Below are 72,089 nucleotides of genomic sequence, written 5' to 3' on the forward strand. Positions count from 1 at the left end.
TGCTGTTTAAGCATAAAATGCTTTACATGTTCCTCTGTTCAGAATGAAGCTCAGTCTACTTTATGTGGCTTATAAAGCTGTTCAAGGTATATCTGCCTACCTTTATAGCCCATGCTTCTTCCACTGCCTCCATCCATACTAAGCTACTTGAAACAGTTTTACCCTCTCGGGAGCCTTTGTTTTTGTACATGCAAAGAATTATGTGCCATAATTCATGCCATTTGTCCAAGTAATATTTATTGAATTGGTACTATATATAGTCTGTGCATTGTCAGACACTAAAAATTCTGATATTAAAGATACAGTCCCTTTCTGAACCCTACTGTTCAGGAGGAAGACAGATAAGTAAAAACTCATTTAACGATAGCTGCTATGGACTGAAAACGTATTATTTACCAGGACTGGACTAATAATTTTGCATGAATTATCACTTTTATTCTCCACAACCACACTATATGGAGCTGGGCTAGAGTCCACAGTCATATCATAGGAAACTTAATAAATTACTCATGGTATAGTCTCCTTGATTAACAGGAAAGAAAATTAAATGACATAAAGGCTAATACTTTCCTTTACTCCTTCCTTACGTTGCACTGGGACTAATATTTATTTTTGTAGCATCAGAAATTAACAAAGTGCCTGTCATGTGGCAGGTACCAAATAAAAACTTGAAAGTTCCAGTTTTTTCTTTCAGCTGTTTCAGATCATTTCACTAGCCCTCAACATGTCAATACTGACAAAGCTAAGTTTGAATCTGGTTCTGGCCTTTTATTAGTCATTTCTTTTTAGGAAAGTTATTAGCGTCTTGTTCTTAGTTTTCTCCTCTGTAAAATGAAAAATGCAATAGCTTGTAAGCCATGCTAAGTTTTACTGAAACATTTAGGTAAGAAAATGATATAATCGGATTTGTGTTTGGGGGTAATTAACACTAGCAACTCTGTGTAGTTTTCCCAGTAAAAGATATTAATGGACTAGACTATGAGGTTAACAGAGGGTATGGAAAGAAGAAAACTCATGCATATCTATGTACTGAAGTCTTCTTACCCAAGTGATGAAAGAAGTAAGATTCACTCTTCACAACTCCCTCTTTACAGTTACACAGGCCTTGACACAAACTCTAAGTTTCAAACTTCTTCCCTATTGTAATTCTCAATTAATTTGAATCACTCTGAGTCTCAGTATACTGAATGAAAGGCTTGTATAAGAAAATGGCTAAAATAATTTCTTATGGAAAATGCTATGATTCTGTAAGGGATATGACTAATGGAGCAAAAAATAATTAAGGGATAAAGTGTATAATTCTGATATATGTATGGGGGAGGATTTTAAGTAGCCTAAATCTTATCTTTTAAGATAGGGAGTTAAGAGATAATCAGAAATTAAGTAAACAAGAAATAGTAATGAAAGCATTTTATTAAAAACCTGTAGGTAACCAACAAAAGAAACAAAGAGAAGTGCTTAAAATTGATCTAAGACCGGCCCCAGAAGGCAACTAGATCTCTGAGATTGAGGCTTCTGATACTGAAGAGTTGGGGGCGCTGTTCTGATTACTTCAGGCAGCTCAACTAGGTTCTAAAAAGACGGGTGCCTGGGAGACACTAACCTACAGAGGGAAAACTAAGCGAGCTTATAGGAAAGACTCCTCTTCCACACAAAGGCACTGAAGTTTACAGGATGTCCAAGGAGAAATATCCCACTCTAAGAGAGCTCATCTATCCCTAGTTAGTTAAGAACATTCTTTAAGTTCTAGGAGTCTACAACAGGATAGTTTTTGGTTTTTTTTTAACTTTAAAAAATTGTATTAATCAGGGTTCTTAGTTTGGGTTTTTTTTAAACATTGTGATAAAATAAACACATAACATAAAATTTACCATCTTAACCATTTTTAAATATCCAGTTCAACAGTGTTAACTATAATCACAATATTCTACAGCAGATCTCTAGAACTTTTTTATCTTGCAGAACTGAAACTCTATACCCATTGTGCAACAACTCCACTTTTCCTGCTCCTTTTCCCTGGAAGCCACTATTCTAATTTTTGTTTCTAAGAGTTTGACTACTTTAGGTACCTCATATAAGTGGAATCATGGAATCGTTGGTCTCTTTGTGATTGACTTATTTCAGTTAGCACAGTGTCCTCTAGCTTCATCCAAGTTGTAGCATACAAGAGGATTTCCTTATTTTTAAGGTTGAATGATATGTTATTGGAAGTACATACCACATTTTCTTTATCCATTCATCCATCAGTAGATATTTATATTACTTCCACCTCTTATTTTAGCTACTGTGAATAATGCTGCAATGAACATGGGTGTAACTTCTCTCTGAAGTTACAACAGGATAGTTCTGAGCATAAATTTAATATCTGTTAAAGGAAAATATCTACATAATTTCATCATGAAAACAGTCTAAACACCAGGCATTTAAAAGGTATGTCTGATTTAATATTCGTTGAAAATTAAATGGACTTGTTTTTGTAATTGAAATTTAATATCATTTTTGAGATGTGCAATTGAATAAATGAAAAATGGCAAATGCTTTACCTTGCATATTGAGTTCTTCTAATCAAAAAATTACTTTTCTTAATTACTCTGTATTGAAAATAGCATAGAATGTTAATTTATTAAACTAAAGGGAGATCAATAAAAATTAGATGATTAATGATATGTGAACTATAAATAAGACTATATCACTACAAATAAGTAGAAGCTTATCCTAATTATAACATGAGTAAGAATGAGATCTAAAAATTAGCCATCATATCTGTAACGCAATAGAATAAGCTTAATACTAATATGTAGAAATGTGATTGTGGTTTATTATATTCATGAATAATATATTCACATTTAATATAATTTATGGAAGGCAGCTGGAGCAATGTTATTAAAATGAAGACAAAGGAAAATTATATGCTATATATATCCATATGCCAGCATTGGAATTGAGGCTAATAACATTAGACATTTCTCCATAAAGAATTTTTATTGGCTAACTTCTTTAGTAAAACAGCATTTTTATATGTAACCAATTACTGTTTACACCATCTCTGCTGATCTTTAGGCTAATTTTCTTTTTATACATTACCAGTAGCATATGTTTATTATAATTAAAGCTTATATCTTTCTAATATTAAATTTTCTATGCTTGCTCTGTAATGGATTAAAATAATATAGTTTAAAAAATCTATAATAGATATAGATAGATTTTTTTAAACTATATTATTTTAATCCATTACAGAGCAAGCATAGAAAATTTAATATTAGAAAGATATAAGCTTTAATTATAATAAACATATGCTACTGGTAATGTATAAAAAGACTTATCTTGAATGTCTTTTGTAGGTTAATGTAGTTTAATGTAAATCAAAGTATGAGAAATCAGAGGAACTCTTTTTCAGACATTGGGTGTTTAATGTTCCAGGCCAAGCAAGAAGATAGTCATGAAATTGAAACTATATTCACATTTGTCATATTAATTGCAATACTTCAAAATCTGTACCTAGAAAAAATGAGTCCCTGTAAATTCTAGATATCGTGATAGACTCTGGAGATATAAACATAAAGAAGACATCCTTCTTGCCTTCAAATGATCCTTGGTCTGGTGGACAAAAAAGACATAAAGACAGAAAAAAATTTTTAATTCGACAGGCTGTGTCTGGAAAGAGCTAAGCACTGTGGAAAAAAAATTTTAATGAGAATATAAGAGGATGACAGATGAAAACTTGAAGTATCCCAACATCTCAAAACAGGCATTAAAGAAAGAAAAAAAGAAGACGACAGAGGAAGGAAATGTAACACCTAAGAAAAATGAAATCATTTAATCCTTTTTCTGATTGTGTATATCACAGAATAAAACTGGTTTGACAGATTTTCTTAAGTTATTTATTGAATTTTAAACTGAAATGATAGAAACAATGACAGTTTTGTGACAGTGAATAGACATAGTCAAGAAAAGAAGTATTTGCAAATAAGCAGTGCTGAATGTTTTCGGTACCTGAAAACCTGGTTGAATTAAGATTTAATCTAACACATAATATATTATGATTCAAAGTGGATTTATTTTATTCTGTAATAAATTATTTTATCTTATTGTGTCCTTTCAATTAATTTTAAGTGTAGTTACAATCATACTGTGATGTCAGTATTCAGTGATTTGAGTTGACCTATGTGGGCATCCTGTTTCCTCTGCTAAATGTGTCTCTAAATTATAAATATAAATTTTCCACTATATTTAGTAGGGAATAGTGGATACACGGAATTCAAAGTGAGTCAGATATTTTTGACCTCTATCATGAGATGGAGAACTAATCTGCGTTGATGGTCACATTGGATAGAATAATATACTGTAACATGATTGACTATTCAGAAGTTTCAAGAGAAAATCTAACTGTGCAGCCTCCACCTTCCAGGAGATGATGGTTCTGGGTGACCTTGCCCCTTGTGCTTAGATATTAATGAAGCACACTAGGGTAAACAGTAAACTGAGACTGGACAAGACAGAGATGGAGAGGTGTCAAAGAAAGAGTTAAAGGATAGGGGAGAAGCAGAGATAAGAAAAAATTATAAGTGTGTTGTTTGTTAGCCAGGCTCCTTCTCCTAGAGTTCTGGCCAGGCTGTAGCTGATGACTGGTGCCCTTGAGAGGCAAGGGTTCTTGAGTTGAATCAAAGTCAAAATAGTTTATGCTGTGTTGTCTCCAAATTATTAGGTCAGATTACTGGTTGTTTGTAGTATCAATGGGAAATTGTCCATCTGGTCAGACCTGACAGGATGCTTTATAGTGGCATGCTGTGTAGCTTTAGGCCGCTAGTTGGACTTTGGGTTGGAGGGTCAATAATCTGTAAGCCTATTATCCTAATTCCTTGTACCCATGGGATAATTGCAACTACCTTGTGATTTCATTCTTTCTTTCCTTGACTTAAATGTTGTAATTATGGGCATAGAATCCATTGCTTTTAACATTTTAAACTAAATGTTGAATTTGGTTAAATTATCTTGATTCCTTTGATTTTTGTGAAACTCTGCAACATTAGAGAAACCCAAATTTAAATGCAATATTTAAGACATATCTGATAGATAAGAAAATAATTTTCTGGTTTATTCATGGGTCATTATTATTCATTTCACTTATCCACTCTATTAAGTCCATTATTTGGAGTTACTGGCTTAACCAGATAATTAAGGCACATAAATTATTCATTTCAATATGTTCTCTCACAATATAAGTGATATTAAATTTGCAGACTGACACTTAAACAGTAAGATTACCTCATATTAATTGGCAGAGATGTGCAAAGTCACATTAAAAAGATAGAAGAGCTCCAATAACTGTAAGGTTCAGTTACAACCTGATCAGTGCTTCTAAATAAAGATTCAATCAGCAGGTGAATTTATCCACATTACAAAATGGATATTCAGAGGTTAAACATTGGTAGGGTTGATAGAAGTAAGGTGTAGAGGTAGAAGAAGATTTGGCCCAAAAAGTTCTTAATGATCAAATGGGCACAAACAATCCATATCCCATAAATAATTATAAATTAATATGTTGAAATTATAATAATATACTAATAATATAATATGTAATAAATAATAAAATTATGAATTAATAAATTTATATTCTAATTCTATACCAGACTTAAAAACCAACTTTCTATTCATCTACTTCTGACTTGAGAGATGTAACCATCCTTAGGATGCTCTCAACTTTCTAAACCTGCAAAATTGAAGGCTACATTAGAACCACGATTAATCAACAAGAAAAATATATGTGCTCTACAATGAAGCATCCAAGGAGAGTTAGCTCTTCCATCCCCTTTTTTACTTCATTAGCTAAACAAGTCACTGTACCTGAGGAACATATGCTCATGTTATCTCTCCCACTAGATGGAAGCTATTGAATAGCAGAAATTCTACTTAATGTATCTCTGTAGTTCCCACTTTCCATAGTGACTTATTTTTAGTGAATATATTCAGTGAATGAAAGGGTGAAGACAGGTATTTTGCCTTCATCCTTAAGTTACTACATGTACAGTTGGAAGCCATTAGAAGAAGAAAAGCACTAGTTCACCATTTCCTGTGCTTCATTTGAGAGAAGACATTATAAACGATATTGACCTTATCCTTTCATGCTAGAGCCTCCAGAACTATGGAACTACAGATACAGCCATAGGAAAAGACCCATGGAACTTAATAATTAATAGGCACACTGTATCATAATGTTTCCAGTGAGGATGGCCTATTTAAATGGCTTGGCCATAAGATCCAGGTGTTAAATCATTGTCACATCTGTAATTTCACTAATTTTCAAAATACAAACTTGAGTCCCCATCTATTTAACATGCCAAATAAAAATAACCAAAAGAACTATTCTAATAATGTATATTAAAATTTTATATTTATATAAACTACTTAAATTCTATTTGAATCCCATTACACATGGAATAACTGTGTAGCACTATGTGTCAAGCACTGTTCTACATTCTTTATAAATATTAATTTGTCTAATTCTCACAACAACCTTATTATTATCCTCATTTCATAACTGAAAAACTGAGGCACAGAGATTTGAATAACTTGCCTAAGGTCACATACCTCATATAGTGGCAGAAATAGAGAGTTTAAGGCCTGGCAATCTGGTTCTAGAGTCTATGTTCTTATCCATTATCCAAACACAACAATAAATATTAAAATTTACTTATTAGAATACCTACTACACATTACCTAAATTAGTCATTCTAATGACACCAAGCCAAAATATTATGGATGCTTTGAATTAGAGTTGAAAGACATTTTTTTTTTTTTTTTTTAAGGCCACACCACACAGCATGCAGGATCTTAGTTCCCCAACCAGGGATCGAACCCATGCCCCTTGTAGCAGAAGCACGGAGTCCTAACCCCTGGACCACCAGGGAAGTCCCTAGAGTTGAAAAGGACATTTAATTAGTAAATTTAATTTACATGCTTTATATAAATCTGTTAAAAGTAAAATTAATACATTTAGTTATGAAATACTTCAAACACTCAAAAATTAGCAAAACAATATATCCTATGTTTCCATTGTTAGGCTTAACAAATGTTAACATATAGACGTGTACTTTAGAATTCCATTTTTAACAAAACTAAGAAAAATATGAAACTCCAAATCACACAATGAGGGAAGATTTGCCAAAATCAGTGAAGGTGAGGTGTATGAAGATGGGAAGAGAGAATGTCCATGGTTGCAGATCTCAGAAAAAGCTTACAGAGAGCATTTTTCCAAAGAAATGAAGCCCCTGGGTCACAAAACTGACAACTTATATTAGCGATACTGAGAAAGAATAAGAGGGTTCATGATGGGTTCTTCCCTGGACATGGTAATGAGTTGCATAACCTTGGGAAGGTAAGTGAGGAATCAGAGGAGCACTCATTATTTGCAGGAAGCAGTGTTTGGAGAAGCAGAAATGCAGGAGAGAGGGTATTGTGGTCAGTTCTGAAAGTCACAGTGGTTGAGGGAGAAGCAAAGACTCTCACATATAAATCCCTATGGTCCCTGTGCTATAAGGAAAACTCTTATAGCCTGGTCCGCCCTCCACAGGACCCTCCTGCAAATAGCAGGTCCAAGGAGACGGAATTCATTTGAAGATGAGCCATTAACATAAGCCAGTGTAGGATCTACATACAAAGATAATACAAGATAAAAGTAGGCCAAGAGCAGGAGACAAAATGGTAGAGAATATTTATGAGAATGTTGGCATGGAGTAGAAAAAAAATTTGACTAAATGTATCACTATGAATTTAAAATAAACAAAAAACTTAATGAAAAAAAAATACATCTTAAAAAACAAGAGTTTAAGGGAGAGATCTAGATCTTAAGGAAGATATGATAGGACAACAAAAGAAAAGGATATATGAGTTTGTATGGCCCAGAAAAGAAGTAGAATAAAATAATCACAAAAATTATAAAATTGAATGTAACGAATTCATCGATGTATTCACTTGTTCATTCAACAAATGGTTATTGAGAACCTCCCATGTAAAGGTTTTGTCTAGGCATTATTCTAGGCACATATTCTAGGGCATATGGCAGGGACTCAAAGAGTTGAAAGTCCCTGCCCTCATGGAGTTTGCAGTCTAATTGGGGGAGACAGACAATAAACAAATACACATGCACACATGTATATCCATATACAGTTCATCATGTGATAAGTGCTATGGAGAAAATAAAACTGTGAAGAGGGTTAAGAAGTCCTCCATGTTGGTATGTACATAATTTTTATATAGGGTGGTCAGGGAAGGCCTTCCTGGGAGAATGACTTTAGAAAAAAAATCCTAAAAGCAGTGAGGGAATAAAGAATGCAGACAGGATTAAGAGCTTCCCTGACAGAAGCAACAGCAAATGCAAACTGTCTGAGACACAGAAGTGCTTAACATATTTGAGGAACTTCAGGGGGCCAGTGTGGCCAAAGAGGGGAGAACAAGGGGGACAGTTGTAAGACACAAAGTCAGAAGGCAGCTTGAGACTAGATTTTGTAGAGCCTCTGAGTCAGCATAAATTCTGACTGCAGTGGGAAGCCATTCAAAGTTGTTGAGCCTCAGGGAGACATTCTTGACCTACAGGTTAATAGGATCACTCTGGCTGTTGTGTTGAGAGTATGTTACCTGAGGGGAAGGGCAGGGCAAAAGCAGAAGGAACAGTTAGAAAACTATAGCAATAATTTGGTGAGAGATTAGAATAGCTACGGCTCTGGTGTGAGTGAAGGTGGTGAGAGGTGGTAGTTTCCAAGGATTTACTGTCTGATTGGATGCAAGGTGAGAAGTAGAATAACTCCAAGGTTTTGTCCTGAGAAGCTGGAAAGATGTAATTGCCATTAACTGAAATTGAGAAGACTGGAATAACAAGTTATGAGGGAAGATCAGAAGTTGAGTTTTAGGGCATGTAAATTTTGAGATGCTCTTAGGCATTCAAGTGAAGATGTTGAATAAATAGTTGAACATGAGACTGGAGTTTATGTGTGAGCAATAATGAAGTTTTAAAAATGGTGCATATTCATTTAAGCTTGCCAAATTTTTAATTTTACCTCCTTCGTTCTTCAGTAATATATAGGAAAACACATTTAAGACACAATTTACTGTTAGAGGAAAGCTTTTTATATGCAACCGAATTTACAGTTGTGGGTGTATTTCATGTCATACTCCTATGGCTACCGGATACTAGCAAAGCATCTTATTGGAAAGTACTCAGTATTCATTGCACTGCGCTAGGTTTACCAAAATGGTCCTCATGTGGTATTCATCAACTCCACTCCCCACCCCACCGCTTAGCCCAAGGACTCAATTCTTCAGGTTTCTCTTATAAACATTTTCTTCTTAGTCATATGGATAATACTTATTTTAAAAAACAGAGAAAGAACAGTTTCATTCCTTAGTCCTGGACTGTGGAACTAACTCATGTCATAAAAGCATTTATTGTCTCTTGAAAATGGTAGGAGTACTGTTGCCAGATTTTGGGTTTTTATATTGTTGAATTTCCAATGTGCTTTGGGATGGTTCTCTTTCTTAATAATACCTATTAATAATTCCATCTCAGGTCAAGTCCCAGAAGTTTTGCCAACTGCTTCTTTTGTTCCTTAGACTTTAATTTTAGTTGTACTTCAAAAAATGATTGACAGAAAATTATTTTCTTGGAAAAATTCTGTAGGCTGTTGTATCCCCAAATGTGTCATAACTATTTCAGAGCACATATTGCTCCAAAATATGAAGGAAGTCATTCATATCTCATAGATGTGTGCCTATTAACAGATGCTTTGAGTGACAATTGAAGACCAAGGGACCGAAGATCAAAAGTGTCCTTCAAAAGATAAATGTCACCCTGGAGCCAGCTGTAGAGTTCCAAGGAGAATGTGGGACATGGATTTATTTTAGTTAGAGTACCTGGTCTAAAAGCAACTTCTGGCTTTGAAAATTTCTATTTAATTCTCCACTGCTTGGCAAAACAATTCTATCAGGGTACCAATCATCAATCATATTTTATGAATATTAGGGCTGAAATATCCTATGATCTTTATTTCATAGATGTGAAAGGCAAGCCACAGATCAATTAAATTATTTGTATAAAAGAGAACAATTTTCTTTTTTGTTTATTTAATTGAAGTATAGTTGATTTACAATGCTATGTTAGTTTCGGGTGTACAGCAAAGTGATTCAGCTATATATATATATGTTCTTTCTCAGATTCTTTTCCATTATAGGTTATTACAAGATATAGGTTATTACATACAGGTTATTACAATATAGTTCCCTGTGCTATACAGTAGGTCCTTGTTATTTATCTTTTTTTTTTTTTAAAGAGCAGGTGATATACAAGCTGGCTTTTTATTTATTTATTTATTTATTTATTTATTTATTTATATTTATTTATTTAAACACTATTTTATTTATTTATGGCTGTGTTGGGTCTTCGTTCCTGTGCGAGGGCTTTCTTTAGTTGTGGCAAGTGGGGGCCACTCTTCATCGCGGTGCGCGGGGCCTCTCATTATCGCGGCCCATCTTGTTGCCGGAGCACAGGCTCCAGACGCACAGGCTCAGTAATTGTGGCTCACGGGCCTAGTTGCTCCGCAGCATGTGGGATCCTCCCAGACCAGGGCTCGAACCCGCGTCCCCTGCATTGGCAGGCAGATTCTCAACCACTGTGCCACCAGGGAAGCCCCTATTTATCTATTTTATATATAGTAGTGTGTATCTGTTTATCCCATACCCCCAATTTATCTCTCCTCCCTCCCTTTCCCCTTTGGTAACCATAAGTTTGTTTTCTATGTCTGTGAGTCTATTTCTGTTTTGTAAATAAGTTCATTTGTATTATTTTGTTTTAGATTCCACATATAAGTGATATCATATGATACTTGTCTGGCTTACTTAGTATGATAATCTCTGGGAACATCTATGTTGCTGCAAATGGCATTATTTCATTCCTTTTTATGGTTGAGTAATCTTCCACTGTATATATATATACCACGTCTTCTTTATCCATTCATCCATTCCATGTCTTGGCTATTGTAAATAGTGCTGCTATGAACATTGGAGTGCACGTATCTTTTTGAATTAGAGTTTTCATCTTTTCCGGATATATCCAAGATCTATTTTCTTAATAGAGCTGTATCTGTGCTTAATAGTCAGTGAATTAGGCCCCTACCTTGCTTTGGCTTAAGAACCTTTTTTGAGTCTACAAAGCTAATTTCTTTAAAAAAAAAGGGGGGTGGGGCTTCCCTGGTGGCGCAGTGGTTGAGAATCTGCCTGCCAATGCAGGGGACGCGGGTTCGAGCGCTGGTCTGGGAAGATCCCACATGCCGCGGGGCAACTAGGTCCGTGAGCCACAGTTACTGAGCCTGCGCGTCTGGAGCCTGTGCTCCGCAACAAGAGAGGCCGCGACAGTGAGAGGCCCGCGCACCGCGATGAGGAGTGGCCCCCGCTTGCCACAACTAGAGAAAGCCCTCGCACAGAAACGAAGACCCAACACAGCCATAAATAAATAAATTAATTAATTAATTAAAAAAAAAAAAAGGGGGTGGGATTGAAAAAACTATATATTTGAAGATGAAGCTATGGTTTCTCTACTCTTCCAGATTTGCTAACATTCCAACTGAGTGAACTCAGCAGTGTTTATTGTTTAAAGGCTCACTTGTTGTTGACATTTTTTCTTTGTTGAGATAGTCATTTTCTGAACCAAAATAGAATAAAATTGGGTATCTACACTGCATGTACGTATGTGTGTAAGTAACATTTTAGAGTCCTTTTGAAAAGGCTGTTTTTAAATGTTTTGCAAGAAGTAAGAATGGTCATGAAGGAAAGTGAGTAATCAGATGGTATATTCATGAAGACCACTAAAGAATGCAGAAATCAACACAGGGATAGGGGAAGGAGATAGATACATATAATTGTTGAGGTAAGAAAAATTATTATATATTCTCTGTGATAAAGTAGAAAAATATATCTTGGTTAAAACCTGGGGCAGGACAAAACTTCTCAGTCCTAGACACACATTAGAATCATCTGGGGAGCTTTTTAAAAATACAAATGCCTGAGCTCCACCCCACCCCAAGTAAATCAAAATGGGGCTGGGCTAGGACTTAGGCATCTGGAAATTGGTATTTCCAAAATTTTCCACAGGTGATTCTGATGTGCCACCAGGGCTGAGAGCTACCAGAGTAGGACCATAAAAAGGAACATGAAAATGTGAGGGCTTGAAATGAAAGAATAGCAACTCATTCCTCAAATGGAAGGGTAAAAATGGGCCTATCTTAATCTCAAGAGAAGAACTGAATTCCTCTCTTGATTTTACAGGTTCTCTTATTTTTCCTCACCAAACAGTGAAACTAAAAGGTTTTGAGCATCTGAACAGGCTCTGTGGAGCTACGAGGGGACAGTGAATTCTTTAATGCTTTGAGAGTATACCCCAAAGCCACCTCCTTTTTTATTCACAACAGCATGGTTCTTCTCCCCCTTCCAGGCATTTTTCCCATTAACACCCTTAGCCCAGATATAGGATTTTCACCTGCTTTCCTTTGATATTCAGTTTAGAGTGTCATTCATAGATCATTTTTGCTTTATTTGGGCACCTATTACCTTTAGCTTTGCTGAATAAAGTTTCATTCACTTATCAAATATTTAGTGAGTGCTTACTATGTGCCAGGCACTATTCTAAATGTTGAGGTATAGCAGTAAAGAAAATAGGCAAAAAGTACTATATTGTATGAAAAGATGCTCATCACTGCTAATTATTAGAGAAATGCAAATCAAAACTACAATGAGGGCTTCCCTGGTGGTGCAGTGGTTGAGAATCTGCCTGCTAATGCAGAGGACACGGGTTCGAGCCCTGGTCTGGGAGGATCCCACATGCCGTGGAGCAACTAGGCCCGGGAGCCACAACTACTGAGCCTGCACGTCTGGAGCCTGTGCTCTGCAACAAGAGAGGCCGCGACAGTGAGAGACCCGTGCACCGCGATAAAGAGTGGCCCCCACTTGCCACAACTAGAGAAAGCCCTTGCACAGAAATGAAGACCCAATACAGCCAAAAATAAATAAATTAATTAATTAATTAATTAAAAAAAAAACTACAATGAGGTACCACCTCACAGCAATCAGAGTGGCCATCATTAAAATGTCTACAAATAATAAATGCTGGAGAGGGTATGGAGAGAAGGGAGCCCTCTTATACTGTTGGTGGGAATGTAAATTGGTGCAGCCACTATGGAAAACAGTATGGAGGTTCCTCAAAAAACTAAAAATAGATTTGCCGTATGACCCAGCAATCCCACTCCTAGTCATATACCCAGACAAAACTATAATTCAAAAAGATACATGCACGTCTATGCTCATAGCAGCACTATTTACAATAGCCAAGACATGGAAACAACCTAAATGTCCATCAATAGATGAATGAATAAAGAAGATGTGGTATATATATATATACACACACACACACACACACATATATATGTAATGGAATGTATGTATATATTCCATTGGAATATGGATACCCAATGGAATATTACTCAGCCATTAAAAAGAATGAAATAATGTCATTTGCAGCAACATGGATGGACCTAGAGATTATCATACTTCATAAGTGAAGTAAGTCAGACAAAGACAAATACCATATCATATCACTTATATGTGGAATCTAAAGTACGACACAAATGAACATATCTACAAAACAGAAACAGACTCACAGACATAGAGAAATAGACTTGTGGTTGCCAATGGGGAGGGGGCTGGGGGAGGGAAGGATTGGGAGTTTGGGATTAGTAGATGCAAACTATTATATATAGGATGGATGAATAACAGGGTCCTACTGTAAAGCACAGGGAACTATATTCGATATCCTGTGATAAACTATAATGGAAAAGAATATGAAAAAGAATATACATATGTATAACTGAGTCACTTTGCTGTACAGCAAAAATTAACACAACATTGTAAATCAACTATACTTTGATAAAATTTTTTTGAATAGTACTATGTTATAGCACTTATATTCTATTAATTCTTTTTTTTAATACTAGCTTTACTGATCTATAATTCATATAATTTAAAATTCACTGTTTAAAAGAGTGTAATTCTGTGGTCTTTAGAATGTTTACAAAGTTGTGCATCCATCACCACTATCTTATTTTGGAACATTTTCATTACCCATAAAGGAAACCCTGTATCCATTAGTTGTCACTCCCCATTCGCTCTCTCTCCAACTCCTCACAACCACTAACATACTTTCTGTTTCTATAGATTTGCCTCTGCTAGATATTTCATATGAATGAGATCATTCAATATGTGGCCTTTGGTGACTGGCTTCTTTCACATAACATAATGTTTTTAATATTCATCCATGTTGTAGCATGTATCAATACTCCATTCCTTGTTAGGACCAAATAATATTCCATTGTATGGATAACTACATTGCATTTATCAATTTATCAGTTCATAGGTGTTTGGGTAATTTCCATTTCTGTTATTATGAATAATGCTGCTACATTTGTTTATGGGTCTTTTGTAGACACAAGTTTTCAGCTCTCTTGGTTATACATATGGAGGTTGAATATGTATATTCAGGCTGGGTCACATGGTAACACTATGTTTAACATTTTGAGGAACTCCAAATTGTTTTTCAAAGTGACTGCACAATTTTACAATTCCTCCATATTTGAGGATTTAAATATCTCCACATCCTCATCAACATTTGTTATTGTTCATCATTTTCTATCCATCCTAGTGAGTGTGAAGTGGTGTCTCATTGCTGTTTTTGACTTGCTTTTCCCTGATGATTAATGACATTGAGCATCTTTTCATATGCTTATTGGACACTTTTATATTTTCTTTGGAGAAATGTCTATTCATATCTCTTTTCCATTTTTCCATTGGGTTGTTTGTCCTTTTACTGTTGAGTTGTAAGTGTTCTTTATATGTTCTGGATACCAGTCCCTTATCAGATATATGATTTACTAATATTTTAGCCCATTCTGTGAGTTGTCTTTATACTTTCTTGATGGTGTCTTTGGAAGAACAAAAGTTTTTAATTTTGTTGAAGTCCAATTTATGTATTTGTTCTTTTTTGTTTGTGCTTCTGGTGTCTTATCTAAGAAATTATTTCCTAATTCATGAACACTAGGGTTTTATATTATGTTTTTCTCTAAGATTTTTATAGTTTTAACCCTTACATTTAAGCCTATAATCCATTTTGAGTTAATTTTTGCATACTGTGTGAGATAAGTGTCCAACTTAATTCGTTTGCCTGCGGCTATCCAGGTGTTCTAGTACCATTCTTTCCTTAGTGAATTGTTTGGCACCCTTGTCAAAAATCAGTTGAGCATAAATATGAGGGTTTATTTTCAGACTCAACTCTATTCCACTGATCTATATGTGTATCCTTATGCCAGCTTCATGTCATCATCATTAGTGTATATTTGTGGTAAATTTTGAATTTACGAAGTGTGAGTCCTCCAACTTTGTTCTTCTTTTTCAAGATTGTTTTAGCTATTCTGGGTCCCTTTCATTTCCATATGAATTTTAGAATCAGCTTGTAAATTTATCCATAAACATCAGCTGGAAGTTTTATAGGTATAGCACTGAATCTGTAGAACAGTTTGGGAATATTGCCATCTTAACAAAATTAAGTCTTCTGATCCATAAACATGGGATACATTTCTTTTAAACAATTTTTGTAGTTTTCAGTGTGTATGTCTTACTTTCCTTTTGTTAACTTTATTCCAAGGTATTTTATTCTTTTTGATGCTATTCTTTTTTTTTATTAGTTATCTATTATATACATATTACTGTATATATGTCAATCCCAGTCTCCCAATTCATCCCACCACCCACCACTGCTTTCACCCCTTGGTGTCCATACATTTGTTCCCTACATCTGTGTCTCTATTTCTGCCTTGCAAACCAATTCATATGTACCATTTTTCTAGAGTCCACATATATGCATTAATATACGATATTTGTTTTTCACTTTCTGGCTTATTTCGCACTCTATGACAGTCTATAGGGCCATCCACATCTCTACAAATGACCAAAGTTCATTCCTTTTTATGGCTGAGTAATATTCCATTGTGTATATATACCACATCTTTAGCCATTAGTCTGTCAATGGGCATTTAGGTGGCTTCGTGACCTGGCTATTGTAAATAGTGCTGCAATGAACATTGGGGTGCATGTATCTTTTTGAATTATGGTTTGTGCTGAGTATATGCCCAGTAGTGAGATTGCTGGGTCATGTGGTAGTTCTATTTTTAGTTTTTTAAGGAACCGCCATACTGTTCTCCATAGTGGCTGTATCAATTTACATTCCCACCAACAGTGCAAGAGGGTTCTCTTTTCTCCACACCCTCTCCAGCATTTATTATTTGTAGACTTTTTAACGATGGCCACTCTGACTGGTGTGAAGTGGTACCTCATTGTAGTTTTGATTTGCATTTCTCTAATAAATAGTGATGTTGAGCAGCTTTTCATGTGCCTCTGGGCCGTCTGTATGTCTTCTTTGGAGAAATGTCTCTTTAGGTCTTCTGCCCATTTTTGGATTGGGTTGTTTGTTTTTTTAATACTGAGCTGCATGAGCTGTTTATACATTTTGGAGATTAATCCTTTGTCTGTTGAGTCATTTGCAAATATTTTCTCCCATTCTGAGAGTTGTTTTTTCATCTTGTTTATAGTTTCCTTTGCTATGCAAAAGCTTTTAAGTTTCATTAGGTCCATTTGTTTATTTTTGGTTTTATTTCCATTACTCTAGGAGGTGGCTCAAAAAAAGATCTTGCTGTGATTTATGTCAGAGTGTTCTTCCTATGTTTTCCTCTAAGAGTTTTATAGTGTCCGGTCTTACATTTAGGTCTTTAATCCATTTTGAGTTTATTTTTGTGTGTGGTGTTAGGGAGTGTTCTAATTTCATTCTTTTACATGTAGCTGTCCAGTTTTCCCAGCTCCACTTATTGAAGAGACTGTCTTTTCTCCATTGTATATCCTTGCCTCCTTTGTCATAGATTAGTTGACCATAGGTGTGTAGGTTTATCTCTGGGCTTTCTATCCTGTTCCATTGATCTATAATTCTGTTTTTGTGCCAGACCATATTGTCTTGATTACTGTAGCTTTATAGTATAGCCTGAAGTCAGGGAGTCTGATTCCTCCAGCTCTGTTTTTTTCCCACAATATTGCTTTGGCTATTCGGGGTCTTTTGTGTCTCCATACAAGTTTTAAGATTTTTTTATTCTAGTTCTGTAAAAATGCCATTGGTAGTTTGGTGGGGATTGCATTGAATCTGTAGATTGCTTTGGGTAGTATAGTCATTTTCACAATGTTGATTCTTCCAATCCAAGAACATGGTATATCTCTCCATCTGTTTGTGTCATCTATGATTTCTTTCATCAGTGTCTTATAGTTTTCAGAGTACAGGTCTTTTACCTCCTTAGGTAGGTTTATTCCCAGGTATTTTATTCTTTTTGTTGCAGTGGTGAATGGAATTGTTTCCTTAATTTCTCTTTCTGATCTTTTGTTGTTAGTGTATAGGAATGCAAGAGATTTCTGTGCATTAATTTTATATCCTGAAACTTTACCAAATTCATTGATTAGCCCTAGTAGTTTTCTGGTGGCATCTTTAGGATTATCTATGTATAGTATCATGTCATCTGCACACAGTGACAGTTTTACTTGTTTTCCAATTTGTATTCCTTTTATTTCTTTTTCTTCTCTGATTGCCATGTCTAGGACTTCCAAAACTCTGTTGAATAAGAGTGGTGAGAGTGGACATCCTTGTTTTGTATGTGATCTTAGAGGAAATGCTTTCAGTTTTTCACCATTGAGAAAGATGTTTGCTGTGGGTTGTCATATAGGACCTTTATTATGTTGAGGTAGGTTTCCTCTATGCCTACTTTCTGGAGAGTTTTTATCATATATCGGTGTTGAATTTTGTCAAAAGCTTTTTCTGCATCTATTGAGATGATCATATGGTTTTTATTCTTCAGTTTGTTAATATGGTGTATCACATTGATTGATTTGCATATATTGAAGAATTTTTGCATCCCTGGGGTAAATCCCACTTGATCATGGTGTATGATCCTTTTAATGTGTTGTTGGATTCTGTTTGCTAGTATTTTGTTGAGGATTTTTGTATCTATATTCATCAGTGATATTGGTCTGTAATTTTCTTTTTTTGGAGTATCTTTGTCTGGCTTCGGCATCAGGGTGATGGTGGCCTCGTAGAATGAGTTTGGGAGTGTTCCTTCCTCTGCAATTTTTTGGAAGAGTTTGAGAAGGATGGGTGTTAGCTCTTCTCTAAATGTTTGATAGAATTCACCTGTGAAGCCATCTGGTCCTGGACTTTTGTTTGTTGGAAGATTTTTAATCCCAGTTTCAATTTCATTACTTGGGATTGGTCTGTTCATATTTTCTATTTCTTCCTGGTTCAGTCTTGGAAGGTTATACCTTTCTAAGAATTTGTCCATTTCTCCCAGGTTTTCCATTTTATTGGCATAGAGTTGCTTGTAGCAGTCTCTTATGATGCTTTGTATTTCTGTGGTGTCCATCGTAACTTCTCCTTTTTCATTTCTAATTTTATCGACTTGAGTACTCTTCCTCTTTTTCTTGATGAGTCTGGCTAAAGGTTTATCAATTTTGTTTATCTTCTCAAAGAACCAGCTTTTAGTTTTATTGATCTTTGCTATTGTTTTCTTTGTTTCTATTTCATTTACTTCTGCTCTGATCTTTATGATTTCTTTCCTACTACTAACTTTGGATTTTGTTTTTTCTTCTTTCTCTAGTTCCTTTAGGTGTAAGGTTAGATTATTTGAGATTTTTCTTGTTTCTTGAGGTAGGATTGTATTGCCATAAACTTCCCTCTTAGAACTGCTTTTGCTGCATCCCATAGGTTTTGGATCATAATGTTTTCATTGTCATCTGTTTCTAGGTATTTTTTGATTTCCTCTTTGATTTCTTCAGGGATCTCTTGGTTACTTAGTAATGTATTGTTTAGCCTCCATGTGTTTGTGTTTTTTATGTTTTTTTTCCCTGTAATTGATTTCTAATCTCATAGCATTCTGGTCGGAAAAGATGCTTAATATGATTTCAATTTTATTAAATTTACCAAGGCTTGATTTGTGACCCAAGATGTGATCTATCCTGGAGAATGTTCCATGTGCACTTGTGGAGAAAGTGTAATCTGGTATTTTCAGATGGAATGTCCTGTAATTATCAATTAAATCTTTCTGGTCTATTGTATAATTTAAAGCTTGTGTTTCTTTGTTAATTTTCTGTCCAGATGATCTGTCTATTGGGGTAAGTGAGGTGTTAAAGTCCCCCATTATTACTATGTTACTGTTGCTTTCCTGTTTTAGAGCTGTTAACATTTGCCTTATGTATTGAGGTGCTCCTATGTTGGGTGCATATATATTTATAATTGTTATATCTTCTTCTTGGATTGATCCCTGGATCATTATGTAGTGTCCTTCCATGTCTCTTGTAACATTCTTTATTTTAAAGTCTATTTTATCTGATATGAGTACTGCTACTCCAGCTTTCTTTTGATTTCCATTTGCATGGAATATCTTTTTCCATCCCCTCACTTTCAGTCTGTATGTGTCCCTAGGTCTGAAGTGGGTCTCTTGTAGACAGCATATATACGGGTCTTGTTTTTGTATCCATTCAGTGAGCCTGTGTCTTTTGGTTGGAGCATTTAATCCATTCACACTTAAGGTAATTATCAATATCTATGTTCCTATTACCATCTTAGTTGTTTTGGGTTTGTTTTTGTAGGTCCTTTTTTTCTCTTGTGTTTCCCACTTAGAGAAGTTCCTTTAGCATTTGTTGTAGAGCTGATTTGGTGGTGCTGAATTCTCTTAGCTTTTGCTTGTCTGTAAAGCTTTTGATTTCTCCATCTAATCTGAATGAGATCCTTTCCAGGTAGAGTAATCTTGGTTGTAGTTTCTTCCCTTTCATCACTTTAAATATATCATGCCACTCCTTTCTGGCTTATAGAGTTTCTGCTAAGGAATCAGCTGTTAACCTTATCGGAGTTCCTTTGTATGTTATTTGTTGTTTTTCCCTTGTTGCTTTTAATAATTTTTCTTTGCCTTTAATTCTTGTCACTTGATTACTATGTGTCTCGGCCTGTTTCTCCCTGGGTTTATCCTGCCTGGGACTCTCTGCACTTCCTGGACTTGGGTGGCTATTTCCTTTCCCATGTTAGGGAATTTTTCGACTATAATCTCTTCAAATATTTTCTCGGGTCCTTTCTCCCTCTCTTCTCCTTCTAGGACCCCTATAATGTGCATGTTGGTGCATTTAATGTTGTCCCAGAGGTCTCTTAGGCTGTCTTAATTTCTTTTCATTCTTTTTTCTTTATTCTGTTCTGCAGCAGTGAATTCCACCATTCTGTCTTCCAGGTCACTTATCTGTTCTTCTGCCTGAGTTATTCTGCTATTGATTCCTTCTAGTGTATTTTTCATTTCAGTTATTGTATTGTTCATCTCTGTTTGTTCTTTAATTCTTCTAGGTGTTTGTCCTTTAATTCTTCGAGGCCTTTGTTAAACATTTCTTGCATCTTCTCGATCTTTGCCTACATTCTTTTTCCGAGGTCCTGGATCATCTTCCCTATCATTATTCTGAATTCTTTTTCTGGAAGGATACCTATCTCCATTTCACTTTGTTGTTTTTTGGGGTTATATCTTGTTCCTTCATCTGGTATGAAGTCCTCTGCCTTTCCATTTTGTGTGTCTTTCTGTGAATATGGTTTTCGTTCCACAGGCTGCAGGATTGTAGTTCTTGCTTCTGCTGTCTGCCCTCTGGTGGATGAGGCTATCTATGAGGCTTGTGCAAGCTTCCTGATGGGTGGGACTGGTGGTGGGTGGAGCTGGGTGTTGCTCTGGTGGACAGAGCTCAGTAAAACTTTAATCTGCTTGTCTGCTGATGGGTGGGGCTGTGTTCCCTCCCTGTTCGTTGTTTGGCCTGAGGCAACTGAGCACTGGAGGCTACAGGCTCTTTGGTGGGACTAATGGCGGATTGTGGGAGGGCTCATGCCAAGGAGTACTCCCCAGAACCACTGCTGCCAGTGTACTTGTCCCGATGGTGAGCCACAGCTGCCCCTCACCTCTGCAGGAGACTCTCCAACACTAGCAGGTAGGTCTGGTTCAGTCTCCTATGGGGTCACTGTTCCTTCCCCCTGCGTCCTGGTGCACCCACTACTTTGTGTGTACCCTCCAAGAGTGGAGTCTCTGTTTCCCCCAGTCCTGTCAAAGTCCTGCAGTCAAATGCCATTAGCCTTCAGAGTCTGATTCTCTCGGAATTCCTCCTCCCATTGCTGGACACCCAGGTTGGGAAGCCTGTCACAGGGCTCAGAACCTTCACTCCAGTGAGTGGATTTCTGTAGCATAATTGTTCTCCAGTTTGTGTGTCATCCACCCAGTGGTTATGGGATTTGATTTTATTGTGATTGCACCCCTCCTACCATCTCATTTCGACTTCTCCTTTGTCTTTGGATGTGAGGTATCTTTTTTGGTGAGTTCCAGTGTCTTCCTGTTGATGATTGTTCAGCAGTTAGTTGTGATTCCGGTGCTCTTGCAAGAGGGAGTGAATGCACGTCCTTTTACTCTGCCATCTTCTCTATTAGTTCTTTTAACTATTTGATTGACACATGTAACACTTTAAATAGGTTTGTACATTTTGTAGCTACCTTGAGAAAAATCCCACAGGAGTTTCTCCTGAATAGCTTATGTGTTTTGTTTTTTTTTTAAATCAGAAAACTCTTTGTTTTGTTCCTTGACTAAGAAAGACAGAGTTTCCTTGGTGAGTCTTGGGCAAGAGTCCCTCTCAGGTTGCCTCCCATCCGTCCACAGCCAATGAGTCTATAGGCAGAGAGGATCCGTCTAGGTCTGCTCAGCCTGACTTGTGTAATTTCAAATACACAGACAGATCTTTCAGGAGAAATAAATTTCCAGAAAGTGTTTTCCTAGAAATGGCATCACTTTAAATTATATTTATGTAAGTTAAATATCTGTAAGACTTTTTAAAAAAATTCTGGAACCATTGCAGTTAAATGTGTATAGGCATATTTTGAAGAAGAGTCATGTTGTGTTTTAGCTACAGGAGGGGAAAAGCTTTGAAGTAGAAATGGGAAAATTAAGCATCTGAGACTCAGAGTTTTAAAATATCCCATAAGGACAGTCCTCCTACTGTTTCTCAGATGGAAAGCTGGTCCTGCTGCCCTCAAATCCATAGAAACAAAGAAATGGTCATTTCTATTATGCAGAAGGCAAGCCAGGTGGCAAGGTAACCTCATTATAAAGCAAGTTGAATTGAATTACTTGACACCAGCAGTCAAGGTAGCAAGGATGGTGACCTGACTAGAAAGGAAGAATCCAAGGAAGTCACTGATCCTGCTGCCACGTGGTTGGGGAGGGGGTAGATGTATTTTAGAATTCTGAGTGAGCTCTGTATTAGAAAGTGTAAATTCAATGCAACGAATATGGCAACTTTGTGACCTGAGGGGGAGCTGAGCTCAGAATAACATAGTGAGATGGAAACTGTGAATTTTGAAGACATAAAAGAAAGCAAGATAAAATAATCACAATAAAAATAGTGCCTCTGGACTGTAAATGCCTTGAACTCAGATGTTTTATTTTATGTATCTTTTTGTTCTTGTACAGTGCATGAAGCAAAAATGCTCAGTTAATATTTGCAGAATTAAAGCCAAGGTGAAGAGCAACAGTTACAGCTGTAGCAGAAGTAGCAAGAGCTGAAACAAGCTGGACTCTTGAGATGGCATAATATTTCTGCAGCTCTATATTTACACACTAGAATGAATAGCAAGCCCATGCAACATATAGCTGAGAGAAAGGGGTGGGGCAGTGGGGGGAAGGAAGGAGAAGACTGACATGTGAGTACGGAGGACAGAAATGAGTAAAAAAATGAGCGACAGAGGATGGTGGGGTTGCACCATGTTATATTTAATTGAGAATTCAACTATATACACTCATTTAAACAATGAGTACTAGAAATTTCAGTCCTCCTTTGGGCTCAAAGAACAAAAGCCCTAAAGTGAGCCTGAGATGGGAAGCATGACCTCTCTTCAGATCTAATTTTTGATTGCAGTAACTGCCCCTCAGTGCAGAAATTTTGCCAAGCTGGGGGTGATTGTACAGTTTAAAGGTACATTTATTTTAATACATAGTTCCTACTTTATCTGGTGCTCAAAGCTTGAGGAAAGCAAATATGTTAGACCTGTCAAGAAAATAGTAGGATGATCTCCAACATGGCAACATCCTAATGACCCTTGAGCCTAATTTTGAATGTATGAACTTTTCATCCATTTATGATGTAGCTCACCTGTAATGAAGAGATAAAACACTGACAATCTGCATGGTTAGAGTTCTCCTACCAAAAGGTTATCTTCTGTGAGTTCCCAGAGAGCCTTGAATACATCATCTGTTTGTTTATCAGTCTTACAAAAAAGGCTCCGTGAGTTGGTGGCCATATCATATTTACCCTTATCCTCCTCCAAATGTTTAGAGCAGTTTGGGCACAAAACAGGTACTTAGATATATTTGTTAAATGAAATAGTAAATAATGAGTGATTGACTAAACCCAGAATGATGATTATAATGATCTTATTTTTTTCTTAGTAAATTTTTATATTTACCCATGGTGTGATTGATTTTTCCTAAACAAATCCTTTGTTCCAAAGATTTAAAATAAATAGTCCTGTGGTACATTATCATTGTAAGATCAATGATTTGAATCCAGAGAGATCTATGTAAGCATTTGGTCAAAGTGCTGTGTGTTTTTTTTTAATTTTTACTGTTTTGTTTTTATTGAAGTACAGTCAATATACAATATTATATTAGTTTCAGGTGTACAACATAGTAATCCAATATTTTATAGATTATACTCTGTTTAAAGTTATTATAAAATATTGGCTATTTTCCCTGTATGGTATAATACCTTATAGTTTATCTATTTTATGCATAGTAGTTTATACCTGTAAATTCCTTACCCCTAACTTGCCCCTCTTCCCTTCCCTCTCCCCACTGGTAAGCACAAGTTTGTTCTCTGTATCTGTAAGTCTGTTTCTGTTTTGTTATATTCATTAGTTTCTTTGTTTCTAGAAATTTGTCCATTTCTTCCAGTTTGTCCAATTTGTTGGCATGTAACTGTTCATAGTATTCTCTTATGCTTTTTGTATCTCTGTGATATTGTAATTACTCTTCTTTCATTGCTTTTTTTTTTCTTATTTTATTTGAGTCTTTTTTTTTTCTTGATGAGCCTAGCTAAAGGCTTATCAGTTTTGTTTATCTTTTAAAATATCAACTCTTGGTTTCATTGATCTTTTCTATTGGCTTTTTTTTTTAATGTAGTAAGCTCTTTTTAAAAAAAAAAAATGAAGTATAGTTGATTTACAATGTCGTGTTAGTTTCAGGTACACAGCATAGTGATTCAGTTATACACACACACACACACACACACACACACGCACACACACACATATTCTTTTTCAGGTTCTTTTCCCTTATAGGTTATTACAAAATATTGAATATAGTTCCCTGTGCTCTACAGTAGGTCCTTGTTGGTTATCTATTTTATATTCTACTGGCTTTTTTTGTCTCTATTTTATTTATTTCTTCTCTGATCTTTAATATTTCCTTCTGCTGACCTTGGGCTTTGTTTTTCCTCTTTTTCTAATTTCTTTAGATGGTAAGTTAGTTGTTTATTTGAGATTTTTCTTATTTCTTGAAGTGGGCTTCCATTGCTATAAACTTCCCTCTTAGAACTGCTTTTGTTGCATCCCATAGATTTTGGAAAATTGTATTTTTATTTTCATTTGTCCCTAGGTATTTAATGCTTCCCTCTTTGATTTCTTCATTGGCCCACTGGGATTTTATTAGCATGTTGTTCAGTCTCCACATGTTTGTGTTTTTCCCATTTTTCTTCCTGTAATTGATTTCTAGTTTCATACTGTTGCAATTGGAAAAAAATGCTTGATGTAATTTCTGTCATCTTAAATTTGTTGTGACTTGTTCTGTGGCCTAGCATCTGATCTATCTTGGAGAACATTCCATGTGCACTTGAAAAGAATGTGTATTCTGCTGTTTTTGGATGTAATGTCCTGTAGGTATCTATTAAGTTCAGCTGGTCTGATGTGTCATTTAAGAACCAAGTTGCCTTATTGATTTCCTGTCTGGATAATCTGTCCACTGATGTAAGTGGGGTGTTAAAGTGCCCTACTATTATTATATTATTGCCAGTGTCTCCCTTTATACCTGTTAATATTTGCTTTACATGTTTATATGCTATTGTATTAGGTGCATATATGTTAATGAACTTTATATCTTCTTGTATTGATCCTTTTATCATTGTATAATGCCTTTCTTTGTGTTTTGTTATAGATTTTGTTTTAAAGTCTACTTTGATATGAATATTGCTACCTCAGCTTTATTGTCTTTTCTATTGGCATGAAATATCTTTTTTCATCCTCTCACTCTGTGTGCCTTTAACTCTGAAGTGAATCTCTCATAAGCAGCACATCTAGGGGTCTTATTGTTTTATCTAATTAGCCACCTTATGTCTTTTGATTGGAGCATTTAGTCCATTGACATTTAAAGTGATTATTGACAAGTATGTACTTATTGCCACTTTGTTACTTGTTTTCTGGTTGTTTTTGCACTTCTTCTCTGTCCTTCTTTTAGTTTCTTCCCTTGTAATTTGATGATTTTCTTTAGTAATGTCATTTATCTCTAGTTTTGGGTATCTGTTGTAGGTTTTTGATTTGTGGTTTCCATGGGGTTTTTATATGTTGACCTGTAAATATACCTATTTGTTTTAAACTGGTAGTCATTAAATTCAAACACATTCTAAAAGATCTAAATTTTTAATCCCTTCTCCCATGTTTTATATTTTTATATCATATTTTACATCTTCATGTTTATCCCTTAACTGTTTATTGTAATTATAGCTGATTTTATAATTTTTGTCTTTTAATCTTTGTACTAGCTTATTTAAGTTGTTGATCCACAGCCTTTATTTTATATTTGCCTTTACTAGTGGAATTTTTCCTTTCTTATAAATTATTACTTCTGTGTAGCCTTTTTTTCCACTTAAGAGATCATTTAACACTTCTCTTAGGGTCAACTTAGCATTGATGAACTCTTAGTTTTTGCTTGTCTGAGAATTTCTTTATTTCTCCTTGAATTCTGAATGATTACCTTCTGTGTAGAGTATCCTAGGTTTTAGATTTTTCACTTTCAGCACTTTAAATATATCATGCCACTCCCTTCTGGCCTGCAAAGTTTCTGCAGAAAATCAGGTGATAGCCGTATGGAGGTTCCCTTGTATGTGGCTCTTTGCTTTTCTCTTGCTCCCTTTAGAATTCTCTCTTAATTTTTAACTTTTGCCATTTTAATTATGATCTGTCTTGGTGTGAGTCTCTTAAGGTTCATCTTGTTTGGTACTCTCTGTGCTTCCTGTACTTGGATATCTGTTCCCTTCTTCAAGTTCAGGAGGTTTCAGTCATAATTTTATCAAATACATTTTTGAATCATTTCTCTCACTCTTCTCCTTCTGGGACCCCAACAATGTGAATGTTAGTATGCTTGATGTTGTTTCAGAGGTCCCTTAAACTGTCCTCATTTTTTAAAATTTGTTTTTCTTTTTCTGTTCTGATTGGGTGATTTCCATTATTAGGTCTTCCAGATCACTTAGGTGTTCTTCTGTATCTAGTCTGCTTTTATCTAGTGTGTTTTTTATTTCAGCTTTTGTATTCTTCAGCTCTGGATAATTCTTTATTATATTTACTAGTTCCTTGTTAAAATTCTCACTGTGTTCATCTATTCTTTTCCCAAGTTCAATTAGCATTCTTATTACTAATGCTTTGAACTCTTTATCTGGTAAATTATTTATCTCTGTTTAATTAGTTGTTTTTTCAGGGCTTTTTTCTTGACCTTTTATTTGAAACAAATTCCTCTGTCTTCTCGTATTTTTTAAAACTTTCTGTGTCTCTATGAAAGTAGGTGAAAGTTACCTATCCCAGTCTTGAGGGGGTGCCCTTGTGTGGGAGCATCCCTATAAAATCTGCATGTGCCCACTGGCTTTGGTGGGAGAGCTGGATGTGAAGTGAACACAATTCGTGCCTGTCCTCCCCTCAGGGTGTGCTGGCAGCTATCACCTTGGTGGGAGGTGGGGCTAGAGATGGAATGGGTAGAGCCAGAGCAAGGTGTAAGCCAAGGCTTCTTCTCTGCTCAGTGGGCAACACCAACCTATCAGAGGCAGGGTCGGGTCCAAGCTGGTTTTGTTCCTTCTAAGTGTGCATTCTCCCCCTCCCAGCAATGGCACCTTCACCCCAGAGGGGAACAGTGCTGAAGCAGGAGGGGTCAGGGCAAGTGTTTGGCGTGGGCTAAGGCACATGCTAGAACAGTCCCAGCATGTCAAAGTTTAACACAGCTCCTGATCCACCACCTCTGTGAGTGTCAGTAATGGCTGCCCTTGCCCCATTCAGATGCAGTGCCAGATCCAAGAAGGCTCTGTGCTCCAAATGTGCACTCTCTTTGGCAATGGCAGCCTTCACCCTAGTGGGGAGCTGCACCAGAGCTAGAGGGGCCTGGGCTGTGCTGGTACAGTCACAGGAAACTGGCAAGAGCCCCTGGCAGTTTCAATCTACTTCCCTTTGTTCCCAGAAGTAAGCAAGTGTGTGTATTCTCTTCAAGAGCAGTGTTGGTTTCTGTAAATGCCACTAACCAGCTATAGAGACTCATCTTTCCAGTGTCAAACCCCAGGGCTGGGGTATGCAATATGTGGTTCAAACCCTTCACTCTCTACAGAGGTTCTCCCAGCCTGTGGTACCCCCTCCTCTTCTGTGTCTCCTCCTGGGACCACAAGTCCCAACCTGATCACTTCCCCTCCCTTCCTACTCAACTCTATGTGGATCTTTCTTTACAGTCCTGGTTGTGGAAGAATCTTTCTGCCAGTCTCCAGTTCATTTTTGGTGAGAATTTTTCCACATGTAGATCTATTTCTGATGTTTTCATAGGGGGAGATGAACACAGTATCCTCCTATTCTGCCATCTTGATTTCCCCAAAATGCTGTTTTGCAGTAACTAGACTGAAAAACAAAGCCCTGGAAGAGTAATTACTCAAAAGCTTCAACAATAGGGACTCTGTCATATTATGACACCTGAAGAGCAGCAGGTTACTTAAAAAGTGCCTAAAGTGGCTTTACCTGCCCATCACCTACAGGTTAGAAATTTGAGGATGCTTTATAAAAACTAGAGTTTCAATAGGAATGAAAATCAGAGTATCCTTCTAAAAGGTGTAGGGTAGAGAGAGGTCAGTTCCCATTTCTGTCTTCCATGTCTCCAGCCTTGGAAGGTACAGACCAGCTCAGAGGACACCAGAAAATTGCTCTAAGGCCCTCTGATGTAACTTTTTCATGTATAGTATACTATAGTATAGTATAGTATACTATAGAGTAGTATAGTATAATATCAGTTTCTCTCTAAATTAAGTGGAGGCAGGTGATATTTAATCTTCTCTTGTAGTCAGTATGTTTATGAAGAGTTAAGATTTTATTTTTGAAAAATTAATGAGATAAAGTATATTGGCTGTTTTTATCCTTGGTTTGTCTTCTTTCTTAATATGGTTCATTAACATACCTAGTGGTGAAATGGTGAAAAAAGGAGTGAAATTAGAGAACTCGATTGCTTTCCTTTGGAAGCAGTCAATAAAAACTAGTATTGGGTATCCATTGCATGCAAGGCAATAAGCTAAGTTCTCTGGCAAAAGTGGAAAGCAAATAAGAAAGAGCTTCAAGGAGTTTTCAGATTTCCTGAGACAATGCATCTAAAATCCATAACAAAAATTTAAGCATTTTACAAAGTATTTACAGATCAAAAACAATATATAATCTATGTACTTGCATGTATACTTGCAGTATAATCCATGTACTTGCATGTGAAGAAGCTTCATAATAAATAACCTGTAGTGATCAAAAGACTTGCTGGTACAGATATCCTGTGGATATTATTTTGAAGAGATCAGGGGCATGAATTAGGAAAGAAAAGGGACATTGTTTTGCTGGGAGAGGCATTTCATGTGAAAAAGCACACAGGGACATTGCATGTAGAAAATGACTGGCAGAGGAGTGTCACTGGAACAGAACATGTTGAAGACAATAAGAGATCGGGTTGAATAGACATTGCAACTACAGAGACATTGCCCTTAAATTAGATTAAGGATGAATACAACCTTAAGGTAAATTTCGGGCATTGCTAAGTCATTTCGAAAAATATAAGAAATTTTCTAAGCCAGACAGAACTCCCTCATTCCTTGTGCACAGCACTCTTATATCATTCCTGACTCTTAGGCAGCAGTACAATGACCTCATTTCACAGCCACCCCTCTCAATCAGTTTTGTTTGTTTGCCCTTTGCAAAGTAATGGTTTTCTCTTATAGCCGACTCCAGGAGAGACTGTGTCTACAATTATCAGGGCCCTGCCAGCCCTGCATCCCCCTACTGTTATCACACACTGTCTGCAAAATCACCAAACAGATGCCCAGTTCTTTTGGAAGGAACACATGTCAGAGACAGAACCATTATCAAAAGCTGTAAAATTGCATTTTCACCTGCTTCTGTGGAGTGTGTTCCTCTTATTTAGGAGGAAATTATTCTGAATATTATTTAGGGGCTCTGTGTCATCAGAATGAGCTTTTTCTTTCCTCTCCTTCCTCCCCAATGATCTCACTCACTACTCTACCAGGAATTCACCCCGTATAATTGGAGAAGTTGCTGATATAGTCCTGTCTTCTTTCAATATGAATGAGCCATTGTTTTCTCAGATGTGAGGCCTCTGCAAGGAGGTGGCTCCAACTCTCTTTGGTTGTTAGCTTGGTGCATCAGGATATGCTCTCTCTAGTATTGTTGCAAATCAGAATCAATCTCTTCTACAGAGGGTTCTGAGTTGCAGCATCCTACCTCATTATAGAATATTTTGTTGTGGGGGAAGGGGAGCAATGGACAGAAAATGTATGGAGCTAGAGTTGAAGGGTGGTGGAAAGAGTACTGAGCAGAAGTGGGGCACTTACAGTAATTTCTCCGTGCTATTAACCAGCTGCCAGGCAAGTCCATTCATGTCTCTGGCTCTTATTATGAACTCTGTAAAATGGAAGATTTCGACTACGTAATTTTAAAAGGATGTTCCAGCTCTAAAATGCTATGACTTTATTTCTTTCTAGATAACAAGAAAGCCCCAGAAAACAGACTCACTAAATATACATATTTGTTCTGAAGATATTATTTGAAATTTTCCATAGTGTGCTATAGGTACATAAAAGAGCAGAAGATCTGGAAAGAGGGGACCTAAGATCCCAAACAAAGGGTTTGCAATTTGCTCCAGATGGGTTCTATTTAACATGCTCTCTGTGTCTCCATAGAAGCACAGTTATAAAGAGGAGGCTCAAACAATATAGCATAATTTTTTATAAACCTGCTGCATTGTTTGCTAACTGCTCTGTCAGAATCATACGCTTTATCTGAAAACTGACTTACTGTTATCATTAAGAAAAACTTCACCTTTTCTATTCTGTGACAGACATTTAAGTAAATCAGTTGTTTACTCAAGCAAGAGCTGAATTCATTATAAAATGGCATTACTAATTATAGCAATTTAGAAAACCTTCTTTATTTACTTATTTTTAGCTCAGTGGTAATTGTGAATAAACTGGTGGAAAATATGATGCAAGGAACCAAAACAACTCACTAGTGGGAAAAGAAAAAAAAGTGATGGAGCTGTACATTTACTGGGGGCTACCCTGTTTTAGAAATGGGATAAAAAAAATCTATGTTCATAAGTTTATTTTTAAAAATACTTTTTTCAAAAACCTACCTAAGGAGACAAAAGACCTGTATGTAGAAAACTATAAGACACTGATGAAAGAAATTAAAGATGATACAAATAGGTGGAGAGATATACCATGTTAATGGATTGGAAGAATCAACATTGTGAAAATGACTATACTACCCAAAGCAATCTACATATTCGTGCAATCCCTATCAAACTACCAATGGCATTTTTGACAGAACTAGAACAAAAAATTTCACAATATGTATGGAAACACAAAAGACCCCGAAGAGCCAAAGCAATCTTGAGAAAGAAAAATGGAGCTGGAGGAATCAGGCTCCTGGACTTCAGGCTATACTACAAAGCTTCAGTAATCAAGACAGTATGGTACTGGCAGAAAAACAGAAATATAGATCAATAGAACAGGATAGAAAGGCAAGAGATAAACCCACTCACATATGGTCACCTTATTTTTGATAAAGGAGGCAAGAATATACAATGGAGAAAAGACAGCCTCTTCAATAAGTGGTGCTGGGAAAACTGGACAGCTACATGTAAAAGAATGAAATTAGAACACTCCCTAACACCATACACAAAAATAAACTCAAAATGGATTAAAGACCTAAATTTAAGGCCAGACACTATAAAACTCTTAGAGGAAAACATAGGCAGAACACTCTATGACATAAATCACATAAATCACAGCAAGATCCTTTCTGACCCATCTCCTAGAGAAATGGAAATAAAAACAGAAATAAACAAATGGGACCTAATGAAACTTAAAAGCTTTTGCACAGCAAAGGAAACCATAAATGAGACAAAAAGACAACCCTCAGAATGGGAGAAAATATTTGCAAATGAAGCAACTGACAAAGGATTAATCTCCAAAATTTACAAGCAACTCATGCAGCTCAATATCAAAAAAACAAACAATCCAATCCAAAAATGGGCAGAAGATCTAAATAGACATTTCTCCAAAGAAGATATACAGATTGCCACAAACACATGAAAGGATGCTCAACATCACTAATCATTAGAGAAATGCAAATCAAAACTACAATGAGGTATCACCACACACCAGTCAGAATGGCCATCATCAAAATATCTACAAACAATAAATGCTGGAGAGGGTGCAGAGAAAAGGGAACCCTCTTGCACTGTTGGTGGGAATGTAAATTGATACAATCACTATGGAGAACAGTATGGAGGTTCCTTAAAAAACTAAAAATAGAACTACCATACGACCCAGCAATCCCACTGCCAGGCATATATCCTGAGAAAACCATAATTCAAAAAGTCATGTACCACAGTGTTCATTGCAGCTCTATTTACAATAGCCAGGACATGGAAACAACCTAAGTGTCCATTGACAGATGAATGGATAAAGAAGATGTGGCACATATATACAATGGAATATTACTCAGCCATAAAAAGAAACAAAATTGGGTTATTTTTAGTGAGTGGATGGACCTAGAGTCTGTCATACAGAGTGAAGTAAGTCAGAAAGAGAAAAACAAATACTGTATGCTAACACATATATATGGAATCTAAAAAAAAAGAAAAGGTTCTGAAGAACCTAGGGGCAGGACAGGAATAAAGATGCAGAATTAGAGAATGGACTTAAGGACATGGGGAGGGGGAAGGGTAAGCTGGGACGAAGTGAGAGTGGCATGGACATACATACACTATCAAATGTAAAGTAGATAGCTAGCGGGAAGCAGCCGCATAGAACAGGGAGATCAGCTTGGTGCTTTGTGTCTACCTAGAGGGGTGGGATAGGGAGGGTGGGAGGGAGACACAATAGGGAGGAGATATGGGGATATATGTATATGTAAAGCTGATTCACTTTGTTATAAAGCAGAAACTATCACACCATTGTAAAGCAATTATACTCCAATAAAGATGTTTTTTAAAAAATCCTTTATTTATTTTTTTTCTGGCCACGCTGCAGGGCATGCAGGATCTTAGTTCCCCAACCAGGGCTCGAATCCACACCTCCAGCATTGGAAGCAGGGTGTCTTAACCACTGGACTAACAGGGAAATCCCAAAATATTTGTTTTTATTGGGCTTTGAGCTAGCTCTAATTAAATACCAGGGAACAAAAACAGTAACATCGTTATTGCATCCCTAAAATTAGTCTCAACTTATAAGTGCAGCAAAATATTCTTAGGTTTTGTTACCATCTTCCTCCATAAAGTGAAAATATAGAAATGATATGCTTCATACAGATGATAAAAGAAGACAATTATAAAATGTACTAGTAACAATTAATGAAAAGAAATGCTGACCAATAAAATCACTTATAAACAAGAGCAAGAACAAATTCCTGAACAGGTTGTGTTCTATCCAGTAATATATTCCTTGATGTTTATTTAAGACAATTGCTAGTTACTAGCATCAACATTCACAGTGAGGTAGCATCAGTTGGGTGGCTTTTCCAGTGGAACACTAAACTCTAGGTGTCTGAAGTAATGGTTCATGTGTCCTAGCTACTGTCACTTTGGCTATGTATTTGCTACTACAATTCAGAAAACTCAAAGGAAATCTCAGATATTTTAAAATAGATTATTAGATTAAATTTAAATCATTTGACATAATTCATTCATTAATTTAATGAATGGTTAATAAATGTTTATTTTAAGACCAAAAATATAAATGGTATAGAGTAATGCACCCTTCCCCCTTTGCCCAGTTTCTAGCTTCTCCTTATCCCCAAGTAACTCCTGAAGCTTAACCAGTTTTTTTTTTTTGGTTTTTTTTTTGGTTTTTTATACTGCAGGTTCTTATTAGGCATCAGTTTTATACACATCAGTGTATACATGTCAATCCCAATCGCCCAATTCAGCACACCACCATCCCCACCCCACCGCAGTTTTCCCCCCTTGGTGTCCATATGTCCATTCTCTACATCTGTGTCTCAACTTCTGCCCTGCAAACTGGCTCATCTGTACCATTTTTCTAGGTTCCGCATACATGCATTAATATACGATATTTGTTTTTCTCTTTCTGACTTACTTCACTCTGTATGACAGTCTCTAGATCCATCCACGTCTCAACAAATGACTCAATTTCGTTCCTTTTTATGGCTGAGTAATATTCCATTGTATATATGTACCACATCTTCTTTATCCATTCGTCTGTTGATGGGCATTTAGGTTGCTTCCATGACCTCGCTATTGTAAATAGTGCTGCAATGAACATTCGGGTGCATGTGTCTTTTTGAATTACGGTTTTCTCTGGGTATATGCCCAGTAGTGGGATTGCTGGGTCATATGGTAATTCTATTTTTAGTTTTTTAAGGAACCTCCATATTGTTCTCCATAGTGGCTGTATCAATTTACATTCCCACCAACAGTGCAAGAGGGTTCCCTTTTCACCACACCCTCTCCAGCATTTGTTGTTTGTAGATTTTCTGATGATGCCCATTCTAACAGGAGTGAGGTGATACCTCATTGTAGTTTTGATTTGCATTTCTCTAATAATTAGTGATGTTGAGCATCTTTTCATGTGCTTCGTGGCCGTCTGTATGTCTTCTTTGGAGAAATGTCTATTTAGGTCTTCTGCCCATTTTTGGATTGGGGTGTTTGTTTCTTTGATATTGAGCTGAATGAGCTGTTTATATATTTTGGAGATTAATCCTTTGTCCGTTGATTCATTTGCAAATATTTTCTCCCATTCTGAGGGTTGTCTTTTCGTCTTGTTTATGGTTTCCTTTGCTGTGCAAAAGCCTTGAAGTTTCATTAGGTCCCACTTGTTTATTTTTGTTTTTATTTCCATTACTCTAGGAGGTGGATCAAAAAAGATCTTGCTGTGATTTATGTCAAAGAGTGTTCTTCCTATGTTTTCCTCTAAGAGTTTTATAGTGTCCAGTCTTATATTTAGGTCTCTAATCCATTTTGAGTTTATTTTTGTGTATGGTGTTAGGGAGTATTCTAATTTCATTCTTTTACATGTAGCTGTCCAGTTTTCCCAGCACCACTTATTGAAGAGACTGTCTTTTCTCCATTGTATATCTTTGCCTCCTTTGTCATAGATTAGTTGACCATAGGTGCGTGGGTTAATCTCTGGGCTTTCTATCTTGTTCCATTGATCTATGTTTCTGTTTTTGTGCCAGTACCATATTGTCTTGATTACTGTAGCTTTGTAGTATAGTCTGAAGTCAGGGAGTCTGATTCCTCCAGCTCCATTTTTTTGCCTCAAGACTGCTTTGCCTATTCGGGGTCTTTTGTGTCTCCATACAAATTTTAAGATGATTTGTTCTAGCTCCGTAAAAAATGCCATTGGTAATTTGATAGGGATTGCATTGAATCTGTAGATTGCTTTGGGTAGTATACTCATTTTCACAATGTTGATTCTTCCAATCCAAGAACATGGTATATCTCTCCATCTGTTGGTATCATCTTTAATTTCTTTCATCAGTGTCTTATAGTTTTCTGCATACAGGTCTTTTGTCTCCCTAGGTAGGTTTATTCCTAGGTATTTTATTCTTTTTGTTGCAATGGTAAATGGGAGTGTTTCCATAATTTCTCTTTCAGATTTTTCATCATTAGTGTATAGGAATGCAAGAGATTTCTGTGCATTCATTTTGTATCCTGCAACTTTACCATATTCATTAATTAGCTCTAGCAGTTTTCTGGTGGCAGTTTTAGGATTCTCTATGTATAGTATCATGTCATCCGCAAACAGTGACAGTTTTACTTCTTCTTTTCCAATTTGTATTCCTTTTATTTCTTTTTCTTCTCTGATTGCCGTGGCTAGGACTTCCAAAACTATGTTGAATAATAGTGGTGAGAGTGGACATCTTTGTCTCGTTCCTGATCTTAGAGGAAATGCTTCCAGTTTTTCACCATTGAGAATGATGTTTGCTGTGGGTTTGTCATATATGGCCTTTATTATGTTGAGGTAGGTTCCCTCTATGCCCACTTTCTGGAGAGTTTTTATCAGAAATGGGTGTTGAATTTTGTCAAAAGCTTTTTCTGCATCTATTGAGATGATCATATGGTTTTTATTCTTCAATTTGTTAATATGGTGTATCACATTGATTGATTTGCGTATATTGAAGAATCCTTGCATCCCTGGGATAAATCCCACTTGATCGTGGTGTATGATCCTTTTAATGTGTTGTTGGATTCTGTTTGCTAGTATTTTGTTGAGGATTTTTGCATCTATATTCATCAGTGATATTGGTCTGTAATTTTCTTTTTTTGTAGTGTCTTTGTCTGGTTTTGGTATCAGGGTGATGGTGGCCTCATAGAATGAGTTTGGGAGTGTTCCTTCCTCTGCAATTTTTTGGAAGAGTTTGAGAAGGATGGGTGTTAGCTCTTCTCTAAATGTTTGATAGAATTCACCTGTGAAGCCATCTGGTCCTGGACTTTTGTTTGTTGGAAGATTTTTAATCACAGTTTCAATTTCATTACTTGTGATTGGTCTGTTCATATTTTCTATTTCTTCCTGGTTCAGTCTTGGAAGGTTATACCTTTCTAAGAATTTGTCCATTTCTTCCAGGTTGTCCATTTTATTGGCATAAAGTTGCTTGTAGTAGTCTCTTAGGATGCTTTGTATTTCTGCAGTGTCTGTTGTAACTTCTCCTTTTTCATTTCTGATTTTATTGATTTGAGTCCTCTCCCTCTTTTTCTTGATGAGTCTGGCTAATGGCTTATCAATTTTGTTTATCTTCTCAAAGAACCAACTTTTAGTTTTATTGATCTTTGCTATTGTTTTCTTTGTTTCTATTTCATTTATTTCTGCTCTGATCTTTATGATTTCTTTCCTTCTGCTAACTTTGGGTTTTGTTTGTTCTTCTTTCTCTAGTTTCTTTAGGTGTAAGGTTAGATTGTTTACTTGAGCTTTTTCTTGTTTCTTTAGGTAGGCTTGTATAGCTATAAACTTCCCTCTTAGATCTGCTTTTGCTGCATCCCATAGGTTTTGGGTCGTCGTGTTTTCATTGTCATTTGTCTCTAGGTATTTTTTGATTTCCTCTTTGATTTCTTCAGTGATCTCTTGGTTATTTAGTAACGTATTGTTTAGCCTCCATGTGTTTGTCCTTTTTACGTTTTTTTCCCTGTAATTCATTTCTAATCTCATAGCGTTGTGGTCAGAAAAGATGCTTGATATGATTTCAATTTTCTTAAATTTACTGAGGCTTGATTTGTGACCCAAGATGTGATCTATCTTGGAGAATGTTCCGTGCGCACTTGAGAAGAACGTGTAATCTGCTGTTTTTGGATGGAATGTCCGATATATATCAATTAAATCTATCTGGTCTATTGTGTCATTTAAAGCTTCTGTTTCCTTATTTATTTTCATTTTGGATGATCTGTCCATTGGTGTAAGTGAGGTGTTAAAGTCCCCCACTATTATTGTGTTACTGTCGATTTCCTCTTTTATAGCTGTTAGCAGTTGCCTTATGTATTGAGGTGCTCCTATGTTGGGTGCATATATATTTATAATTGTTATATCTTCTTCTTGGATTGATCCCTGGATCATTATATAGTGTCCTTCCTTGTCTCTTGTAACATTCTTTATTTTAAAGTCTATTTTATCTGATATTAGTATAGCTACTCCAGCTTTCTTTTGATTTCCATTTGCATGGAATATCTTTTTCCGTCCCCTCACTTTCAGTCTGTATGTGTCCCTAGGTCTAAAGTGGGTCTCTTGTAGACAGCATATATATGGGTCTTGTTTTTGTATCCATTCAGCCAGTCTATGTCTTTTGGTTGGGGCATTTAATCCATTCACGTTTAAGGTAATAATCGATATGTATGTTCCTATGACCATTTTCTTAATTGTTTTGGGTTTGTTTTTGTAGGTCCTTTTCTTCTCTTGTGTTTCCCACTTAGAGAAGTTCCTTTAGCATTTGTTGTAGAGCTGGTTTGGTGGTGCCGAATTCTCTTAGCTTTTGCTTGTCTGTAAAGCTTTTGATTTCTCCATCAAATCTAAATGAGATCCTTGCCGGGTAGAGTAATCTTGGTTGTAGGTTCTTCCCTTTCATCACTTTAAGTATATCATGCCACTCCCTTCTGGCTTGCAGAGTTTCTGCTGAGAAATGAGCTGTTAACCTTATGGGAGTTCCCTTGTATGTTATTTGTCGTTTTTCCCTTGCTGCTTTCAATAATTTTTCTTTGTCTTTAATTTTTGCCACTTTGATTACTATGTGTCTCAGCGTGTTTCTCCTTGGGTTTATCCTGTATGGGACTCTCTGCGCTTCCTGGACTTGGGTGGCTATTTCCTTTCCCATGTTAGGGAAGTTTTCGACTATAATCTCTTCAAATATTTTCTCTGGTCCTTTCTCTCTCTCTTCTCCTTCTGGGACCCCTATAATGCGAATGTTGTTGCGTTTAATGTTGTCCCAGAGGTCTCTTAGGCTGTCTTCATTTCTTTTCATTCTTTTTTCTTTAGTCTGTTCCGCAGCAGTGAATTCCATCATTCTGTCTTCCAGGTCACTTATCCGTTCTTCTGCCTCTGTTATTCTGCTATTGATTCCTTCTAGTGTAGTTTTCATTTCAGTTATTGTATTGGTCATCTCTGTTTGTTTGTTCTTTAATTCTTCTAGGTCTTTGTTAATCATTTCTTGCATCTTCTCAATCTTTGCCTCCATTCTTATTCCAAGGTCCTGGATCATCTTCGCTATCATTATTCTGAATTCTTTTTCTGGAAGGTTGCCTATCTCCACTTCATTTAGTTGTTTTTCTGGGGTTTTTTCTTGTTCCTTCATCTGGTACATAGCCCTCTGCCTTTTCATCTTCTCTGTCTTTCTGTAACTGTGGTTTTTGGTTCACAGGCTGCAGGATTATAGTTTTTCTTGCTTCTGTTGTCTGCCCTCTGGTGGTTGAGGCTACCTAAGAGGCTTGATGGGAGGCTCTGGTGGTGGGTAAAGCTGACTGTTGCTGTGGCGGTCAGAGCTCAGTAAAACCTTATTCCACTTGACTGTTGATGGGTGGGGCTGGGTTCCCTCCCTGTTGGCTGTTTTGCCTGAGGCAACCCAACACTGGAGCCTACCCATGCTCTTTGGTGGGGTTAATGGCAGACTCTGGGAGGGCTCACGCCAAGGAGAACTTCCCAGAACCTCTGCTGCCAGTGTCCTTATCCCCACGGTGAAACAGAGCCACCACTCGCCTCTGCAGGAGACCCCCCAACACCAGCAGGTAGGTCTGGTTCAGTCTCCCCCAGGCTCACTGCTCCTTCCCCTGGGTCCCGATGCACACATTACTTTGTGTGTGCCCTCCAAGAGTGGGGTCTCTGTTTCCCCCAGTCCCGTCAAAGTCCTGCAATCCAATTCCCACTAGGCTTCAAAGTCTGATTCTCTAGGAATTCCTCCTCCCGTTGCCTGACCCCCAGGTTGGGAAGCCTGACGTGGGGCTCAGAACCTTTACTCCAGTGGGTGGACTTCTGTGGTATAAGTGTTCGCCAGTCTGTGAGTCACCCACCCAGCAGTTATGGGGTTTGATTTTACTCTGATTGCGCCCCTCCTACCGTCTCACTGTGGCTTCTCCTCTGTCCTTGGACGTGGGGTATCCTCCTTGGTGAAGTCCAGGGTCTTCCTGTCAATGATTGTCCAGCAGCCAGTTGTGATTCTGGTGCTCTCGCAAGAGGGAGTGAGAGCTCGTCCTTCTACTCCGCCATCTTGGTTAATCCTTGTTAGGGTTTTTTAAGAAGGGGTGTTCGAGTGTACATGTCCAACGTGGCTCATTAAGAAAGCTCTGCTAATTTCAGGCTCTCGGGAACCTAGTCTCGCTTAACCAGTCTTTAACTGAATTCAGACAAGCTGGCTCGTATGCTTACATAACTCCCGCTGTCTTTTCTAACATGTTTCATCGAGATGTTGCTTTATGAGTATAGGAGAGAAAAAAGTACTGAAGAAGTAGAAAATATGTTATCCTATTGGAAATAAAGAAAAGAAGATATTTCTTTATTTTCATAAAGAAAAGAAGAGATCTTTATAAAAACATTGTCTTCTTAATGCCATCACACAGTTGGAAATAACTGACTTAACAGGATGACAGGAAATTACTAAATATTGGCAGTAAAGTCAGTCACTGTAATTGATTTTATCGTATGTCCATTATGTCATTATAATGTTTAATAATCAAGTATAATTAGAAGCATATAATGAGGTCAACTTTAGACATTGTGAAAACTGTACAGTATGAGACCTTAAAATAAGGAAGCTATAGCCATTTCTACTCTATAATTTTTTTGTTTTGTTTTGTTTTAGGTGATTCCTTTTTTTCTTCCTTTTTTTGAGATATAATTGCAGTAGAACACTGTATAAGTTTAAGGTATACAGCATAATGATTTAATTTACATATATCATAAAATGATTACCACGTAATTTTAGTGAACATTCACCAACTCATATGGATACAAAATGAAAGAAACAGAAAAAAATTTTTCCTTGTGATGAGGACACTTAGGATTACTCTCTTAAAAACTTTCACAGATAATGTAGAGCAGTATTAATTATATTTATCATGTTGTACATTGCAGCCCCAGTACTTATTTATCTTACAACTGCAAGTTTGTACCTTTTGACTACCTTCATCCAGTTCCCCCTCTCATCATCCCCTACATCTGTTAACCATAAATCCGACCTATTTTTCTATGAGTTTGTTCATTTATTTGCTTTTGAAGTATAATTGACCTACAACACTATGTTAGTTCCTGATACACAACATAGTGATTTGATATTTCTATACATTTACAAATGATCAACATGGTAAGTCTGGTTGTCATGTATCACCGTACAAAAATATTACATAATTATTGTCTATATTTCCCACACTATACATTTCATACCATGACTCATTTTGTAACTGAAAGTTAGTACCTCTTAATCTCCCTTATCTAGTTCTCCCCTTCCCCCCGAAACCCCCTCCTCTGAAAACCACCTATTCTCTGTATCTATGACTCTATTTCTGTTTAGTTATATTTGTTCATTTATTTTGTTTTTTAATTCCACATATAAATGAAATCATACAGTGTTTGTCTTTCTCTGCCTGACTTAATTCACTTTTTGTAATACCCTCAGGTCCATCCATGTTGTTGCAAATGGCAAGACTTCATTCATTTTTTATGACTGGGTAATATTCTATTGTATAGATATACCACATCTTCTTTATCCATTCATCTACTGAAGGGCAATTAGGCTGCTTCCATACCTTGGTTGTTGTAAATAATGCTGCAATGAACATAGGCGTGCATATATCTTTTTAAGTTAGTAATTAGAATTGGAATTACTGGATCATATGGTAGTTCTATTTTTAGTATTTTAAGGAACCTCCATTCTGTTTTCCATAGTGACAACACCAATTTACATTCCTGTCAACAGTGCACAAGTGTTCCCTTTTCTCCATATCCTCACCAAGATTTGTTATTTGTTGTCTTCTTGATAATAGCCGTTCTGACAGGTGTGAGGAGATATCTCATTCTGGTTTTGATTTGCATTTTCCTGATGATTAGTAATGTTGAGCATCTTTGCATGTGCATGTTGGCTATTTGTATGTCTTCTCTGGAAAAATATCTATTCAGGTCTTCTGCCCATTTTTAAATTGGGTTGTTACTTTGTTTTGTTTTTGTTTTTTGATGTTGAGTTGTATGTGTTCCTCGTGTATTTTGGATATTAACTTCTTATCAGATATATCATTTGCAAATATCTTCTCCCATTTGGTAGGCAGTCTTTTTGTTTTGTTGATAATTTTCTTCACTGTGCAAAAGCTTCTTAGTTTAATATAGTTCCATTTGTTTATTTTTGATTTTGTTTTCCTTGCCTTAGGAAAGGTATCTAAAAACATATTATGAAGACAGATGTCAAAGTGTATACAGCCTATGTTTTCTTCTAGAATTTGTATGGTTTCAGGTCTTACATTTAAGTTTTGAATTCATTTTGAGTTTACTTTTGTATATGGTATGAGACAATATTATAATTTCATTCTTTTACATGTTGCTGTCCAGTTTTCCCAACACAATTTATTGAAGAGGCTGTCTTTTCTCCATTATATATTCTCGCCTCCTTTGTCTTAGATTAATTACCCATATAAGCATGGGTTCACTTCTGGGCTCTCATTTCTGTTCCATTGGTCTATGCCTCTGTTTTTATGCCAGTATCATTCTGCTTTGATTACTGTAGCTTTGTAGTATAGTTTGAAATCAGGGACTGTGATACCTCCAGCTTTGTTCTTCTTTCTTAAGATTGTTTTGGCTACTCCCAGCATCTGTGTCCCCAGGGCAAGTCCCATTTGTCTCCTGCCTCTCCAGGAGGCTCTCCAATATCAGCAGGTGGGTTTGACCCAAGCTCTTTTCAAATTACTGCTTCTGCCCTGCATTTCAGAGCATATGAAATTATGCGTGCATCCTTTAACAGTGGAGTCTCTATTTCCTACAGCCCTCTGGCGCTCCTGAAAGTAAGCCCCATTGGCCTTCAAAGCCAAACATTCTGGGGGCTCTTCTTTCTGTTGCAGGACCTACAGGCTCCTGGACCCCTTACTTCGTGGGGAGGACCTTTGCAATTGTAATTATCATCCTGTTTGTGGGTTGCCTTCCTGGGGATATGGGTTAGAGTATACATCATCTCCACCCCTCCTGTCTATCTTGTGTGGTTTCTTCTATATAACTTTAGTTATAGAAGATCCTTTCTGCTAGTCTTCAGGTTGTTCTTATAGACAGTTGCTCTGTAAATAGTTGCAATTTTGGTGTGCCCATTGGAGGAGGTGAGCTCAGGGTCTTCCTATTCTGCCATCTTGGCTACTCCTTCTCTACTCTATGGTTTAAAAAACGCACACTGGAAATTATATTAGTCTTGATAAGGAATAGGGCTGTGTCTTTGAACTCTAAAAGATTTGGGCTAAGCATGGTTTTATGGGTATGGTGTGGTGTAATGCATTTGTAACATGGATGGTTTAGGTTCTGTAAAAACTGTTTCTACTGCATTTGTTTTGAAGTAGGCAACAATGTAGTCTACCAGTTTGATGAGAGAAATAGTCCTAACTGTCTCTCTGGATGTACCTTTTGCATGATTCTGGAGAATCCATGACAATTAGAGATTGCCTTTGCCTTATTTTTAGATAAAAATACGTCTTCAAGTTCAAATTCATGAACCAGAGGAATAGGGTTCTTCTCTACAATGGAGTTATCTGCTGGGGACTTTCATTCTTAGGAATCATTTGAGAGAAAGCCTGATGACAGTTTTGAAATTAAATAAAAAGCCTGCCTTGTTCCTGCTTCTGCCTCAGGCCAAGAAAATGGGTTTGATCAGGGTCTGTTTGAATGTTACACCTCTTGTTTATTCTACTTTGGAAAGTCACTTTAAATTACTTCCTCACAAAAGTAAAATCTTTTAGTTTATTTTTGCTTTGGTCTACATTTATTCTTAAATTTTATTGACCATTTATCCTTAGAATTTATTTATTTATTCTTCTACATTCTTTTAGTTAACCTTTATTGATAATGCAGTTTCCTTGCTTTTTTATCTTGTATATAAATACTTTATGTTATTAAAAATTCTTCTTACTTCGTTGTTCTTTGCTATTCTAATTTTTATTTTATTTTTCACACTATTTTTCTGTTGTTTACTTTGCACTTTTATCTTGGTTTATATCTTTTGATTTTACCATTTATTTTTCTAGTAGACTTTTTTAGCTAATTGTACTTACTTAATTTTAATAGTTTCTTTGATAATTAAGCAGAAAATGAAAAATAGGGACTTCTTTTCTGTTATTCCACATTTGGCACTGCACTGACAATCTAAAATTATTGTTTTGTCTAATTGCCCATTATATTCAGCCTAACAACTAATCAGTCTAACTCAGTAGGTATATGTAGTCTCACTTTTTACATTCAGTTCTCAAAAAATATCTATTTGAAGTCATTGAGCACTTGGAAGTTAAAAAACGTTATGCAGCCCAAAATGAGATTTTCTTTAAATAATCATTTTTGGTATAGTGCTGGTTTACTTGGTACCGTTAGTCAAGCTGAAAAAAAAATTCAGTTCTGAAAATATTTTAACATATGGAGTCACCTGAATAATTTGAGCCTATCATAAAAATCTATTTTACTTAAAATAAGCCTTGTCTATGGGATTGTGCACTAGCACTTTCAAGTAGGAAAAAATGGTTGCACTGTTGTCAAAATTATAATATTTAAGGATTTCCCACAAGAAAAATATTATTTTTCACACAGCCATGAAAACTATGTAGATAACTTTTAATGGAGGTATTGAAGAATGGCTTAAGGACAAATTTTTAAAAATAAGGACCAGCTCAACAAGTTGTCTCATCTGTCTGTTATACATTCAATATCATGTTAAGAAGGAGGAGGAAGAGGAGGAGGAGAAAAGAGAGGTAGGAAGAAGAAAGTAAAAAGGAAAGAAAGAAAAAAAGGAAGGAAGGAAGGGAAGGAGGAAGGAAGGAAGGGAGGAAAGAAAAAGAAAAGAAAGAAAGAAAGAAATAGAAAGAAAGAAAAGGAAGGGAGGGAGGGAGGAAGGAAGGAAGGAAGAAAGGAAGAAAGGAAGGAAGAAAGAAAGAGAAAAAAAAGGAAGGAAGAAAAGAAAAAAGAGAAAAAGGGGGTGAGGGAGAAAGAAAAAGAAAATCTGGGTGTCATGAACAACAACAAAAAAAACATAATTATTTCAATTACCAGAGTCTTGTTACCTACTTTCCTTCTGCTAGTTTTAGATACCCTCACTGTCTAGGTAATTTCATTTAGAATGGCTATGGCTGAGGATGGATATGATCTTCATAGCCTATCTGGGACTAACCCTTGACCATTGCTTCCTTTCCGTACTGTGCTGCTTGGCTTGTTCTTATTTGGGAAGTCATGAGGGTGAAATTGGGTTTCCAAAACATTTTAACAAATTATTCACTGCCTGCCTGAAGATCATTCTTCTTATGTTGCTTTCTTGCCCCTTAGCACCACTACTCATTCCCCCAAGCTATTTTATCCGTTAGAAGCCTCTGAGTATATTTCATCATTTTCTTACTTTCCCCCATGGTTCAGTCAGAAGAGTGAGGGTCTAATTATTATTGTCTCAAGCATTTTCTCTTACTCATGGTAACAGAATTAATAATTCTCAGGAATCTAGGTAACCGATACAAAGTTATCTTTGATTTATGATGCATTTTATAAGTACCGTGCGCTAACCAATTGCACCACTGGAGCTACTATAATACATTTTAAATCAAAATATACTCAACATCTAACATTAAATATAATTGTTGTGTCTTTCACTCTTCTTTTTCTAAGAGGAAATCATTGAAACACTGTTTTGTTGGTACCTATGTTCTTTCTCCCTCATCTTAATAAGATACAGAAAATTTGATGGAGAAGTAAGTGCAAGCCTCATTCTCATCCCAGTCATGCTAACTAGAGTAGAATTTCACATGAAATAATTGGCTAGAAAGTGAAAACTCATTTGGTAATTTGCCAGCATGTAAATAAAATAGATGGGTTGAATGAGCTAAATGAAACTGATTGCTACATATATTAGGACATTATCTTTGTCTCTATGATTCTATTACTTTGTATAAGTTTAAGTAATTTACACCTTATTTTAATTATGTGACTTTCTTTAAAGAATGCTTAATGAAATATCACTTCATTCCTAGTTCCTTAAAATGATTTTTCTCAAATGGAGGCTTTTAGTGATAGATGGCTCCAATAATCTGCTGTTAATAAATGTCAAAGAGCTCTATGGATTAATTAGTTTTCTTATGTTCATCAGACTGAAATCTCTAGTGTCAAAGATGATGCTTATTTGGATATAATTTAATAATGATGTTAAGTAATAATATTATATTTATATAGCACTTTTTACTTATAAAAATATTTATCTCACTCTGACAAAAGTCCTATGAAATCAGTAGAGAAACTACTATTTCATTTGCCAAGGGAAAGAAAAGACAATAATAATGGCAAGGATAGACATCCCTGGAGACTCATCTTTTTTGGAATAAAACTGATTGTGGGTCCTTGATATTCCCCTGCTAGCATCTGTCCCATACTGTGGGTATCCCTCAGAGGCTTTGAAGTTCCTCAAATTGACTTACTGGGAGAGAATAGCCTGTTATGGGTAATGAAGAAGGTGACAAGTTCCAACATTCAGTTAATATCTCAGAAAAGATTTACTAGGTGAGGGGTAGGTAATGTAAATTGCTCTACAGAGAACAATTTACTTTCCATAGAAAGGCCTACTGTTGGACAATTTTATATATTAGAAAATTTTTCCTTTAATGAGCTAAAACCAGCCTTCTTATAACTTTGATCCTAAGTCTGTCCCTTAGAAGTGCACAGATTGTTTAAACTGTTTTGTAAATGAAAGCCCATCAAATATTTCTTAGAGTTCCAAAAAGTTGTACTGCACAGGAGTTTTGTAAACAACTTTATTGAGGTATAATTGATATACAAAAGAAACCGGACACACTTCCTGATTTCAAAATATATTACAAAACTACAGTAATTAAAACAGTATGGTACTGGCATAAATATAGACATATAGACTGATGGGACAGAATAGAGAGACCTCAAATAAATACATGTGTCATATATGGTAAACTGATCTCTGACAAGGGTGCCAAGAATACACAATGTGGAAAGGATAGCCTTTTCAGCAAATAGTGTTGGGAAAGCTGGATATGCATATGCAAAAGAATGAAATTGGATCCTTATCTTATACCATACAAAAATAAACTCAAAATGGATTAAAGATTTAAATGTAAAACCTGAACTGTAAAACTCCTGGAAGAAAACAGGGGGAAAGCTTCTTGATATTGGCCTTGGCAATGATTTTTTGGTATATGGCATCAAAGCACAGGCAACAAAAGCAAAAGAAGACAAGTGGGAATTCACAGGAGTTTTAATGTTCCTTTAGTCCAACAGGTGAAAAAAATTGAAAAAATGGTGGGTCTTTTTCAGGGTAACCCAGTTCCTGAAAGATCTGGGAGCAAGAATATAGTTCTCCTGATGCTCTTTTTATTCTATTACCAAGAAGTCTTGGATAAGTGAGGTGTTATCCTGTTCTCATAAGTCATATTAACTGAAGATTTTTGTGTAGTAGTATATATTAACTAAAGTCACAGAAGAAAGTGAACATAAAGAATCAACATAAATAGCTCAAAGTTACTATATAATGGTAGGGAATAGAGACAAGTAAAAATATATAACAATGGAAAATAAAGAGAATTGAATTCTAATTTCAGTTTTACCACCTAAAATCAGTTTAACATTTAATATTAGCATGTCACTTTATGTTTAAGTAGCCATGTTTCCTGAGTTGCTATACCTTATGAAATTGTAAATCATAGATTTCTCCTTTGATACTCAACTCATAAAGAGCTATGAATCAATTCAGATATAATTTTGAACCAACATGACTATTAACCTTGGTGTTTTAGTAAATTAGTACTTTATATCTGGATACTCTATTCCCTTAGTAGTAAGATAAAAGTGTCCTAATCCAAGTTAGTGATGTCTCTGTTCTAAGATTTTTAGACCATAAGGTTCTAACATTCTGTGATATGTATATGCAGTCTGGATATAGTCTGTCAAATAAATAAGACTTTAACATGCTTGAATGGTAAGACCACATTCTCTATTTCTCTTTGTATTCAATATTTCCCATAGTTCTTAACACTTATAAACAAAGTGATTAATAAGCAATGTTAGTTGTCTATGGAAAGATAAAATAACTGAACTGAGGAAAATGGGTATTTTACAAATATTTGGTAATGTTTCCTGAAAAATTAACAAACACTGAAACAAAGCCAAATATTTTGCTTGAACTGTCACAGAGTTATTTGATATTTTACTAATTTCATTCATTCAACCAGCCTTTATTAAATATCCTGTTTTGGTGAACATAGAGATAGATTCACTGCCCCAATCCCATTCAAGAAAGGACTTATTGGCCCAGCTGTCAACTCATTGGGTTTATCTCACCTGAAGAGAGTCACATGACCAGATTCTCATCCTCCCTGGAGCAGCCCACATCCAATGATAGATTGTGGTGGGGTAGAAAGTCTCAACCAGTTAATAGACAGTGGTGTGTGCCAGGCAGGACAGGTGGTGGTGGTGGTGTAGACCTGGGAGGAACCAATTGTCTTAATTTGAGTCGTGTCTATTTTGAGGGAAATGATTTGTTGCAGTTAAATGATTACCATGTAGTTAATTCCACATTATTTCTTCCTCGGAATAAAAACAATTACTGTTGTGCCATGAATACTTTAATGTAACTAGATCGTTAGTCTATATGACAGATTTATGACATATTCAACAATTGTACTTTTAAAAAAATGTTTATTTATTTATTTATTATTTTTGCCTGCGTCAGGTCTTAGTTGCGGCGCGCAGGCTCTTCGTTGTGGTGCGCAGGCTTCTCTCTAGTTGTAGAGCGCGAGCTTAGTTGCCCTGCGGCATGTGGGATCTTAGTTCCCTGACCAGGGTTTGAACCTGCGTCTCTCCATTGGAAGGCAGATTCTTAACCACTGGACCACCAGGGAAGTCCCTCAACCATTGTACTTTAATTTCTAGACTTTGCTGACAGATAAGCTCTCCCTTCTGATCCTATTATTCACTTTAGTTCTCAACCACAGGTGTCTGCTCAAATGGTCACCCATATACAGCTTTGTTGCCATTATCTCTCCCAGCAATTCTCTTCTACCCAGCTAACTATGTTATTTACTAAACTTAGAAGTTTTGTTTTAGTAATAAATGAGGAAATAAAAATGTATTTAACTGACCAAACAAAAGGATATTCTGGGATTATCTGAAGAGAAGAAATAGAAGATAACCTCTAAAATAGATGTTCTAAGAGCAATGTAGCAGCAGTTATCTATTGCTGTTTAACAAACCATCCAAAAAGTTAAAACAACAATTATTTAGCATGTGAAACGGCAATTTGGGCAGAGCTCAGTGAGGATAGCTTGTCTCTGCTCCACAATATTTGGGACCTCAGTTGGGAAAACGCAAAAGCTGGGTGTGACTGAATGGCTGGGGGCTAGAATCATCTGAAGGCTCAGCCGTTCACACATCTTACAGTTGATGCTGTCAGCTGGGATCTTAGCTGGGGCTGTTAACAGGAACACCTACATGTAACCTTTCCTCAAAAAGCCTGGGATTCTCAAAGCATGGCAACTAAATTCCATGAGAAAGCACCCCAAGAGAACCAGCCTTAAGCTGTATTGCTTTGTATCATTTATCCTTGGAAGTTACACAGTTTGACTTCTGTGTCACTCAGGTATAAATGGAGAGAATACAAAGCCTACTCCTCCATAGGAGGAGTGTCAAAGTTATAGAATCATAAGAGCATGTAAGTTGGGAGACCGTGTTGCAGGCATTTCTGAAAAATACACTGTGATAGAAAATGTGGTTCTAATCTTATTAAGTAATAAATAAACGAAGCATTATATTAAGGATTTCATTATCTGGTTATGACTTTATTAAAATAATTAGCTTAATGTTATTACTAATATCTTATGAAAATGATAAGATGTCTGAGATTTTCATCAAAATAGTTTGGTGTGGGGAGATGGGGTGGCAGTATAGATGAAATAAGATTGTACATGAGTTGATGATTTTTTTAAAATTAATTTTTATTGGAGTACCGTTGATTTACAATATTGTGTTAGTTTCTACTGTACAGCAAAGTGAATCAGTTATACATACACATATATCCACTCTTTTTTAGATTCTTTTCCCATATAGTTCATTAACAGAGTATTGAGTAGAGTTCCCTGTGCTATACAGTAGATCCATATTAGTTACCTATTTTATATATAGTAGTGTGTATATATCAATCCCAAATATCATATGATATCACTTTTATGTGGAATCTAAAAAAATGATACAAATGAACTTATTTACAAAACAGAAATGGAGTCACAGACATAGAAAACAAACTTATGGTTACCAAGGGGAAAAGGGAGGGGGATAAACTGGAAGCATGAGTTGATTGTTGTAGCTGGTTGAGGCATACACAGTTGTTCACTCAACTACTTCGTCTACTTTTACATGTGTTTGAAATTTTCTATAATAAAAAGTTTAAATAGTCATGACAAGCTATCATTACATGTGATGATATTTCTTATATGCATTTTTTTTCTTTGTGTTTTCTCTATTTTGTAACGCATTTTATGTTTTAAAAAATCTAGTAGACATCTAATTCTGGGAAAATGAAATAAAAATACTTTTTCTTATTCCTCCCACTAAGTACAACTAAAACCCCTGGACATTATATATAAAACAAACACAGGTGGAGAAAAGGCAGACAGTTGAGGAAATTTGGGACCCCAGGAACGACACAGTGATGAGTTCCCTAGGTTTTCTTTTTGACTCATGTATCCCAGAATGGGTAGTGTAGAAGATGGCAATCAGAAAATGCCAGTGGGTACAACCACCCACCCCTCCAAAAAAATCAGCCCAACAAAGCCTTCTAGCACTAACCAAAGGAATAGAAAATGGGCAGCTTCACAAGTAAGAGCTTTTAGAAAATAACCATTATACTCCAGCCTACATATCAGAAAAAAACTGTGGTCTTATCCCTACCCAGATCAGTAAAAGCCAAGTGGGGAACCTGGCCTTCCACACTCACCAGGCTGTAAAAAGACACTCCAAACCACACTTTCCCTGCCTCTGGGGTGGTGTCATTAAAGGCTGAGTGGGGAGCAGGACTCTAATCCTCACAGAGCACTAACAAGTCTCAACCCCAAGGTGTCAGTGGAGACCATGTGGGGAGTCTGGACATCCACCTTCACCCCCAAGTAACAGTGTCTCCTCTCCCTCCCTTCCCTGGGTTGATGTCAGAGGGGGCCCAGTGATGCGGATTGACCTGTCCCTGTCCTTGCCTCTGTTTCTTAGCACTCTGGTCATACCCCAAACCTTGATGTTGTCAATTCTGTAACCTGTCCTTACATTCAATTTCATATATTCTATTCTCAGACCACCAGAGAATAGAGTAGACCACTCCTCTCAACCCTTCTAGAAGGAAAACCCCAGATATCCTTTGCCCTACCAGTGCCTTCAATTGATTGATTCAAACACTTTCATCCCCTTGACGTTCTTTCTTCTTGCTCATCCAGCTTGTATTTCATGGCCAATCATTATAATCCCTTCTTTGCCTGTAGCTTCAATTCTTTTGTTCCTCTCAACTTTGTTTTGCTTGTTTGGTAAAACAACAACATGGGTTAAAAAGAACTCTCTGCCTACTCATGCCTTGCTCCACACAGCTGAATGTGAGTGGAAAAAACATGTAACCACCCCTGATTGGTTATCCTTTAAATTCATGACCATGAACCTAATGACAGAAAGGACATTCATAAATGCTGCCTGCCTGGCAATGATGCTACATTTCTCTAGTTCATACTTTCTCAGTGGGGGTGATATTGCTCCAGGCAACAAAATTTGATTCTGCGAGGGAAAGAGTATGACAATGAAGGAAAAAATTTAAGAAACACTGCTCTTGTCCATTCACTTTGACATTTTTCTGGAGGTACTTCTGACCTCTCTCCCCATTCGTCCAGATAAGCATTTGCCTTAGGGCTCTTTCACTGGCTATTCTTTCCTACCTGGCGTGCTTGCCCTCAGATATTCACATGGCTCACTCCTGTTTAAATCATCCTATTTAAAACTGCAATTTGTAACTTTTTCCTCAGCACTTTTCATTCTTCTTGCTGTGCTCTATTTTTTTCCATAGCCCTGATCAGTCTAATATAGTCTATAATTTGCTGATGTGTTATGATTATTTATTGTTCATCTTCTTTTTCTAAAATATAAACTTCAGGAGAAAGAGAATTTTTATTTGTTTGTTTTCAGTGATTTATCTCAAATACCTAGAATAGTGCCTGGCATAGGAGGTTCTCAGTGACTGAATAAATGATTTTCTACCCAAATCTGTATCTATTGTGTATAATACAGGGTTCTCCAGAGAAACAGAGCCAATAGAATGTGTGTGTATATAGGGATGTAGATAGAAAGATAAAGATATTTATTTTGAGGAATTAATTATAATAAGATTTACATAAAAATGAAATAAATGAATATTTATTTTAAGGAATTGGCTTACCCAGTTGTGGAGGCTGGCAACTCCAAAATCTGCAGGATAGGCAGGCTGACTGAAGACCCAGAGAAGAGTATACATTGCAATTCGAGTCTGAAGGCCACTGTCTAGAATAATTCCCTTTTCCTGGACCTTTAACTGATTGGATGATTGGATGAGGCCCAAACACATTATGGAATGTAATCTGCTTTACTCAAATATTTCAATGTTAATTCCATCTAAAAATATCTTCACAGCAACATCCAGACATATTTGATCAAAATCTGACTACTGTGGCTTAGTCTACTTGACACATGAAATTAACCATCATATCTTTTTCTCTGTTTCTTTTCTCAGTTAACAGTATGATTTTCTATTCATGCATCCTTGGCCCCTTCCATTTCTTCAAATCTACTTATTTTACCAAGTCCATGCATTTTACTTGGATGTATGTGCCATATACTAAAGGCATAGATTGTAAAACCTGTGGATTTTGCCCCTATTCCTGAAATAATTCTTTCCCACTCATTTTCTTTGCTATTCTATTAGTTCACATTCACATCCTTTTCTTCCTGGTTTGTCGTGAGTTTCCTAATGGTCTTCCCACTTCCAGATTCTCTCCTTTCATAGTTACAAAAGTACTTCTCTAAAAAAAAAAAAAAAAAATATATATATATATATATATATATATATATATATATAATCTTTGTACTTCCCAGCTGAAATCTTTCAATGGATTTCTAATACATGCAGAATAAAGGCTAAGATCCATAGCATAATATATGAGGTACCTTATGAAGAGAAATGTTCTCTCTTTATTTCTTATTGTCATCTCTTTGTTCCTTTGAAAGACACAAATGTGTATTACCCAGATCCCCATTCGAGGAAGAGTTTGTTGACGATATGGCTAGGGATGCTGTCAGCTCCTTCAGGATTTACCTCAGCTGCAGAAAATACTCTTGCCCAAGGATATACCCTTCCCACAGTGGCCCTTATCCAATGAATAATTGCAGTGGGAGTATAAAAGCCTAGGCTTTTCAGCCAAAGCTTCCCGTGGGTCTGGTCAAAACTTTGAGGTTCAACTTTTCTACCCAATCCTCATTCTTACTTCTCCCATCTATAGGTATTGATGCCTAACAAATATCCTGTATGCCAAACTTCGTCTCAGCCTCTGTTTCCCACAGTAATTCCATCTACACCTAACTATAATATATTCTGGATTCCAGAATCTGGCATGCTGTGTTCTTTCATACTCCTGTGTTTTTAAGCACATTGTTTTATCTGCTTGATCTGCTCAACCTATCTCCCTCTCTTTTGAAAACTCAATTTGTTTAAGATTGAGTTCACCTGCTACATCCTCTGATCAGCCTTCCTTGGCCCCTTCAAGCTCAATTACACTTTCCTTTGTATTCCAGTGACACTTGGTTTATACCTTTATTATCACCTAATAAAATATACTGTGATTAGTCAGGACTCTTTCATTTGCAGAAGACAGAGACTCTGTTCAGTCTGACTTAAACAAAAACGGTATTCTGTTGGCCATACAGAACCAAAAAGACGATGGATGGTGCCAATTCCAGGTATGGCTAAAAACAAGGACTCAAGACAATGTCATCAAGATACCAAATCTCTTTCTACCCATAGAACAAGCTAAATCCATGTGAATGCAAAATAGCTGCTTGTAGCCAAGACTTAAAAGACTTACTCATGCCAGCTTTCTTTCTCAGTGGAAAGAACAACATTTTTTATTTAATCACTTTGACATGCATGCTCTAGGGAAGACTCAGATAGGTCCATCTTGGGTCACTTGCCCATCCTTCAACAAATTATTGTGAACAGAGTCAGGACATAGCAGATTTTCTAGACCTAGAGATCAGGAACTGCTCTAACCAGACCATGTGGAATGTGTCCCCCCGAGGAAATATGGTTACTATTAGCTGAGGAAGGAGAGGGGTTAGCGGATGGGCAAAAATAGCACATATTTGCTATGTACTGTGATAGTTGGCCAAAAGTTAGAGATAAAATTCAAGTGGGCTGATGTTATGATTCTAAGTTTTCAAGTCATTTGTGTCCATTGATATATAAGATAGATTTCAAGTGGCTTGAAATGAAACTGAGGGAGAAAAAATTGAAACACCATCAGGTCAGTGATAACAAGACAAATATTTCACTCCTTGAAAGAATGCAGTTTTCATCTTGCAGAGCTCTACTGAATGTAAACAAAGAAAAGAGAATAAATTTTAAATATATAAATCACCTGATATCAGGCTTCCCTCTTGATTCACTGGCAAAGGAGTTTGACATATAGCATACAGAGGGCTAAATATGAGAAAGAAATGGTGCAAGAACGGATACAAAATTAGAGAAAGGAATGCATGAAAGACAATTATGTAAGATTCAATTCGCTTATCTAATAAAAGTAATAACCACTTAACTAATATTTATGTGACTGATGATTAGGGTACACTTTAACCAGAATGTTAATTAGCATACTCTCTCTTATTTGAGATGTGGATATATATAATATATATATTTCATATATATATATTATATATTTCATATATATATAATATATATTTCATATACATAATATATATATTATATATACCATAATATAATATATTATATATATATGTATATATATATATAATGAAACAGAAAATAATACTAGGAAGACAAGGTCAAACTAGTATTTAATCCTATAAAACTCCATGCACTGGCTACAACAGAACCACAAATTAGACTCACAGACTCCTAGAAGCCTAGGAAAAAAGAGAAATGGAATTCATTATACCATTCCAAGTGCCCAGTTATTCAGAAGAAGCATAAGTATTTATGACACTATCACAAGAACAAATTACCTTATCATTAGAAAGCGCCTGTATGACATAGTATTCAGCGTCCTCAGTGACAGCGTCCTTAACATTCCGTATAATAGCAAAATGGCTTCCTGCAGCCCAGGACTAACTTCATGCTGGATAAGCTGACAACATCATGACAAAATTTAAATCAGTGAAAGCAATTAAATGCAGCACAGAATGCTGTAATGTGCATAGCTGAAGAATGAATAAATGTACCTGTGGTCTGTTCAACAGTGTGATATAATTGGGACAAAAGATCTAAGTGAAATAGGTCCTTTCAAGTTATGTCTTCTTAAGGGATGTCTGTAACAAGATGGCTTTTTCTTCTTTGTGGAACTTAGGTCAACTTGCCTTACATAGAACCATCCAAAAGAAGCAACCCTATAATAAAATCTACTCTCTGTGGGACTTTCCTGGCAGTCCAGTGGTTAAGACTTCGCCTTCCAATGAAGGGGGTGCAGGTTCGATCCCTGGTCGGGGAGCTAAGATCCCACATACCTCATGGCCAAAAAACCAAAACATAAAACAGAAGCAATATTGCAACAAATTCAATAAAGACTTTTTAAAAATGGTCTACCTCAAAAAACTTTAAAAAAAATCTACTCTCTGTTACCTGACTACTGTCAAGTAACTGTCTACTCTCTATGTCTTGACTACAAAAAAGACAATTTTTTAAAGGAAGAAAATAGCACATAGTAACTTCAACATCTGTTTTCTTTTTCTAATAGAATAAGTTAAAAAGGCAAATATTAAAATAATCACTAGCTTCAAAGCAGGAATTAGAGTCAAAGTATTCAACAGTTTGTCTGGCACTCTCATGGCCCAGTTGCAACAGATGCTGGATGCAACCTTTTGTACTGGGGCAGGATTCTGGGTGCTAGGGCCTTCTACTGTGAAGGGCATTCACCTTTTAGTTATTAGGTCATAGAAGGGGGCAGGTGTGAAAGGAAAGGAGGGGAGCATCTGGGGGATGCAGAGTAGCAGCTATTTCCCAGTGAATATCTGAGTATTTAATATTTTAACACTTTTGACTCTCTGGCGGTACCAGATGCTCCAGGCATTATCTTATGTGCTCCAGTCCTAAAATCAGCCATTTATCTAAGGAGTCAGTGTTAAAATATTAAATTACTAGTCAGCTAATGATTTGACATGGATCCTGAAATACCTGGAATCAATAAGTCTTGCAGGCGTTGTCGAGGGTCTCTGTATACGTGTTTGAGCATGCCGTCAACAGTCAGGCAGGCAGTTGAAAACTCTGCCATAGCCTTCATATCCTGCTTTTTCAGAGCCTCAAGTTCAGCTAGAAGTGAGAGTTAAGTCTTCTAGTTTCCCCAGAATATGTCAGAGTTTTTTTAAAGACCCATATGGACAGCTCATTGTACTTCTCCTTTTTGGTTAGCCTTTTAAAAATTTCCCCAACTGTTATCTACCACCCTAGACAGTAGCAATGTTAAATAATTTTCACTGATTATTTTCAACAGATGCCCCAGGGCTGCTGCATTAGGAAAGTTCCAAGTCCAGCCCGATAAAGACAACCTTTGAAAGAGGGTTCTCCCAGGGAATGATCAGATAGGTCAAATAATAACTATTCTCTGGAAATGAGGCTTTCAAAGAGCTCAAACTCCATGTTTCCCCCTGCAGTGGCTGCCAGGCTGCTGATTTTTATTGTGATTTCAAGGTTTTGGTTTTCAAAGATACCTCTGAGTTGTGGAGGGCAAGATAGTAAAAGGGAAATTAAAATGACCAATATCTAGGTTTTATTTTTAAAATAAATATTCCCAGGTTCCATCAAGACTTTGATTAATTTCCAGAATTTTGAATATGTTGGTTCTGATAATGTTGGCCAGTGATCTCATGGCTTTTATGGAGTAGAAAATTTTTGAACTCTACTAATCCCAGTGATATTACCCCAAAAAGTTTATTTAAACAAAATATTTTAACACTTGTTTGGCTGTGCAGTATTTTACAGCTGAATATCAGCTTGCCTTCTAAGCAGAGTTGGCATGGTTCACCAACTGTGAACTACCAATTTAAGTATTAATTTTTCTCCGTACCTAGAAAAGAGATTAATAACTTTCTTTTAACTCTAGTGTTGCCTGGAGATCTTCAGCTGATTTCTGGCCCAAAGCCATGAAGATGGAAGGTGTTAATTTTTTCCCTAACATGTCTCAGTTACTGTGTAAGATCCAGCTGCTTTTACTTTCTGCTGAGATTACCCCTGACCCACTAGCCAGGGCATCAAGCAGAGTGTCTGTTGCTCTCTCTCTACCACATAGAACACTGGCTTTATAATATAGAGCCCCTATCCTGATTTAGTACTAAATCACTTGCTCAAACCCATTTTCAAATAATCTCTCCACATTAAAAAGTGAATCTTTAAAGGGGCCACTCTGTGTAAAAATTTTTTTTAAAATCCTTCAAATGAAAAGAACTGTATCAAAGATGGCTGTACATATTTTGCCATTGTAACTTTAGCAGCTTTTAAGCAGGAAAATGAGAAACTAAGAGAACAAGCACGGACGTTGCAGCAACTACTTAAAGCAGTGCATCTCAAACCTGGTAATGTCTTAGAATATTCTAGAGAGTCTAACAAATATTCATACCTAGTCTCCTCCCCAGAGCTATTATGTCAGAATCTCTGGGAATAGGAACCAGGCTCTTGTATTATTGAAAGATTCCTTCCCAGGTGATTATGAAATGCAGTCAGGGAAAAAATCCCACTGACATAATGCATGTACTGAAGCACCCTGCTACCCCATGTGTCCTTACAAAAATTTCTGGAAAACTCCAACACTGGAAGGTCTACTGCCCTTGCAGGAGATCCTTTCCTGGAGTATGGGGAAGAAGGGGTACGTTGCAGCAAATGGCCATAGAAACTCCAGGTTTGTAGGCTGAACTAGAAAAGAAAAGTAAAACAAAACAAAACAACAAAAAACCAAAAACAAACCACACTCTGAATATCTCTGCGTAATACGTAAAGCCATTAGGCACTGGGTTAGAAGGCAGAGTCCGGGGTTCTATTCAGCAACTAACACCTAATGAGTGCCTACCTGTGCCAGTCTCTAACCTGTATTAACTAGCTTGGGTAAGTTATTTACTTAGATCTTGAGTAAGTTATTCATAATTTCTAGACATGGGATTCTTCTAGTAGCCCATGGCAGAGTTTTTAACTTATGAGTATCTTGCAGAGTTCTTCAGAAGGTTTATTCCATTTTTCTGTAATTATGTACTTCCTACTTTGGAGGGTTCAAATATAATTTCCTTTATAAAAAGGCAATGCTAGAAAATAATAAGGTTTTAAAAAATGCTCTGTTAACAAATTAAAAATCTGGAAGTATTTTATTGGTGCTCCCTTTGGAAAAAAAAGTTATAGTTATCTGTAAAGTTTGAAAGTCTGGAAAAATTTGAAACCACTCATTTGGAAAATAATGTCTATATTTGATGACTAGCTTAAGGAACAGTAATTCAAATTACTCCAACACCAGTGTTTGTAAAATATTGTGTTTTGAAATGTGAAATGTCAGATGACTTTATTTTTCCCACCATTGCTTATAGAACAGGCCCATTTAGGATTTCCCTTGAATTTTTTAACTAAAATTTAATTTAATTTTACTTTATTTTAAATCGAAGTTAACACTAGAGCTTACTGAAAGAATAACAATCTTAGCTGGCACTGCTAATTATAAATTTAATTTGTTTGCAAGAGATTTTTGCCTCTTAGGACTAAGCAAATGAACAATAATTAATCATTTTCTTTGGAAAATTCTGGCTTTTCAACTGGAAATCTTATATTGGTGAGCTGTTAACCTTTATCCTGTATCATTAACAATCATTTGGAAGCATTATAGTCATTTTGGTAATTGGAACATAGTACTCCAGTCATGTCACTGTAATCCCTGTATGAGGAAATCACCAAAATGTTTAAAGAACAGACCCCTGGCTTGATGTGGGAGTGACTGAATCTGTTTTTGTTTTTGTTTTTATTCTTTGTCTGTTCTGTTTTCTCTAAGGGGGCCTATTTTAGAGTGAAAGATGCAGGCTCCAAAGACCTTAGAAGATACAGTGTTTCCAAGAGTAATACCAAAGTTTTTTTCCTAATTCCTTTCTACTCTGTGTGCCATTCTTATCAAAGCAAAGAATCAAAACACTGTCCTGTGAATTCAGTGTGTGTATGTGTGTATATATATATATATATATATATATATATATATATATATACACACATACACACACACAAAACTGGACAAATAAGACCCCAAACTTCAAGACTTAATCATGAAATCATCTGAGTGGAGAGTCAGGAGATTAAAAAAATTTTTCCCTAGATAGACAGCATCTGGCACAGAATAGGTGCTCAATCAATACGGTTGAAAAAAAATGCAAAAGTAGTCATCAGATAATTAGATAGGTACCCAGTGCCTTTTCACTCTTTTTTGCTTCATAAAAACTTTAAAAATAGCTTTCCAGTCCAGTATTTTCTCCTGCACATTTCAAGAAAGGTCCATTTGTATGCCAGATGAACCAGTTATCAAAACTTTCTATTGAGTTTTTCATATTTACTCAGAGGATACAATTGTGGCGATAAAGGTACAAAAAGGAACCACCAATACCTACCAAATAATGGAAGCTCTGGCCAAGTCCATAAAAATGCCCTTATCAGAGATAACAGTGTTAAAAGTGGTAAATATCATACCCAAGGTCTCCTGATTTCTAATACAGAGCAAATATTTGGATCATAAATCCTGTCCCTCAGCTTATGCATTATATTTTGTCATTTGGGCAGCTAGGTGAGCAAATCAAATTATGTGTTTTGAGTGTCAACCTTTTGAGAGATAGTCAGACTTATCGGTAAGCTCATAGATTTCCAGGGTCAGATGCACCTGACTTCAATGTCTTGTTTCTAACTACTAGCTGTGCGTCTTTGGTCATGTTATTCACACTACCTGAATTGCAGTTTTTTTCATCTGTAAATAAGAATATCTGCTATTCAAGGCTGCTGTAATTAGTTGAGTTACTTATATGTGCTTCCTGTCATATCAAATACACTTAGAGTTACTTATTTCCACTTTTTCTCATCAATGGCAATCTTGACAATAAATAATTCATTGTAATAATGAAGTCATGATTTACTGAATGAAAAAACCAATAACTATGCGGGAATGGGGCATTTGCTGTACTTATGGCAAAATGTAAAACAGTTGTTATTTTCAAACTTGGCAGCAAATATTTTATAACAATGATGAGTCTCGCGTTCAATCTATCAGCATGTTCTGTGTATTCTACCCACAAAACCTATTCCAGATCTCTCCCCTTTCCTCTGTACTCTCTAATAGAGCACTAGACCAAATAACCATAGTCTCTCACTTGGAACATCCTAATTGTAGCATCCTACCTGGTTTCCTTTCTTCCACTCTTGCCTACTTTGAAATCTGTTCTTCAACACAATATCCACAATGCTGTTTGCAAGCCATAAATCATTTATCCGACACAGGATTTTCATTGTACTTAGAATAAAATTCCAACTTTTTGCCATGGCAATAACAGAGCCTTACATGATCTGCCTTCTCTTTCATTCTCTGTCTTCGTCTTTATTCATTTTCTGGGGCTGCCAAAACAAATGACCACGAACTTGGTAGCCGAAAACAACAGAAATATATTCTCTTACAATTCTGAAGGCTACATGTCCAAATCAAGATATCAGCAAGGCCACACTCCACCTGAAGGCTCTAGGAAGAGTCCTTTCTTGCATCTTTCACCATCTTGTGACCCTACCCATTCCTTGGCTTGTGGCAACATAACTCCAGTCTTTGCCTACCTCCATCTTCATGTGGCCTTTTTCTGTGTGTGTATGTGTGTGTGTCCTTTTCTGTCTCTTATAAGTTCACTCTCATGGATTTAGGGACCATTCTAATTCAGTATGGTCTCTTTTCAATCTTTAATTATATCTGCACATCCTGAGACTACAGGTAGACCTGAATTTGGTGAGGAGGGACTATTCAATCCACTACAATCTGTGGCGTGCTCCCTTTCAGTCACTACATTCTAGCCACCTTGACCTACACACCACAGTCATTCCCTAGGGCTTCTGTATTTCCCCTTTCCTCCTCCTGGAGCATCTTTCTCCTCCCTGAATTTTGCATGACTAACACCTTATTATTCAGCTTAAATATCACCCCTTTCCCTTAACTATTTAAATAATAGCCACGAGTTAGTAATAACTCCTCACAAGTCACTTGTTATTCCATCACCCTGTTTTATTTGCTTTGTTAAAATTTTGACTTTCTGAAATTATTTTTTTTGTATTAATTGTTTTACTTGCTTGTTTTTATTCTTACACTATTCCATTCCAATAGAATATAAAATCCATGAGAACACAAACTATAACCATGTCTTTAACTATTGTATCTCCTGTACATATCTCATTAATAGGACCTTAGTAACATTCAATAATTATTTGTTGAAGGAATGAGTGACCAAGTAGGAGAAAGAGTATGAATTGGGGGTTAGTTGACCTAGATCCTAGTCTTTTGCCACTAACTAACTATGTGACCTTGGGTGCCACAACTAACCTCTCGGTTTATGTTTCTCCATTTATCAGTGAGGGAGTTGATTGCTGAGTAATTTTTCTGTCTAGAAGACTCTTTTACTTCAGCTTCCAATAGGTTCTAGACCACGTTTTTGTCAAAGAGACAAAATTTGTAAATAAAAACATCCATTATACTCTGGAATAAAGCCTTGTACTATGGCTAAATTAGTGAATTAATTGGAAAGTTCTAGGTTTCAATACAATTTTGGGAAAACAATCTTTTTTTCCTTAAAAATTGGTTCTTTCTGAAGATGGTCATCAACTCTATTTTCTACTTTGTCAATTGGTTTCTGAGAATATTTCATATAGTTTTGGTCTCATTTAATAACCTGAGTCAGAGACTCCATTGGGCTGAAAGTGGGGTATTGATTTGCACAACCACACTCTGCAAGAGAGAAAATTTCTAATGGGTATATGGTGATGACAATATTACTAACACTCTCATGAGTTCAAAAGAAGATACATTTGAATTATATTCCTAATTTATTTACTTTTACAGCAATTCAGGTTTAATAAAAGAGCTTATTTTCTAAACATACCCACTAGAATTTTTGTTTGCTTGCTTTTCTTGACAATTCTATACAATGAAGTCTGCCTAAGTAGAGATTCTGAATATGCTTTCTGGAGAAGAATAGAAAAGAAGATATTTTCTGCTCTAAGTTAATCTTCTCCTGGAACAAAACTTTAGTAATGATTCTACTCCAAAGACAGAAGAGTGTCAGCTTTCAATGGCTATTTCACTGTCTGCCACTGTGCTCATTGTTTGACTAAAAGAACTAATTTTGTTGCAGCCTCTGAGAAGAGATAACATAGAGCCCCAACACATAATAGCTGATCCTAAATCCAAATACGTTCTATATCCAGAGCTGCCACTACCCTCTTGGCTACCTCTAAGATGTATGAATTTGGAAAGTTTTTCTCTGCATAACACATTGAATTTTTTATCTCAACAATAACAATTTATAAATATGTTGCTTCAAATACCTGTTAGAAGAGCATATACATATGAAAGTTACATATAAACAGTGTGACTTGCACTAAACCATTCGCTCAATTTCTATTTGATGTACAGTGGTCAGATGGACATTAGCCAAAATGCAGGGGTGGCCAAGTCAGGTAGCCAAGACTTTTCTATGTGAGACGTTAACTCAGACATAATATTTTGAGTTTTTCTCAGCAACCAAATATTTGTATATACCTCTTTAACATGGTAATTAGGAATGAAGGACATAGTTGTGTAGAGACCTAGTTATTTCCAAAAGGCATATTCTACAGCAGTTAGCATGGTGAGTTTTAAAGTACTTCAATCTGAAAAGAAACATTTATTTCCTATGTCATTTATTTAATGATAAAAATATTCTTCATGAAATGAGAACTGTGAGAGAGAAGGAACATAGAATTCCATATATTGAGTAAGTTAGTTGAAACAAAATATGGTAGTAGCATGGAAATGGAAAAAAAAATCAAAGGCATCGTGAAACTGTACATCTCTCTGCCTTGATACCCTTAACTTACCCTCTCCTTCTTCCTCCTTTTCCCCTATTTCTTTCTTCCCACTTTTTTCATCTCCTCTTCCTCCTTCCTCTTCTATATAGCTAAATATTTTTGTCTACCCTTTACTGTACTTAGGATATATTTCTGGGAGTGAAATTACTGGGCCAAAAAAAGGTCAACTTTTTGAAATTTCTAGCAATTGATTTTTACTAGTTTGGTTGGCAGCATCTGTGTTTATCACCAATGAAACTCACATGCAGGGACCAGGAATCCTCGCTCTGTGAAGGCTATATTAATACAAAATCAATCATTGAGAGTTGTTAGGTATTGAACATAGTCAAGGCAATGTGGTAATGCATACAGACCAAGAGGAATTTTGATTCTGAAAAGTTTTCAATTATCAGATGATAATAGTACACAGAAAAAATTAAGAAAGTGCAATGTTCACTCAGCATTCTCAGTTTTGCACTCTGAAGATACAGAGGTGCTTGTATGCTTGATGTAGGAAAAGTTCTGGTTAGCTTTTCAATTATTTTTATTAAACTACAAAACTGACCAGAAATAAGTGAGAGATATCCATGTCTATGTTTTCCCAGTGGTCAGAGTCATTAACCCTGGTAATGACTCTGTACCCCAGCAAGCACTCTGGTCTGGACTTATCAGCTCTGCCCCACTTCTCCTCTGGAGCCTCTCTGACATGAAGGAATACAGTTCCAAAAACTTCAACTGGAATACTTTGCCTCATTTTCTCTTTTCTAAGTCTTTACTGCAAAAATATCTAATACTGCTCTTTTATAAATGTTGCCTCCTTTTTACATTTCCATCTTCCATTTCCCTATTTTTCTAATTATTGTCAATTTGAAGACATTATGTAATCAGATACTCCCACATGTAATAAAATATCACATTTGCTGTAGATATTTTAAAAATAAAAAATGGGAAAAAGATCTATGAAGGTTGGAATCATCTTGGAAATCTTAAAAAAGTCATGAGTCTCTCTAGAGTCTGACACAAAGACAACTCTTAAGAACAATTAAACCTTTAAAAATAATGAGAATAAAGGTGAATTGAGCCTTCTGTTTACATTTGTTTGAAGACTAAGGAGCTACAATTAAATAGCTTATAAATCACTTGAAATCTATGCAAAATATGACTGATTAATTGATTAATATGTGTGCAAAATGTAATTAGCAATTAAGTCAAATGTTGAAAGAGGCCAGTTTAACATATACACATAATCTTAGTTTCTCAAGAGTCAGGGTTGTTATTTTTTTATACAGTAAATAAAATGCTTAACATATTTTTTAGATTCTCGTAGTACAGCAATTAAATAAATATATAGAGTATACAGTACATTCAGCTTGGACTTTGACAGTCCAAACGTTTATTGTAATGGGAATTTTATTGCTAGCTTTATAGAATATTTGTTTTAGAAACAATTTGAAGTTGGATTTTTTTGTTTGTTTTTAACATTTTTGTCAGTGTCTTGAAAATTTTTATTTACATACAGTAAAATTTACCAATGTGAGCATACAAATTGATGATTTTTAACAAATGTATACAGGTGTGTAACTACCACCACATTTATTATATAAAACACATGTATCATCTCAAAAACTTTCCTCATTGCCCTTTTCAATCAATCTTCTCCAGCCCCTCAACCTCCCTGTAACCACTAATTTACTTTCTATCATTATAGTTTTGCCTTTTCTAGAATTTTATATAAATGGAATCATATGGTATGGGTATTTTATCATTGGATTCTTTCACTGGGCACCATGATTTTGACAGTCATTCATGCTATGGTGTATGTCAGTAGTTTACTCCTTTTATTACATGAAATATGTGAAATGTGAAACATTTTTATTACATGAAAATGTGAAAAATAGGACTACAGGAAAATGTAGAAACATCATTCTTTCTGATGACAATAAATAGGAGTCCAAAAGTGTTAACTCATAAGTTCTACTTGCAACTAAATCATTGACAGAGAAATGAGCTCATTGTTATGGCAAGGAGAAAACCAGAAAATTAATTGGGCCTAAGCAAATTCATCTTAACTTCTATTACTCCTCCAGCATAGACATATTTGTTTTCCGGCACTAAATTAATTTGAAAAAGTCTCTAGTGCTTCCAGTATGTGTATCTTTTATTTTTAAAGTAGTTAAATGGCTTTTAAGAAATTCTTTTCTTGAGTTGAATGAAAATGCTCTTCCTGGGAATAATAACATACACTCATTCACCTTTTACATTGTTTATCCTGATGTTCTCATTAATTAGCAGACATTTGTGCTTACCTACACTGTATTTTTACTTATTGTATAGCATTTTTTTGCTGCTAATGACTTAACCTGCAGTGAAGGTATATACCTGGACTTCATAGAGAATAAAATTGTTAGTCAAGCTGAACAAACACTATTAAAACAAAAACACAAAATAAAAAGTTCTTACTATGAGAAAAAATACACAAGCTTCAAGTGTTAAATGCCCTTTTAGTCTCCTTTCTTAAGCTTAGATGCCAAGGCTGCTGTACTTCAAATCTTGTTCCATATTGTAAAGCATAAGGAGAAATAAATATTTGGTTTTGTTTCCTATTACTACTATAAAACCTGGTCCCTCTCATTTGAAAAAATATATGCTAGAGACTGTCATATAGAGTGAAGTAAGTCAGAAAGAGAAAAACACATATATATTAAGGCATATATGTGGAATCTGAAAAAATTGGTATAGACAATCTTATTTACAAAGCAGAAATAGAGACACAAACATAGAGAACAAACGTATGGAAACCAAGGGGGAAGGGGGGGTGGGATGAATTGGGAGATTGGGATTGACATATATACACTATTGATACTATGTATAAAATAGATAACTAATTCTACCTACACACAGGGAACTCTACTCAGTGCTCTGTGGTGACCTAAATGAAAAGGAAATCTAAAAAATGGGGGATATATGTATATGTATAGCTGATTCACTTTGCTGTACAGTATAAACTAACACAATATTGTAAAGCAACTATACTCCAATAAAAATAATGCTACTAAAAAGCCAATGAATAAATTTAAAATAAAATAACATATTCAAATATACCAAAACAAGGAAGGAAATGGGGAACAGAGAAAGAAAAAACAGAGGGACAAACACAAAACAAATAATAAAATGGTGGACATAATTCCAAACTTTTCAATGTATTACATTAAATATTAATAGACTAAATACTCAAAGGCAGATATAATCAGATTAGTTAAAACTGAAAAACCCCACAGAGTGAAAGTAAATGATTAGAAAAACAATATGCTATACAAATATTAAGCATAAGAAGGCTTGAGTGGCTATGTTAATATCTTTAAAAATTGGTTTTAAGACAAAAATCATTACTAGAGATAAATAGGGACATTTCAGAATGATAAAAATGTCAATTCATCAAAAAGACATAAAAGTCATAAACCTGTATGCACCAAATAAGACAACTTCAAAATACATGAAGCAAAAATTGACAAAATTAAATGGACAAGTAGGCAACTCTACAATTATAGTATTGGAGTTTAATGTCATTGGCCTGAAATGAATGAGACAGCTAGACAAAAATTTGTAAAGGCATAGATGATTTTTGCAGTAGTATTAACCACTTTGATCTAATTGATATTTATATAGCTCTATAACAGTAGAATACAGATTTTTTTCAAGTACATGTGACAGATTTACTAAGATAGACTGTATGCTGGGATTCAGATCAAACAGGGTAAATTCTCTCTCCAGAACAGATTAATGTAAAAAAAAAAAAAAATATATATATATATATATATATCACCAAATATATACATATATCACCAAATATTACATACAGAATGATAATAAAAATACAATATAACCAATTTTGTGTAAACAGATAAAGCAATGTTTAGAGGAAATTTATATCATTAAATGCTTATTAGAAACAAAAAAGAAAGGTCTCAAATTAGTGACCTAAATTTCAACCTCAAAACGATAGAAAAAAAGGTAAAATTATACACAAAATGAAGAAGAAGTAATAACAGAAATCAATCAAATATAAAATACACAAATAGTGAAAACTCATTCTCTGAAAATATCAACAAGTTTCTAAACCCCTAGAGACCAATGATGAAAAAACATATGGACAACAAAATCACCATAATCATAAGTGGGAAGGAGATTATTATTATAAATCTTGTAGACATTGCAAGCATATTAAAAGAATAAAGCAATAAAATTTATGCCAGCAAATTTAACAACTTAGATTAAATGGTGAGATTTCTTGAAAAATATAATTTACCAAAGTTGACACAATACAAAACAGAAAATCTGTATTTCTCTGAATCTATCAAAGGCAGTGTACCTGTTAAAAAAATTTCAACCAAGGAAATTCCAGGCTGAATGATTTTATTGGTAAATTCTATTAAGCATTCAAAAAAAAATAAAAAATTTTATCCAAAGTTTTTCAGAAAATATAGGAAGAAAGACCTTCCCAACTAATTTCATAAGGCCAGCAAAACCTTAGTGCACAAACCTAAGAATCACATTTTACACATAAAAAAATCAATATTTCTGTTAATGTAAACAAAAATGCTTAAGAATACTACTAATAAAATCAAACTATATAAAAAGGGTAAATTACCATAATCAACAGAGTTTATCTCTGGAAGGCAAATTTAGCTTGATATTTAAAAATCAACCTACTTAACTCACCATTTAACAGAATAAAGTGGAAAGACCATATGATCATTTCAATAGATGCCAAAACAACACAAAACAAACTTTGACACAAACCCATCAGTGATAAAAACTCTCACCAACTAATGACTAAAGAAGAATTTTCACAATTGGATGATGAGTGTTTACAAAAAAAATCTAGATAGAGAACAAGGCAAGGATTATCACTTTCACCAGTTCTACTCAACAATACACTCGAAACTGATGACTTTACAATAGGTTGAGAAAAATCAAATGCATCCAGATTTGAAAGGAAGAAGTAAAACTGTCTTGCTTGGTAGATAAAGTGAATATGATCATGTATATCATGATCATTCCATTTACAAGAAAATCCTTGTTAAAACTTATAGAACTACTTAAAGTAATAGGCAAATTTAGCAAAGTCATAAGATCCAAAACTGTAATACAAAACTCAATTGTATTTTATATAGTAGCAGCAAACAATTAGAAAATAAAATTTTAGAAATAATTCCAGTTAAAACAATGCCAAACAAACTCCTAAAATATCTTGAAAAAAATTAACAAAAGCTTGCAAGATGTATACACTAAGAACTACAGAATATTCCTGGGATAAACCATAGGAAGTCCACATAATTAAAGAGATACATCATATTTATGGACTTAATATTAAGATGACAATTTTCCTCAGATTTATCTGCTGATTCAGGAAAATCCCAAGCAAAACCCCAGCAGGTTTTGTTGTTGTTTTAGTTTTAAAGAAATTGATAAGTAATTACTTAAATTTACCTGGAAACACAAAAACTCTAGATTAGATAAATCAATTAGAAAAAAAGAACAAAGTTCCTCAACCTCATTAGTCATAAAAATGAAAATTAGAACCATGAGATACTACTTACACACCCATTAGAAGAGATAAAATTAAAAAAAAATACCAAGGTGAGGATGTTGAGCAGTTGGAACTTTCATACACTACTGGTGGAAATGTAAAATGGTATAAGCACTTTAGAATAGCACTTTAGGTATAAGCATTAAATGTACATAAGAATTAAACATACACCTACCATGCAAAACAGGCATTCCACTCCTCAGTGTTTACTCAAGGGAAAAACAGTGGATGTTCACGTAAAGACTTGAACATGATTGTTCCTAACAGTTTTATTCATAATAGTCCCCAAATGGAAATGACTTAAATGTCCATCAATGGCTGAATGAATAAACAAAATGCAAACACTACTCAGCAGTGAAGAGGAAAAGAAGTGAAAGTAATACGATACAAAAGAGTACATAGTACATGATTCTGTTTATACAAAATTCTAGAGAATTCAAACTAATTAATAGTGACAAAAAGCAGGTCAGTGATTGCCTGGGAAGGAGATAAAACAGAAAGGGATGGCTACAGAGGGCCATGAGGAATCTCGTATGTGTGATGGATATATATTTTGGGGTTTTTTTGTTTATTTTATTTTATTTATTTATTTATTTAGAATTTTTGATTTTTATTCTATTTATTTTTTTTATACAGCAGGTTCTTATTAGTCATCCATTTTATAAACATCAGTGTATACATGTCAATCCCAATCTCCCAATTAATTACACCACCAGCCCCACCTCCCTGCTGCTTCCCCCCCTTGGTGTCCATACGTTTGTTCTCTACATCAGTGCTCAGTTTCTGCCCTACAAACCGGTTCATCTGTACCATCTTTCCAGGTTCCACAAATATGCGTTAATATACAATATTTGTTTTTCTCTTTCTGACTTAACTTCACTCTGTGTGACAGTCTCTAGATCCATCCATGTCTCTATAAATGACCCAATTTCATTTCTTTTTATGGCTGAGTAATATTCCATTGTATATATGTACCACATCTTTATCCATTCATCTGTCGATGTGCATTTAGGGTGCTTCCATGACCTGGCTATTGTAAATAGTGCTGCAATGAACATTGGGGTGCATGTGTCTTTTTTTTTTTTTTCACACACACACACTGTATTTTATTTTTACAAGAGATAAATAGACTGACACCAAGCATTGTACATGGATGACCACAACAAAAGCAACAATGATTGCAATTACCAAACATGAAACACACTCATACTATGTCATAATATTGACATTCAGTGCAGTAATCCTCCACTGTAACAGCTCCTTTACTTTACAGTGAAAATTGATTTGTATATTCTTTGCCTCTGAGTCCTTGTGGGATTTTTTTTTTTTTACTTCAGACAGAAAGTCACAAAAATTATACTCATCCTCATCAGTTCACTCAGTCCCATGTAATTAATTTTTTTTATCATCTTGATCTTTTGTTAGCACTTCTATGAGTTCATCAGTTTTTCATTAGAGTTCTGAAAATGCTTATTCATTCAGTTCAGCAGTACAGTCAGTTACCAGAAACCTGTACTTGTCAGAGTCTTTTCCATGAATTTCTTGAAGATGAAACCCTTTTATAGGAACATATTTGCAAAAGCATCAGAGTACACCCAGAACTGTCTGTAAATGACAAAAGACTTAAAAATGACCACAGTTAAGATTTGATGAAAGTTCATAATAATGCAGTTGACAAGAAAATTAGTTATTTCTGAGATATACATTTTAAAGTAATAACTAGGATTATGACTTATAACATTATACCAGAACATATAAGATTTTTAGAAATTTCATGTAATGTCTGAAACATTTATATTAACATATTTCCATACAAATAACCCAATGAAAGTTTAGTATTAGTTGTTTTGTTTGTTTGTTTTTTTATACTGCAGGTTCTTATTAGGCATCAATTTTATACACATCAGTGTATACATGTCAATCCCAATCACCCAGTTCAGCACACCACCATCCCCACCCCACCACAGTTTTCACCCCTTGGTGTCCATATGTCCGTTCCCTACATCTGTGTCTCAACTTCTGCCCTGCAAACCAGCTCATCTGTACCATTTTTCTAGGTTCCACATACATGTGTTAATATACGATATTTGTTTTTCTCTTTCTGACTTACTTCACTCTGTATGACAGTCTCTAGATCCATCCACGTCTCAACAAATGACTCAATTTCGTTCCTTTTTATGGCTGAGTAATATTCCATTGTATATACGTACCACAACTTCCTTATCCATTCGTCTGTTGATGGGCATTTAGGTTGCTTCCATGACCTGGCTATTGTAAATAGTGCTGCAATGAACATTTGGGTGCATGTGTCTTTTTGAATTATGGTTTTCTCTGGGTATATGCCCAGTAGTGGGATTGCTGGGTCATATGGTAGTTCTATTTTTAGTTTTTTAAGGAACCTCCATACTGTTCTCCATGGTGGCTGTATCAATTTACATTCCCACCAAAAGTGCAAGAGGGTTCCCTTTTCTCCACACCCTCTCCAGCATTTGTTGTTTGTATATTTTCTGATGATGCCCATTCTAACTGGTGTGAGGTGATACCTCATTGTAGTTTTAATTTGCATTTCTCTAATAATTAATGATGTTGAGCAGCTTTTCATGTGCTTCTTGGCCATCTGTATGTCTTCTTTGGAGAAATGTCTATTTAGGTCTTCTGGCCATTTTTGGATTGGGTTGTTTGTTTCTTAATATTGAGCTGCATGAGCTCTTTATATATTTTGAAGATTAATCCTTTGTCCGTTGATGCGTTTGCAAATATTTTCTACCATTCTGAGGGTTGTCTTTTCATCTTGTTTATGGTTTCCTTTGCTGTGCAAAAGCATTTAAGTTTCATTATGTCCCATTTGTTTATTTTTGTTTTTATTTCCATTATTCTAGGAAGTGGATCAGAAAAGATCTTGCTGTGTTTTATGTCAAAGAGTGTTCTTCCTATGTTTTCCTCTAAGAGTTTTATAGTGTCCAGTCTTACATTTAGGTCTCTAATCCATTTTGAGTTTATTTTTGTGTATGGTGTTAGGGAGTGTTCTAACTTCATTCTTTTACATGTAGCTGTCCAGTTTTCCCAGCACCACTTATTGAAGAGACTGTCTTTTCTCCTTTGTATATCCTTGCCTCCTTTGTGATAGATTAGTTGACCGTAGGTGCGTGGGTTTATCTCTGGGCTTTCTATCTTGTTCCATTGATCTATATTTCTGTTTCTGTGCCAGTACCATATTGTCTTGATTACTGTAGCTTTGTAGTATAGTGTGAAGTCAGGGAGTCTGATTCCTCCAGCTCCGTTTTTTTTCCTCAAGACTGCTTTGGCTATTCGGGGTCTTTTGTGTCTCCATACAAATTTTAAGATTTTTTGTTCTAGTTCTGTACAAAAGGCCGTTGGTAATTTGATGGGGATTGCATTGAATCTGTAGATTGCTTTGGGTAGTATTGTCATTTTCACAATATTGATTCTTCCAATCCAAGAACATGGTATATCTCTCCATCTGTTGGTATCATCTTTAATTTCTTACCTCAGTGTCTTATAGTTTTCTGCATACAGGTCTTTTGTCTCCCTAGGTAGGTTTATTCCTAGGTATTTTATTCTTTTTGTTGCAATGGTAAATGGGAGTGTTTCCTTAATTTCTCTTTCAGATTTTTCATCATTAGTATATAGGAATGCAAGAGATTTCTGTGCATTAATTTTGTATCCTGCAACTTTACCAAATTCACTGATTAC

The sequence above is a fragment of the Balaenoptera ricei genome, chromosome 1 (assembly GCF_028023285.1).
Source record: "Balaenoptera ricei isolate mBalRic1 chromosome 1, mBalRic1.hap2, whole genome shotgun sequence".
NCBI classification, from domain to species: Eukaryota; Metazoa; Chordata; class Mammalia; order Artiodactyla; family Balaenopteridae; genus Balaenoptera; species Balaenoptera ricei.